Raw genomic sequence first — 72,089 nt, 5'->3', positions numbered from 1 at the left:
TGAGGACCATCAAATGGAAACCTATCCAAGCCAAGATCAGTCATCATAATGCTGTTCCTGCCAACACCCATCACGCTAAAAACAAAAAAAAGAGGCCGAGGCCTATGAAGACGGAGAAACGTTAAGTAAGCCCGCTTTTAGCACTGAGGAAAAGGCGAGAGAGAGGTGAGCCACCACCCTTCTCGATTGTAGGTACAAGACCACCACCAGTCAGGGCAACCCGCTGTCGAGAGTCCTCTCTTGCTAGAGTCAGAAGAGAAAATATTTTGTGAAATTTCATAATGAGTAGTGTTGGTCTAAGGTCACGCACAATTGATTGGGTGAAAGTTCAATGACTTTTTATTAAAGGGTTTAACTATTTGTATCCAGTAAATATCTGAATACATCTGACAAAACAAATTTGGGTTTTTATCATCACTAGGGTTAAAACTTTCTTGCACCGGACAGAATGATACCCAACTTTCAAAAGTGATCAAAGATGTACTTAGACTTAAAAAAATTGATCAACTTCATACCTCCGTTCATTTTCCGTCACATCTCTGTTAAAGCTAAGAGTACATACAACCTTTCACTCAATTTTTAGTTGCAAATGACAATATTATCCTCTAATTCTTTCTCTTTCTCTTTTTATGTCCTTCTTCTTCCTCGTTCTTCTGCAATCTGTGAGCTTTCTGTAATTGGAATTCGAAAATTTTGCAGAATTAGAATCCAAAACTGAATATAGATATACACAGATGCAAAATTAAGCCCAAAAATTGAAGTGAATTGTGGTCAGAGGGCCATCAACCATCTATAACAAATAAAGTTAAGTTGGGGTAAAGCTATGGTATGTTAACATTTCTCATACATCAACTATTTTTACTACTTTAAGGACTCATGTTACCACTTTGAGGACTAATATTACTATTTTGAGGACTCATATGGTAAACTAAGAAAATTTACCACTACTCATGTTGTCACGCCCCTGATTTTTTAACACAAATAAAAAAACGATATACAATCCCATAATTATATATGCGTGATCGTTCAGCCATCGATACAAAATACCTGTAAACTTTTTCCCTTTTAAACCAATTACATATTGATGCCCTGAACCCACTGTGTCAGTATTGACCCGCTCCACAGAGTCATATATTACATAAGCTTACGAAATAAATTGTCAACAACAAAATAAAACGTAAATGCTGCTCAGAGCTAACTATACAACGGAAGTCCTTATCAACGATAAAGTCACAAAAATGGCTTCCTACCGTAAAGCTGCAAAGGCGCTACCTCCACTTCAACCCCGATTATCCTAACCTGCAGGATTAACCCCTACACCGTTTGAATAGTGTACCAGGTTGCCACACAACAAACCCGGTAAGCTTTTGCAAGCTCGTATGAGTAACTCAAAGCACACACGCACAACTTGCCCTACGAGGAAACCCATCAAGTCGTAAAAAGGAACGCACACCCTGTTTTCCCAAAATAACACATTTCTTTTCCCAAAAGAACACAACACAAACACCCCCATGACAAAAATCATATGAATTGAAACTTTGACAATTTAAATATGATACACAAGTCCTCCCCGGACAATTTCCCCAAAATCACAACAAAAGCCACACCGTGACAAAATCATATAAATTGAAACTCTGACAATTTAAATATGATACACAAGTCCTCCCCGGACAATTAAAAGAGAGAATCCCCGAAACTCCCTTTTAAAAACACGTACTCATGAGCATCAAATAGCTCCTCGCTATCCCCCGTGATGTAAAATGGCAACAGACTAGAGCTCTAACTGATCGTATCCACAAACCCGTGAAGTCCCGATTTATTTGCCTTAGACCTCCCCGGTCGTCAGATCAAAACATTTCAAAGCGGTCGCTCTGGACCCAAAATGTTAAATCAAATCAAAAGGAGAAATCACCACTTGTGACTCTCAGATCTTCCAACCCCCGGTCGTTAGATCAAAACATTAAGCAACTCACACCAAATCTTGACACTTTTCAAACAATAGAAATTCCAAATTCCTAAAACAATGTTTCCCGAAAAGTTAAGCCCCAAACAATAGAACGAAACCTATCAATCCCTATTGCTTAATCACTCCTCAACCCACAAGAATATACATATTTCACGTAAATATATATATACGTGGTCATTCACTCAGGAATGCCACTAATACCAACTATAGTTTGCAGTTAACTAAATAACTGTCAAAACAATAAAGGTAACTTCATTCGTAAATGAACATTGTGAGATTACTCACCTCGAAGTCCTGCTGCGTTTTCTATACAGAACCGAACTAACACTCACACCAACAACTCGTCCAAATCACCTTGAGAAACACCTAATCACCAATGGTCTCAAATCAGTGTACGAATCACCAAGTGATTAAAGTTCGAATCCCCAATCGAACAACAACCCTGAAAGTAAGGCCAGTCGAGGTGAACCCTCAACCGAGACCACCCAAAGTCTCCGGAAATGCTTTTACGATCGATGTGACAAAACCACAAGTCGATCGGATAGTCGGATCCTCATGGATCGAAACATCGAACGGTCCGAAACCGTAAAAATCCTAACATGCTCATACGATCTCCAAAAATTACGTATTGTATATCGAAATGCTCGTATCGACGAGTAAATCGAACTTAGGAACAGAAACTATCCCTGAGGTGGCCGAAAACCACCGGAAAACACCACCACAATGGCGGCGCCGCCGCCGGCCCAAAGTCGGAATTTGACAAAACTCCCAACTCCAATTACAACTTTCATAACTACATCAAAGTCCAAATATAAACCAATCGAGCGAATTTTACCTTAGAACAAATCAGACTGATTGAAACCCTAGAACTTCAAAACTTCGATTCGTCCTCCACAAGTGAAATCGCTCCAAGTCACTTTAGGAGAAGCATCCACATCCTCTGGGCTCCAAAATCCCCCAAGAATCACAGGCAAAGGTGGCCGGAATCTCCAATTCTGACGAAGGCGATTTCGTCCCCGACTAGGCTTTCTTCTCGGCCTTGCAGCGCCACCTACAGCTCGTATTTCACTTCGATTTCTTCTACAAACTGGTAAAGGATGTCGAGACGAGAAAACCCCACTTTGTTTCACGTCAATCGGTGGCCGGATGAGGAAGATATGGCCGGAAAACCAGAGAGGAAGAAATCTGGGCTCGGGAGAGAGAGAGGGTCAGTTTTCTGGTTTTGGAAAATTCTGTCCTTCTTTGCAAATTTCCAGAATTTTCTCATATTTATAGAATTTTCCCAATTTTCAATCGCTCATACGAACTCCGATTTCCGCGTTCCACATATCCACGAACTCGTATCGACGCGCTCTACAACTTTCGTGAAGGAAATTTTCGGAGAATTCCAACGAATAAAAAGTCAACCTTTGCAACCCCCCTAAAACCATATTCTTCGACTAATAATTCGTCCGAAACACTTCCGCTCCGTCCACGAGCCACGAAACCGTCCAATAACCACAAATTAGATTCCGGAAAATCCTCGGAAAATAAATACGAATTTCCGGGGCATCACACATGTACCACTTTGAGGACTAATATTACTATTTTTAGGACTCATGTGGTAACTAAGAAAATTTACCACTTTAAGGACTCATGTTACCACTTTGAGGACTAATATTACTATTTTGAGGACTCATTTTACCACTTTTAAGGCAATTGTATGCATGTCATACGTTAACACATTGTCAAATTTTCCATCAAGTTGATTTGTTTTTAAAATTTTAGGTATCATTTTGATCACTTTTGAAAGTTAGGTATCAAGTTGATTTGTTTTTAAAATTTTTGGTATCATTTTGATTACTTTTGAAAGTTGGGCATCATTTTGTCCGGTGCAAGAAAGTTTTGACCCTAGTGGTAATAAAAACTCAACAATTTTTGGTTCTAATAGGTGAAGATTGAAGAGTATGTTTAAGAAAAAGAAGTTTTCATTAAATAAAACAAAATAAATTGTTTGTTTCAATTAGTTTGGTACTTTGGGCATCAGGAAAATAATTATTTTTTTCAGCTTAATGTAATAGAGAAGCTTGGGTCTTAAAGGAAAATTGATGTAGAGAACAATTAAACAGAAAGATATGGGTCATTCTAAGAGACTCAAGTTGTGCTATATACACAGTTGACATTCTAAGGTGGTATGTAAGGTCGTTTCAAACAACTTTCTAAACTTTATAGCTTATTTATATTCAAGCCTCAATCTCCCCATTGCTTTTTTTTTTTGTTGCAAAATATGGGCTGGTGCGACTATCCTAAGCCTTGATAAATGAAACTTCCGAATACAAGGAGTGACATAGTGCCTAAACTCCAGTTTACTATACGCCTGAAGAGGACATCTCGAATAATAACAGATTTCTCCACTATTACAATGTATTCTAACATGCACCTACTAGCAAAAAGTATCACATCGACTACTCCATTTGCTTTACAATAACGGCGGCATATCAGAAAGTTAAAGTAATGCCATAAAACCAAAGTAGCTTTCCTCATATGCTAACGTTTGGAAATAAATCCAACGACACAATGATTCATCTTGCCACTAGGAGGTTGCGCTCAATTTGCTATAGAGATAGGTTGCAGCCTCGTTAGGGCAGACAAGGCACTTAGAGTGCACACACAGGCAAATGGCCTAAACCAGTTTCTCGACTTCCTTGCAACGAATGTCAGCAGCCAGCCCATAGGACACCAACGAATCTGAACTGTCGCTGGATCATGATATTGCGACCGGCGTTGACCTCCGGCTGACTATGGTGGCCGGACCATGAAGCACAAATCAGATCCAGATCGTACCACAGGTCCAGAATGCATCCACCCAATAGATCTCCTTGAATCCTTCATAACGACGAAGGAGAAGAATGCAACTGACTTACATTCCGGAGGGATTGCCATATGTTGACTCAGGGTATTATGCCAGACGCCATTCACCGTTTCAGTCAGGCATCAGGAGGTGCAACCAGCGGCACCCATGCTAGTTCTGCCAGGGGCTGCACTTCAAGGGGTAGTGGTCGTCGTGGACGTCCAGTGACTCAGACGAGGCTTCATGCTATGATTCAACGAGATGATCACTTTCCACCAGATGCTACCGGCGGTACGTTATACTTTCTTTTGATTAATGATCTTGTTAGGTTTCACCTGGGACACGCTTATCCGATAAAATTAGTGTAGTTAAGCCTTACTCATTAATGATCTTCCGCTCTGTCCTGTATTTAAATTTACTGGTTTACTAGTCATTTGGATGGTAAATGACAACTATTGTTACTTTTTACTTCTGTTTCTAACTTTTAGTGGACCAAAAAGTTGACTTTTTGTTTTGTTCCTTATTTAAAAAAACTTCCTTCACAAAAGTTGTCTCGTTTAAATCAAACACTTGAACACGTGGCATGCTTAAATTGGAGGTCGTATGGAGAAGTTATGGACAAAAAAGTAAAAGTTACTGTTCTGGTAATTTGGCTATAAATAGAAATTCCACCTTAGGTACTTGCCATTTTCATAAACTCACCTTTTTACCACTGTTCATTTTCCTCTTCCATTGATATGGGGTGGTGTTGCAACCTATCTCGGCCTGTGGGCGGCGCAGAAAGGGAGAATCTGACCCTAAGAGCATTTTCGGGTCGCCGGCGATTTCTCCGTCTTCCGTCCACCTTTGGCCACGCCACCAGTCAAGTTTCAAAGCTGGTGAGACGTACAACAATCTCTCCAATTGGCTTGAACAGAACCGAAGCGTGGAGAACGAATCGAATGAATGAAATTCTAGGGTTTCAAATCAGCCTTTTTGAAATTCTAGGTAAATTCTGATCAATTCATACATTTCTAGACTTTGATGTAGTTATGTAAGTTGTTGGGCTTGTTATGTAACGTCCCGAACCTAAAGTTACCGGTTTACTGGTCTTTCGGAACGTAAACGACATAAATTTTTACTTTTAACTCTATTTTGATCTTTTAGAGGGCCCTAAAAAGTGACTTTTTTGTTAGGATCAGTTTTTGAGGAAACTTTCTTCATGGAAGTTGTAGAGGACGTTAAACCGAGTTTGTGGACATGTAGCACGCTAAAATCAGAGTTGTAACGAACGAGTTATGAAGGTTGAAACACAGTGGCAATTTTGTAAATTTGGGAGATTATGTAGTATATTGGGGTGTTTCCCAAAGGGGAAGTTACTATTTTTTTCGGGGCTTCCATTTTGGGAAGTCGGAGAGAGAGAGAGAGAACTCGAAGAGAGAGAAAGGGGCAGATCAGCGCTGTGCTTCCCGATCTCGCCGGCGGAGATTCAGGCCACCTCCGGCCGTGGAACTGGACTTTCCCGGACCGCCTCGCCTTCCTCTTGGGGGCTTTGGTTCCTGGGGAGATGTTAAGCACCGTGATAACTTTCTTGCAGCTTGAATCGATCGGAGGAGGAAGATTGGAAGGTGAACAGTGGACATCACCGGATTTGCTACTGTCGAGGCAATTTCCGGCCAATTGATCGTGATTTGAGTTTTGTTGCAGGTATGAAAGATGTTTAGAATGTTGAGAGGATCATGATGTTGAATTTTGGTGACCGGAATCGGAGTTGGCAGGCGACGCGTGGGGTTTATGCGCCGCCACTGCTGGTGGCGCGTGGAGGCGCGTATGGTTGGTTTTGAAACTCTGTTTTTGGATAAATAATTCAATTGTGAATTAAAGAACATGCAGATATGATTTTGGTGGAAATCGGAGAAGTTTAGTATTGATTTTGAATTTCCGAAGTTCGATAGTTTGGTTATCAATTTACGAGAATTCCACCGTTGGATTTCTCTCAATTCTGCCCTAGAAACTTTGAATTAAAGAATTGGTGTTAATGATGAAGTTTTGGTTAAATCGTAGAAGAAATAGAAATGTTGATTTATGAGGATTTGATGTGGGAATCGTATTTAATTTCCGAATTGTTATTCACGAATTATAATTGTGTACAGGGCGATGTGCTGAACTATTGCTCGACGTAGGAAACCGGTTCCGTGGTCGCCTAAATAGTACTGTGAGTGGACATTTATTTTACATAAATTGTGCATGCAGTATTATTATTATTTTCCAATTGAGATTTAATTTATGATTTGAATTATTGAGTTTTATGGTTTATTGAGCTTTGGTTTATTGAGTTTTATTTATGAATTACGAGGTTAGTATTGAAATTCCTTCCCGAGGGCTTTTAGTAGATTTTCGAGATAGTTATTTATGAGTTATTGAGTTGGGAAACGATTTCGGGAAATGATTGATTAAGAAAATATTAAGAGAATTATTGATTTCGAATATCGATTTATATGAGGATACACGAGTACAAATGTTTTAGCAAATAATTGAGCATGATTGAATTATCGAGATTTCTTGAGTTATGAGCTCCGAATTTATCAACTTTGGAGTTATATTGTGAGATTTTTTTCCGAAAGCATTTATTGATTTACTGAGTATTTGATTTATGCTTTCGAGGATTTATTGAGATATTGAGCTTTGAGTTATCGAGATATTCCTGAGTTATGCTTTCGATGATTTATTGATGATTTATTGAATTAATATCGGGTTTCTTTCTGAAAGTAATTATTTTAAAGAGATTGATTCCAGTTCATTAAGGAGGTAAATAAATTAGCGCATGCATGCATTACCTGGTCGGCAGTCCCCTCCAGGTAATAGTCTGGGCGGCAGTCCCCTCCAGACAATATTCTGGTCGGTAGTCCCCTCCAGAATATTCTGATCGACAGTCCCCTCCGATGCGTCATCTGGTCGGCAGTCCCCTCCAGATGACATGAGGTAGTTAGTCGGCAGTCCCTTCTAACTACCTATGGTTAGTCTGCAGTCCCCTCTAACCATCACCTCCTCGTCCAGTCGGCAGTCCCCTCCGATGCGTCACTAGTCGGCAGTCCCCTCCAGGTGGCATGAGATGACTAATCGGCAGTCCCCTTTAGTCATCGTCTATTTTGAGATATGATTTGAGATATGAGTAATTTAACGAGATGTTTGAAATATCATTATGTATTTGAGGGATTTGAGATTTTAAAGAGATTTCGAGATGATCGACATTACATAATTGAGATTTCAATAAAGGTGATGATTAAGAGTGTTTCTAAGATTTTTACTGCATGCGAGGTTTTAGAGAATAACTTGGGAAAGCATTAAGTTTCACTTGTTCATTCGAAATTACTTATTTTTCGTCCACTCACTCTAACGATTTTCAAATGTTTTTCCCCTGGGCCCTTCGGTTTCAAATGCCCAGTTTGCAGGCCAGTTTAGCTTGAGGTTGAGCATACATGGGGTTGAGGCATAACTTTCATAGCTTCCGCATTATAAAAGTATCGGTCATTTATCTTGTATTCTATCTTCTTGTACGCATGTGCATTAGATTGCTCTGATAACCCATGATATTAATATTCTTAAGTTTAGAATTGTTTTGTGAAATGGGAGATGTTGTGATTTAGGGAGCAGTGTGGCTCCAAAAGATTAAGGGTGGATTATTTTAGAAGTGTAAATGTCTTCCTACAGGTTTTGGGTAGTCCACTTTTAGAGGAAGTTCCGCCAAATTTTTGGTAGAATTTCTTCTAAGGTGGGCCCCGCAGGGCCACTTTGGATTTCAAGGTGAAATCCGGGGCGGGTCCTGTCATGTTAAGAGGAAGATTTTGACATAGGTGGTGTCACCCAATTTAGGGCCCACCCGCCGCCACAGTGGGGTGGCGCGTGGGGCTTATTCAGGCCTCCTAATTTGGTTGGTTAGGTTGGTTGTAGCGTGTAGAACTTGTAGAGATGACTTTGGTGGAAATCGGAGAAAGTTTGGTACTGATTGTGATTTTCTGAAGTGCGGAGTTTCGGTTGTCGATTTATGGGAATCCGACAATTGGATAATCCTCATGTCTATTACAGAATACTTAAATCGATGAATCGATCTTAGTGGTGAAGTTTGGGATGAATCCGAGTAGAAATGGAAATGTTGGTTTACGAGGGGTTTTCAGGTTTAGTTTTAAAATCGTATTTAATTTTTGAATTGTTGTTTACGAAATATAATTTTGTATAGGACGAGGTACCAACCCATCGCTCGACAAGGATCCATATGCTTGGGTGCCACGTTAGTCGTATACTGTGAGTGGACTTTTGATTTTAAATGATGCATGCGATTATTTTTCGAATGAGTGATATATTCATTTATTGTATCATTTATCGAGCATATTATTTAGTTTTGGATTATAATTTGAACATATGATTCGATTTCAAAATTTGATTTCGGTTTATCTCGTGGATTTGCTTTCAATGATGATTTTCGGAGATTGATTATGATTTATCTCGGTTATGATTTCAGAAATGGATTTGTGTTACTATTTTATTTGATATTGAGCTTTCAATGATTTATCTCCGATAAATGGTTATTATTTGGATTTATGATTTGTAATTTGATCTCGCTATTTGTATCGATTCGATAATATTTTTGGTGTGTGAGACACGTTGTTGTTTTATGTGATTTCTCTTGAGATTTTCCGAGTACGGTTGGGAATCATACTCGTGCCTTCATTTGAGATCTTGGAGAAGCCTTATGGATTTTACTGTTTTCGAATATTTTCTTCACCATACTTGGGTCGCTTTATTAGTTCTCCTCCTCAGTTACTCTGTGTTTGTGGGTGGTAGTCAAGCCTAGAGCCTGGGTGGCTCCTTTGTCATATGGTGATTTCTTCTTCCCCATACTCTACTGTTACTTGACTAGCGGGGCTAGTCCGATTTTATCTTAACCAGCGGGGCTAGTATGTTTTTATGATATTTCGAGTTTAAAGAAATATGTTTTCTAAATGTTGCATGCATCGAGATTTTATAAGTTTAAATACGTGGGAAAGTATTAAAGTTCACCTTATTTAAATTATCTTGATTATTTATTTTTGTCCACTCACGCTTACATTTTACATGCTTTCCCCTTGGGCCCTTCAGTTTAAAATGCCCAGTCTGCAAAGTAGCTGGTTCGGCGTAGTAGGATTCGGGGCATAGCACTTGCTGCTGTTGTATTCTATATTATAGGTTACTTATTGAACCTATTTGTATCTTGATTTTTTTTATCCCATTTTAGATTGCTCTGATAACATGTGGGACAAATGTTATAAAGTTTGAGAGTTATCTTTGTGTATTTGAGAATATGTGATATTTCGGATTTCAATTAAATATTGTGGAGTTGTTGGGATTTGGGGAACAGGGTGGCTCTAGAAGAATAAGAGTGGTTTGTTTAGAAGTGTAAATGTATTTTCTACAGGTTTTGGGTAGTTCATTTTCAGGAGTGACTCTGTCGAATTTTCAGTAGAGTTATTCTTAAGGTGGACCCTGCAACGCCACCTCAGATTTCAGAATGAAATATGGAGTGGGTCCTATCACGCACCGTCGGACGGAGTATCACAGGCCTTCGAAGCATCAAGCACGGTCTCTTCCTCTTTTTCCTCTCTCTGCAGCGATTATTTTTAGTCTTCCAGTTAACTAAGCTTTCCTATCCTTAGAACAATGAAATTACACCAGAGAGAGCATGAGAATAATAAGACCAATTAAATTAATGGTATACACGGTCGTTCCAGCCCAAAGGCGACTGAACTATATGCAACCGCTTTAGGACTTCAAGCACTACAATCTGGTTTTGCTTGTCATAAATATATCCTGAAATGGATGCAAAACAGGTGGTCCAAGACTTACCAAATGATGAATCCAATTGGTTAGTAGAGAGAGATTTAATTACGTGAAGATATTTTTTACAATTATTTGTACATATATCCTTATAAATATTTCTATAAATATTTTTTACAATTATTTGCACATATTAACTCGAATAACAACTTTATTTTGGCTCAACAATCGATATCAAAGAGTAGACCTGAGTCGCTGAGGGCTGGAGAACGCGCCTCACGCGCTTGGTGTCGGTGAGCGAGTGCTACCCCTTCCGGCGGCGCGTCCTTGGGCCGTCGTCGTCGGACGGGCTTGAGGTGGTTGTACACACCCCGGCGAGGGCTTCAGGCAGAGTCGTGGAGCGGCAGGACGGAGGTTGGGGTCGATGAGAGCGCGCCTACATCTTTCTCAGGTTTCGATGGTGGTTGCTTCTGGATTTGCGGCATGGCTGGGGCTGGAGATCGCACCAGCGTTGGATTTCAGTCGGATCGAGGAGGCGTATTCCGCCGGTTGGATGGTGTGGAGGGATCTACGGTCTGCTGTTGCAGATCGGTGGATCGACGGCGGCCCTCTGCTGCTTGTTTCGGGTCCTGTTTCGGGCCCTGTCGTAGACTCTTGGGTTTCCGGTGGTTGCGTCTACATTGGAGCGCGCGGGACGACTAGCAGTGGAGCGTCGGACCTGGGGATCCGACGTTGGTGGTGGAGCGGCTGGCATGGGGGGGCAGCGACGGCGCAGGTACAGGGCCTGACACGGGCCTGGGCGGTGCACGTGTTTCTTGTTGGGCTGGATCTTCGGGCCTGGGAGTTCCTTGGGTGGGAGATAGGTAGTTGGGGCGGGCTTCTGGCTTTGGGCCCTTGCTGGTTGTGTGTTTGTTTTAGTGTTGGATTTAGTTGGTTGCTGTTTTTCTTTTGTCTTTCCGCAAATAAGTCCCCCCTCTGTCGAGGTTAGGTGGTTAGTGTCATGAGTTCTGGCGAATGGTTTGGATTGGACAGCTAGTTTAGGGTTAACAGGACCCAGTCTGCCGGCTTTTGGCCGTGCTCTTTTTTACCAGCCTGTGCTGAGGTTTCCGGGAGATCCTGGGATGGCCCACCCAATAGATATCTATTGTGGTTTGATCCCATCCCCGTCACTGCTGTCTATTATGGTCTTGCTAACCCGATTAGCCATCCAACTCCGCATTCGTCGTTGAAATCATTGACATATCAGTGTAGTGTCTTAAGAGTAAGTATGCGTAGTACTAGTCACTTGCAGCTTTACTCGATTGTAAACCCGTGTTTGGGTGCTGTAATTGCGGCATTGTTGTAATTGCAGTTTTAATGAATGATATTTCACTTGATCAAAAAAAAAAAAAACATCTTTATTTTCTACTTTCTAAGTTTGAGTTGAGAATGAACGATTTTGCCCTATCCGATTTGACATACTAAACAATCTCTTCGCTCATTAATAAGTACTTTTCTAAAATAAAATAAAAAATAAATAATTAAATAGGTACTTCAGTGCTTATTTCTGAATGTGTGGTATTAATGTGTTATTGGCACACAGAGAGAATCTATATTTTTTGAGAGCCGCCCTGGTTATTCTCTCAAACCCTAGGCGCTCTGGTTTTCGTCAAGCGATTCTCGTCCGGTGGTAGCCTAGCTTCAGCGCTGATTTTGGTCGCGATGATGTGGGGACTGCTGCCGGACGGGAGGTGATTATAGGCTTTGTCTTCAGGTCTTGGGGAGACTTTGCTTGGGGGTGGGACAGTGATGGCTATCGGCACCGACTCTGATTTCGCTGCAGTGTTGAGGTGGTTGGGATCGTCAGCATCGTTTCATGGGTCGGTGTCTGGCGGTGTCCGGCTACATGGGCTGGTTACAAGACAGCGGCTATGGCTCCGCGACGGTATCGCTGAGGTAAACGGCGGATCGAGATGTTGGGGTTCCGGGTGGGTTTTGGTTGCAGCGATGCATCAAACTCTCTGGAGGCGGCATTGAGGTACGTTAAGATTCTGGGGATGCCTTCGATCCATAGCGGCGGTGGTGGCCGGCGAGGTGCTCTCGACGGTGCGTGCGGCAGGGGTGGGTTTGGGCCTTGCCAGCTGCTTGTGCTTTTGGGCTGGGTTTCCTTTGGGCTTCTGGGCAGAGTTTTTAGGGTTTTTTTTTTTAAGGTTTTAGTTTTAATTCCAATAACTCCCTTTTGTTTGGGGAAGGTAGTGGGTTTCGGCCCAATTTAAGCTTGCTTTTATTAGTGAGCTCTAGTCTACATTCCTATGGTTTCTTTTTACACCAAGTTAATGAATCTCCTGGAGTACCACAATTTAGTGCATTGACGAAGGGAGATTCACGGTAGTTTTCTTAGTGTAAGCTGAGATTTGTAGTTTTGTAGGCTCTTGCATATTTGCGCGACAATGTACTAGTGGATGGTACCCATATTCCCTTACCTGCTTGACCACTGATTTAGGGTACAAGTATATGGAGTTTATTTGTATGTGCCGTTCTGGCTTTGGGATTAAATGAAATCTCCATTACTCTGTCAAAAAAAAAATGTGTTATTGGCACACCTATTTTTCTGTTCACACGGCCTCTAGTTTTTTTTTTTATTTGTTACAAATTACTCTAACTTCGCTTCTTTGAAATTTTTTTTTCCTATTTGACAAATCAATCATCCCTAGTCGTATTAACCCGCCTCCTCATGTGAGCTCTATCTTCAAAACTCTTTTTTTTTTCTTTTTTTCTTTATCAAAAATTTCTCTTATCATAGTCATTCAGTCACTCTCTCTGTTTTTTTTTTGGTCAATCAGTCACTCTCTTGAAAATTTGCTAAAAACAAAAAGAAATCTAGCTCTACAAAATGGAGGAAAAGATGTGGTCATTGTCATTGTGGTGGTCGTAATATTGAAACTTGTCCACTTAAAGATAAAGCGGGCCGTAGAGCTAGATCCCTTGCATTTCTTTTCTTTTCTAAAAAAAGAGATACTTGTGCTTATTTCTGAATTCAATAAACTTTATTATTTTTTGAGTTTCATACAAAATAAATAAATACTTTATATTAAAATAATAATATTTAAATATAAAAAATAAAATGCACACACTTTATTTTTTTATAATTCACACTCCATATTTTTTTAATATGTTAAATTTTATTTTTTCATAATAAAATTACAAAATATGTGATATTAGAATATAAAAAAAAATATGGTCTGTTATTGTAAAATAATAAAGAGTATAAATTTCAATTCTCTTAAATATTATATATTATGTTCCTTGAAATAAGGGTTGACATATAGATCTAGTACTTATTATCTAAAACATTTAAAACTGGGGAAAATAGCATACAGAAAATGAATAAGCAAAATTATTCTTCTTCTGCTCTTCCGTTGGATCGTGGAATGAATTCAGAAAATTAACAAGCTCGGTCATTCTGCTCTTGCATGCTCTTTCTTTATTTATTTGGGACATCAAAAGAGGCCTTGTGTTTTCTTGAAACATAAAGTTGAGGACAACAAACAAAACTCGAAAAGCCCCAAACATGCACCTACAAGGAAAATAAAATGAGATTCATGGTCCATAATGGAGTAGCAAAAGAGATGATGATGAAAATGAAGAAATGGAAGAGCATCAGACAGACGTTGCTAATCGCTGTCGCTGCTGCTGCTGTGGCCGTCCTCCTTCTTCTTGTCCTTGTTCTTCTTCTTCTTCTTTTTGTCGTCCTTGTGGTGCTCGTCGTGGCCCTTGCTCTTGTGGTCATCCTTGTAGTGCTCGTCCTCGTGTTTTTTGTGGTCATCCTTGTAGTGCTCGCCCTCCTTCTTGTGGTGCTCGCCCTCCTTGTGGTGCTCTCCCTCCTTGTGTTGCTCCTTGTCTTTGCCTTCTCCTCCGATGTGGAGCGCATCTCCGATCTTGTGGATGATTCCTGCCATTATTTCTCTCTCTCTCTCTCTCTCTTTCTTTCTGGTTGTGATGAATTTCTGATGGATGGATGGATGGAGTTGCGGAACGGAACATATATTTATATGCAAAATCTAGACACGAGGCGTTCTCTCTCCCTCCCCCATACGCGGTTTATTTGGAATCACAAATATGCCCACGCCACGTCTACCACTTTTTTCGCCATCATCTCACATGATTTCTGGGATGTCGGTAAGGGCATTACCCCACCCCCACTCCATTTCCTTCTTTTGGATAGATTACCCTACCCAGATATCTATGATATTATCTATGCTATTATTAAAATAAAAAATTTTGTTGGTCAAAATTAAAAAATTTTATAGAAATGATCCTAAAAAATTAATTAAATCAGAAGAACAATTATAATAATTAAAATTTTGTTGTAGAGAAACTGAAATTGAGAGGAATTTGCTGTGTATTCTCATTGATAATAGGGGCCTCTTTATATAGAGGATTACAATGCATAGAATCTCAATCGTACAAGGAAAGTAATCGTACATTGAATAGGAATCTAGATCCTTCTAATTTAACCATATTACCACTAGGTCAAGTAACCTAGAGTTTGGGCCAAACACAAATAGAGATTTCCTTAAACACTCCCCCTTGTGTTGTCCAAACGCGGTGTTTCTCTCGTTGCCTCGTTAAAAACCTTGCCGAGTAACAAAAACTCAGTGGGACAAAAATAACCTCAGTCGAAGGGGAAAAAGAGCACAACACACCCTTCACGTTTCGAGACCATACATGTAGACATCTCCCCCTGATGTCTGCATCTCCCCCTGATGACTACGGTCATGGGAGTTCGGATAACTTCCGTAAACGATGCTACCAACATGTTTCTCGAAAGTGGAATTTAGGCAATGACTTAGTGAGCAAGTCTGCCACACTGTCCTCATATCGAACCTAGTTCATTTTGATCTTGAGGAGAGTCTGTTGTTGCTGATTAAGCTTGGTGTTGTCGCTTTGATGTAGCCTTGCTTCATTTGTTCAAAACAAGCTGCATTATCCTAAATGCTCGTAGGCTCATCTATGGTAGACTTCAAACCACAATTGTTCGAACATGCGTAATTATGGATCCAATCCATATACATTCACGAATCTCTTCGTGAAGAGCAATAGTCTCTGCATGGTTCGAAGATATAGCGACTAGGGTGTATTCTGTAGACCTCCAAGATATCGCAGTCTTTACTCATGGTGAACACTTAATCAGTTTGGGAATGACCTTTGTGTGGGTCAAAGAGATACCCAGCATCAACAAAACCTTCCAAAACACATGTCATTTTGGGATGGGGATAGTGGACGCAGGCCAATGTTGGCGGCGTTCCTGGTGTGTGATGGGTCTGAATCCATCATCTCTCTGTAGGGATAGAACAAGCCCATATCAATCGTACATCTTAAGTACTGAAAGATATCTTTTACACCAATCCAATGGCGTCGCGTTGGCGCAAAGCTGTATCTTAGTTAACAAGCATACTGCAAATGAGATGTCCGGTCTTGTGCATTTAACTAAGTACAATAATGCGCCTATTGTACTCAAGTAAGGCACTTCTGCCTCTAGCACATCTTCGTCATCATCCTTTTGACGAATAGGATCCTTTTCAGGATCAAGACTACGAACGATCATGGGGGTGCTTGAAGGCTTGACCTTGTCAAAATGCCTAAGCATCTATCAACACGATGCTCAAGTTCCAAACCGAGACATAATCGTGTTCTCCCAAAATCCTTCATCTCAAACTCGGATTTCTAGTGTTCAGCGGTTTCCCTTAACTCTTTAAGGGCTTCCAATGAAGATCATGTCCAACATGAACCGCGATAGAATCCGAAACTTGTTATGGAAATGCGTGGGCATATCCCTTCCCAATCAAGTAGTCACTTTAGTGAGCGTTCCAACCTCTTTGTAAAACGCGCTCCGTGGTCTAGAGCCACTTGACTTGGATAAATGAAGTTCACCATGAACCTTCATGTACATTCCGTATCTAGATCCCCATAGAGATACGTAGTGACCACATTTGTAAGCTGCATGATCAGTTATTTGGAAACTACCAAACTGACAAGGTAGTGGAGTGTAGTGACATCCATTACGAGAGAATATGTCTCATCGTAGTCGATTCCAGGGCGTTTTGTGAGAAGCCTTGCGCCATAAGGCGAGATTGCCATCTCTTTTTCTCATCACGCTTTCTAACGAAGACCCATTAGTCAATAGGTTTTATGTTAGGAGGTGTTGGCATCACTAGCTCGAAAACCTTCCTCTTCGTTAGAGAATCCATCTTAACCTGGATCACATCTTTCCATTTAGGCCAAATCTCTCTACGTTGGCATTCATTCATCAACGGAGCGTGGTTCGATATCATCTGACTCAACAAACTCATGCGCATGCGCAACTACATCATCATTATGATGGAGTTTCTATCCCACGTCTCATGTACACTAGTGTAATTTTCATAGAGCTCTATATTCTCAGGAATAGGGTTCTAACGTTGAGGCGTCTCCCAACGATAACCATAACCCGGAAGATTCTCATGAGACGGATTTTGAGTGTCGATGATCAAAGGGTTGGAATGTGCCAAAGTATCCTTCGAACTCACGGGCCTCCCACGCATCCTAGCTGGGGCCATGGCCTGTAACGCCAAAGTGCCACTCTCTATGGTGTTGCCGCCATGCCTACCTCCGTGTAGGGTGGCGCAACGTCCTCTCGTAGGGACGTCCATCCTTGCAGGAATGTTTGCAGCATATTTGTGTGATCTCGTCACTTTAGTAGGGATCGAGATGAGACATAGTGGGGACAAACTACGACAATTCCTATCGTTCCTGTTGAACATTCGTGTTCTTATCTCCCCCTAACGACGGGAAGACTGTCTCATCAAAGTGACATCCGCAAATCTAGCGGTAAGGAGATCGCCATGCAAGGGCATTAAGTGGCGGACGATTGTTGGAGTCTCAAATCCAACTGAGTTGCTCATTCGTCTGTAAGGACCCATTATAGAGCGCTGTGGCGGCGCAATTGGCACATAAATGGCACACTCAAATATGCGTAAGTACGATATTTGTACCCAGTCACTAGCTGTAACGCAGAGGTAGATTGAGTGGCAGTGGGTCGTAGATGAATTAGCATAGCTGCATGCGATATTGCATCACCCCAAGCGGATATAAGGAGGTTGGTGCACATTACCAATGTCAGGACTACCATCGTAGTCATTTCCGCGAGACCATTTGGGTGTGCTCATGGGAATATGATGTCCAACATCAGTCCCAAATGCAATAACTATCGAAAGTCTTCGATGTAAACTCACTAGCATAGTCAAATCCAATTGACTGAATAGGATGATTCGGGGAGTGAGCCCGTTATCATATGATGTGTGCTAGGAGTGTTTCATAAGCAGCATTACAAGTGGACAATGGCACAACACGTGACCAGCGTGTTTGCATATCAACCAACATATTGAGATATTTAAACGTCCGCAAGTTGGTGGAATCAGTCCACAGAATCCCTACGGATTCTATGTAAGAACATAATGAGTATTTTCATATCCTTTGCATAGGACGGTCTCAGTCCGAATTTTCCTAAGGAAGTGGCTTTGTAAAATGAGCGAGAGGCCTTAGAAGCAACCAAGGAGAGTTTTGGTTGGGCCTGAGAGTTTGAAACGTATATTGAAGCAAAGTTTGTGACTACTGAAGGAATTGTGTCCTAAAACAATCATTTTGATGTAATTATTATTGTAATTATTATTAATCAAAAGGGCAAGTTTATTGTTCATTGCTTATATTTAATATTTGATTGAACAAGGTCCAAGGAATATGAGTTAAAGAGAAAGTAATCTAAAGAGTTAGATGTGTGAGACCTTTACTCTTTCACACTCTTATCCTAAAAGGTTCCTAGTCATAGGATTATCGCTTGGACATTGATAATCCGGAAAGACTAGCACATACTATGTATGCTCAATATGGAGGATGATATGTCTCTTGTCATTTGTGTAGAGACACTAATACAAGTATGTGGGTGCTCTTAACTTAAAGAGTACACTGAACGCGATCATTAGAGTTCTTGTATGGAGTCTTACTTACATGTCAAACTTGAACTCTAAATTGCAATAATACAAATTAGTCCTTTGACCTGAGACACCATAGTTGTCTTATGAGTGAATGGATTATCTCTTGATGATGCAATAATATTGTGTCCCTTAATGGATATAATAGATGCATTCATTGGTATAATCAATTCGGTCATGGAGACATGTGAGTGTACAACAAGGAATCTCTATCCTTAAGTAAATAAGGTGTATGTTCAAAGATGTGATTCAATGAGTCTTTGGCCAAAGCAATGAATGAGATTTAAAAAGGAGTTTTTTTAATCACATTCTAAGAATCACATAAGAATGAAAATCACATTAGGGGATTGACATATCAATTCCATACCCCGATGATGTGATTTAGAACATAGTGTTAGAGAAGGACCGTATTGTATTGTAATTCCAATTGAATAGGTTCTTTGTCATTCTACATTAACTAGGGTAGTCATGATATGTTGCAAGACGTCACTCATGACTTGTGAAGTCCCCGAGGATTAATAAACATTTATAATCCTAATAACAAGGGAGAATCAAAAATGGAGTTTTTGATTCGTAAACAAAATAGAATGGTTTCTATAAACTTCACTGCCTTGTTAATTAGAACCTAAGAGATCGCACACCATATAAGTGGATCCTTGAGATTGTATATGAAGAAGATTAAACAAGAGTTGGTTATGACCAAATAATTAATTAGATTTATTATTTGGACATAATTAGGTTTTTCGGGTAAAACCGAACCTATTGGGCCTAAACGATTGTCGGGCTTTTCGTGTGGACTTGGGCTTCACTAAATGAGATTTAAATGAAAGCACAAGACACATTTTTAGTGCCCAATAACAAGTATGGACCAGCCAAAATATTGGCTTTATGAAAGTCAATATTGTCTTTTAGTAATTGGAGTTATTTCCTATTATATAAAAGTGAAAGCATGGACAAAGTGAATAAGTGTGTCTCCACACTATTATTTTCAGATTTGAGATAGAGAGAGAGAAAGAGTTCTTTCTTGGTCCATTACAAAATTAAAGGAAAGAAGAACACTTGCATAATTTCTTCTTTTCTTTCATCTTTCTTCATCTCTTGATTCACTTGGTGAAGATCCTTAGAGGCCATATCCTTTTGTGGCTTTACTTGTTACATCAAAGAGAAGATTACAAGCACAAGAAGGAGTACAAGAAGGAGTTCTTAATCCAAGGTGCTTCAAGGTGGAGGAAACACACACAAGGAGAGATCAAGGAGAGGAACTTTGGTGGTTCACTTGGATCGGATTAAAATCACGCTCCAAGGGTGAGTAGAACATAAACTCCCTCTTTGTTCTTCCTTACTATGCATGCTATGTTTATATACATATCACAATAAGCCAAGATCATGGGTTAAAGGAATGGATTTTATGTTTAGTTAGTAGTTTAATGGTTAAACTAATTCCGCACTAATTAAAAAGTTTTGAAATCCATCCATTCCTTCAACTACATCACCCATCATGGTGTCATGACCATGGGAAGTGGCATCCATGGCGTTATAACCATGGGGATTGACATACATGGCGTCATGGCCATGGGTAGCGCCATATATGGCGTTGTCACAAGGGACTTGGGCGGCCATATGGCGCTCCAAGACAGTTGCAGCACTAGATGCTGCAATTGTTGCGGTCTTGCTAAGTCCAGGAACCAATTTTTGATTCTTGCTTCATTTCGCTCGAGGGTGTCCATGTGAAGTCTTTAGTAGACGGATCATCATATCATGACCAGGGTGACTTATCCTGTGACAAAGCCAATATGTGTCTAAATCCAAGAGATCTTCTCTCATAACTTTATTGGATTTAATAGCTCGAATAGTGACATAGAGTCCACTAGAGAGACACATAAACTTCTCTAAGATGCGCCTTCGTTCGCAATCATTAGAGGCATTGCAAAGGAACTCATTTCTGTTCTCTACATGCGTTTTCGTATGGAATCCGTTGGCTACCCATAGGTGCGAGTTGCCCTAGGAGCGTAGAGAGTTTCTGTGACATTAATCAAGGTGCCATTTGGCAAAGAGAACTTGGGCTATTCCATGTCCTTGAATTAATACTGATGGCCCAGCCATCGTAGTCACAAAGTAACATGCTCATGAATCAAAATGGAGTCATAATGAAAAGAACTCAAAATTTTATTCATAAGCCAACGGAGTACATCATTGTCTCTTAACCATTAGGAGAATCTAATCCAAATGCTTAGCTAATGCAAAACAATGGTAGTCGTCTAACTTCTTTCGGTAATTCCAACGCAAATGTGACCAGGTGAGTAGGGAGATGTCGGTGGAGCAAAGCTCGCTTAATTACCACTTATCTCAAAACCTTCCTAGACATCACATTTACATTGAGTACGCCTACTTTGAAGAAAGACTAAACCATAGGCATCTACTACAAAAATAATATGGCAATTGCCTACATCTCTTGGAAAATAAAGACTTAAACAGAATTGGCGATCTATTGATCCCAGCCAGATTCGTAGTCTTCAACCCTTCACTCTAGATCATCTTCTTGATCTTCTTGTTCTACATAGTGAGCTTCTCTTGCTTCACAAATATGTTTTGTAGGCGGTGACAAGTTCTTCACGCGCTCTACAAATGTGTGTCCAATGATCAGACACTCCACATTGAGAACATACATCTCTTTGCTCAAACTCCATTGATTGAGGCGCTTTGAAAGCGTCATTAAGATGGCTCTTAGTGTTGGTGGAGCCACCAACATGGCCAGAGGCGTTGCCTCCCTCTCTCTTTCCACGTTGACCTCTTCGGTTCCGTGTTCGCCTATTTTGGCGATTACCTTCCCAAGTAGAGCGATTATATGGACCAGAAAGTCCAGAAGTATCCCTAATGTTAGGGTTTTGCTCTTGGCGCCTTCTCTTAGGGGCACGACTATAATTGGATTCCGGAATATGCTCTATTTCCACGGATCTCGAATTATAGTTCTTCACAAGGATGTTGTCATACTTTTCAGTGACATTCATAGCTCCAATGAGCTCATGAAACCTTGTGATACGTCCTGCAGTAACATCAATTCGATAGTTCTTAGCAACCATCAATGCAGAAACGGGGAAGGTAGAGAGAGTCTTCTCAATCAACATCGCATTTGTGATCTCTTTACCACAGAATTCCGTTAAGGATTTAATGCGAAGTGCTTCCGAGTTGTAAGAACTGACTTGAAATCATAGGAGCGGAGGCTAGGCCATCTCACTTCTAGGTCAGGAAGCAAGGAAGGAGTCACGGACGTTGCCAAATCTTTCTTCGAGTGAGACCCACAGCCTTCTGGGGTCTTCTTCATTCATACACTCGTACTGGAGCGAATCATCCATATGACGAGTCATTAGGATGATGGCTTTCGCCTTATTTGCCTCTAAGGCTGCTCTATTTGCTTCCAAAGCTTGAGCTTGCTCAACGGTTAGCACGTCCTGGCTAGGCTCGAGAATCGTATCCAGGATTCCATCGGCCTTGAGATGCTGGCGGACATCACGAACCTAACTGTGATATTCAGAGCCAGTTGTTCCCAATGGAGCAAAGTCCAATTTGTTCAGGTTACTCATCCTGAAAGAGAACAAGAAATTAGGGTTAGTTTCGGAGCGTGAAAGGCTACCACGAAAACATATAAAATTTCTGAGCGTAGTCGCTTCCAAGAAATTAGGAATTTCCGAGCGTAGTCGCTTCCAAGAAATTAGGAATTTCCGAGCGTAGTCGCTTCCAAGAAATTAGGAATTTCCGAGCGTAGTCACTTCCAAGAAATTCGATTCCAAGAGGGGTTGGATTAGATCGAAACAATGATGTGTGTGGTCGATCGTTTTCTTCTCAACAAACTCTTCAGTTTGGAGGACTCTACAAGCTCCAAGCTTGGAGTGAGCACGAACCCCCACAGTTCGGCTTTTGGTCTCCCCTATGAAGAAGAAAGGGGGGTAGAAGAAGGGACGTTGAAAGTCCCCGAGAAAAGAAGAGAAATTGAATTTAAAAACTCTAAAAACCGGGAACGTTTAGTAAAAAAATACCTTGAAATAAGTCGCCGGAAATTTGGCCGGAAAAAGTCGTCGGAAAAGTTGCCGGAAAGTGGCCGGAAATCGGCCGGAAAAAGGTTGACCGGTCTTTGACCGGAGGGTTGACTGACGTTGACCGAGGTGCTGACGTGGGCTGCTGACTGGACGCTTGCGTGAGCGCTGACGTGGCAGGCTGACGTCAGTGGGCTGAGAGGTTGGGCTTCAGGTCTTCTGGGCCGAGCTGTCTTCTCCTGCTGTTGGGCCGAGCTGGGTTCTGGGCCTAGGATTGACCAGATATGGGCTCGGTTGACTGAAGCAGAGGCAGATGATGCAGGCGGCGGTTCGGTGGTTCAGTTGATTCAGGCGGCCGGTTCAGGCGGTTTCAGGCCGGTTCCGGTGGTGAATTTTCGGCTCCGGTGATCTGGGGTCAGGCTACAGCTTCTGGTGGAGTATGGAGGCAGTAGGCTGTGAGGAAGACTTCGAATCGGGCAGAGTGGTTTTCGGTATTTCCGGGGGCCGGTCCGGGTATTTTCCGACCGGTTCTGGGGGCAGCGCCGCCGGTTCTGGGCTTCTGGAGGTAAGATCTTCAAGGTGGGCGGCGGAGGTTTCTGGGATTTGAAGGCTACGAATATTAGGTTTCAGGGTTAGGGCTTCGTGATGATAACGTGTTGTAGAGAAACTGAAATTGAGAGGAATTTGCTATGTATTCTCATTGATAATAGGGGCCTCTTTATATAGAGGATTACAATGCATAGAATCTCAATCGTACAAGGAAAGTAATCGTACATTGAATAGGAATCTAGATCCTTCTAATTTAACTCTATTACCACTAGGTCAAGTAACCTAGAGTTTGGGCCAAACACAAATAGAGATATCCTTAAACAAATTTATATTTTTATTAAGAAAAATAAACAAAATAAATCATGCAATCCACTTTTCTCTCCCACTAACTTTTCTCTAGAATAATCGTTTTCTACTATTGTCTTTTCTTTTTTATTGTGTGACAAAAAAAATGGAAATACTTGCACATGCAGAGCATGTGTGGAGGAAAGCTAGTTACTATTATTAAGAGCAAGTCCACCAGCTCTCTCTTCTCACAGCTCCTGCTCCTGCTTTTCTCTTTGGTTTTCCCTCACCCATGTGGTGACCCTTCATCCTCTGTGGTGATTCCTCATCCTCTGTGGTGAGTTGTTTTCCTTGTTTTTTCCTCTTCTTTTGCATCTGATTTTGCCCTCACAAATCAAATCTGTTTTTAGATCTTAGATCTAAATCTCTAAGATATACTCTTAGATTTGTTTTTCATGGTCATTCTCAGTTTTTGTTCTTCCTTTGCTCCTCAAGATTTTCAAACCGTGAACAAATCTCCTTCTTCTTGTCTACCTTGTCCTGCCATGGAAGCTTTCGTACACCTCTGCAACCACCTCTTCAGATCTCAGGTTTATTTGCTAAGATCTATTTTGGCTTGGTTGTTGTTGTTCTTTTATGCGAGATCTTCTCGTAATCGGTCAACTGGAGAATGTATGGCGGCTCTGTCCGTATCCTCACCTCTGCAGACCACCCTTGGTTACCAATCCTCGCTCGCGATTTCCGTCGGAGCTCCGGTGACGAATCTGCTATGGCGGCTACAAGTTGGAGATGAAGAAGAAGCTTTGATTAGGGTTTGGGTTTTTTGGGCTGCTTGGGCTTTTAATTTTTAGTTTGGGTTTTAATTTTATCCTACTCATGTCTTAATTCGTATGAATTTCTGACTTTGAGGGGTTTGTTGCCTGCCCTTGGCTTTGTTTGGGCCTTCTATGCCTTTTGGCTTTATGAATATCAGTTTCACGACCAAAAAAAAAAAGTCCACCTGTTGTCAAGAAATGTCAAGGTCGAAAAGTCAAGAAGTCGACCAGTCAAGAAACTGTTCACTACCACTGGACATGAGTTTTCACTCGTTCCGTTTCTTGATCAGTCAATTTTACTTTTCATTGATTTTTTCTTACATATGTTTTGTACAAGAAATTCGGTTTCGAATCGATTTTTATTTTCGAAACAAACGTTATTTAGGGGGTCGTGAAAATTGACTTTTTATACGTTCGGAATTTGAGAAAACTTCATTCATAAAAGTTGTAGAGCTCGTCGATACGATCTCGTGCATATATAGAACGCAATATCGGAGTTCGTACGAATTAATTATGAATTTTTGAAATCTAGGAATTTTCTATAAATAGCAAAAAAAAAATCTATTTTGTTTCAAAGAACGAAAATTTTTCTTTTTTTCATTCCCCCCCCCCTCTCTCTCTCGCGCGAGCCCCCAGACCCGGCGGGTCTCGTCCAACCCGACCCGGCTCTTTCTCCCTTCTCCGGCCATTGTCCCGATTCCCCCGAGGTCGCCTCGCCTCGCCCAGCTGTTTCCCCCAGGCCGAGATCGAAGCAACCCCAGGCGGAGCAAATCGGACCCGGCGACCACGCCTCCTCTCTTCCGCGTCTCTCTCTGCGCGTCAGAGGCTGACGTCAACCACGATTTCTTCTGGGCCGAGCTGGCAGCCAGTCAATTTGGGTCAAGATTAAAGTCAGGGGCTTGCCTTTTATTTTGGACTCGGTCATGAAAAGCCAAAGCTTGGCTGGGCAAGATTGGGCCGGTGGATGCAAGTTTTTCCTTGTGGCCGGTCACCACTTGATTAATCCTTGCTGGAGGTCAATCAAAACAAGACCGGTGGAAATGCTCTAGGAGAAGAGAGTTTATCAGCCAAAATCAAAAATTTTGACAGAAATGACCCTATAATATTAAAAAACTTTGAGAGTTAATTAAATTATAAGGACAATTATGACATTTACAAAATATATTTTTATTAAAAAATAAACAAAAAAAAAGTCAATCTACTTTTCTCTCCCATGATCTTATGTCTGCAATAACCGTTTTATTTATTATTTTTTGCACAAAAAAAAAATTGCATATGCAGAGCATATATATGTAGAGAAACGCTAGTTATTATTAAGAGATGAGAGCTTCCTCTTCAAAACTGAAATTTTTTATCAATTTAACCTTTATGGTAAATTATAAAATAGAAAAAAAAAAATTTTAAAGCAGAAAATGTGATAGTTGTACGGGAAGTTTTTTACCACCTTTAACTTCTCTCCACATAGTGGGTGAGTCCTGCTAGTAAAATTAAAGAAATCCTATTCCTTAAGATTCGTAAATATATGAGTGAAACCAATATTGTAAACTGTGTGAAGCTAACTTTGTTGCTGATGTCATTGCTAATATTAGAGGACGACGTGGCTTAATAAGCTCAAGCTTTTAGCTCTCTCTGCATTTAATTTTGACTTTTTTAGATTTGGTTGTAGTCAGTGTTTTAAAACTTGGCCGCCTAGGCGCTGGGCGGCGGCTCTCCAAGTCGAGGAATGCCAAATCGGCTAGGTTGGGCGGGCTGAGGTTAGACGGCCGCCTAGGCGGCCTATGCGGGCGACTAGGCGCTGGGTGGTTGGGTGGTTGGGCGTTAGTCGGGCTTTCTACGCCGCTTGCAAAGAACGCCGAACATCCAAAACTCATCTTTAAGATCCCAACCATTCACTTTAGGATCTAAATTCCCAATATAAACTCGAGTCATCATCGCTAAACCTGAGAAATCCAAATTCACAGATCAAACTAGGTCTGATCGCGAAACTGAGGTCGCGGTGGAGAAAACTATAGCTTTCCAGGCTTGACAAAAAGTGTGAAAGGGAAGAGAGAGAGGATTAGCATTGGAATGTGGGAATAAAAAAATATTCTTACTATTCTTATATATAATACGTTTATATATATATCCTTTAAGTCTATATATAGTTTCTTCTCAAAAGTCAAAAGTCTATATATAAATATATACTCTTATTTATAGTTTTATATGAATAAAAATAAATTAAAATATAAAAAAATTAAAACCTCCTAGGCGCCGCCTAATAATCCGCCTAGGCGGTAGTCCATTGGCCACCGCCCGACTAGCGCCTAGCGATTTTTCGAACCTTGGTTGTAATAGGGGTTTCTGCTTGTAGTTTTCCTCTTCCTTCTTTTAAAAAAAAAAAAAAAAAAAAAATTGACCCAACTCGTTTTTTTTTTAATCGAAGGAGGTCAGCAATTTATTGAAATCGAAAAATTACAACGATACGATGCCAAAAGACATCAAGAAACAGTACGAAAAAGAAAATACATCTGAAATAGAAAAACTTTAAAATGCAAGGAGCAGCAACGTCGAGACGCAGCGCTGATTTTACACTACGGATTGCAGCCGTGTAGTGAATTGAGTAGTCGGTGGTTTGACTACCCATCGAACTCCAACGCACAAATTGACAAAAATCAACTTGGCGTCGGAATGAAGGCACTCTCCCACCTAAAGATCGAAGCCGGCCAAGGGTGTCAGAACATGGCCATGTTGGCAGACGATCTTTCACGAACAAATACCATAGAATTGGGTCCTGGATCCAAAAGTAAATCACAGGAGCCCAAATCCATTCTAGCGAACCATAACCAGCCCACCAAAGATAGTGGGTCGCAGGCCAAAACCAACCTCTACCCGGATCCCAGATCCGGCTCCATTTGCCAAGCCCACCCGGATCCCAGACCCAACTCGTTCAGCAATAGGAAACTAATTTGAAAGAAAATTAGACGCTAAATACTTTATCGGTGTGGATAACTACGTAGGTAGTTATAGGGTGTGAATAAATATGTAGACAGTTATCTCTCAGAATGTAGAAAAAACTACTTCACATTTTATATTTTTTTTTGTTAATTTCTTTTCTTTTTCTTTTTCTTTTATTTTGTAAATTGATCTTCTTCTTTTTTTGAAAAGGTGAATTGGTTTTTTTTGTTCTTCTTGAATATTTCAGTTTAAATTTTTTTTAATATTTGAAGAATATTTTAATAAAAAAAATTATGTTGATCTTTTCTTAATAATAATAGTATGGATGATATATCCTGGAAGAGATTTTTTTTATGACAGATAATGTATCAAATTGACGTTCTTTCTAGAAACCACATCCCTTAGGTAATTTCAAGTTTCATAATTAAATGTCCTTTTCTTTTGGCCAACAACAGATAATGTTAAAAACAAACTTGTATCTCGAAGAGATATTTTGATTTCTGAGTGCTGCATTAGTGCGCATTTGGATAGGAGAGAATCTAATCTTAACATGGATTGGATGGATATTTATTGGGCAGCCACAGGCGGAGAAACACGTGCTCTCATTTATTATAAGCACGACAATGTCGGTAGACATTTTATTCGTCAAACTCAAATTCCCGGCCATTGATTGTACCAACGATTAGATTTATCTCGTTATTATTAGACTTGGATGTGTAACTTGCATCTCCAACCGAATTCCACCAATTTGGCCCAATACATTGTTCCGTGGCATTGAGCTCATAGGTCAATCCATCCAACTAGTTTGTTTGTTTGTTTTTTTTTTCTTTTTTCTTTTGGTCATTCTATTTGTTTTCTTCTCATATTAGACCACCGATGAGTTTTGTTGCAGTGGTCAACGGTTGGTTCGACCGTGGCTGGTTGATGTCGGCATTGGGTCGGATGTTGTTCTCTGAGCTAGGATCTCTGATCTGGTGAATGCTCAGCGCTCAGTGGTGGCAATGGCTCTCCAGGGGAAGCTCAGCCCAGATCAGTGAATGCTGGCGGGATGGTGCTGCGGCAAAGGTGGCGACTTCAGAAAGGACAATGGTGGGAATGTACAGTTTGAAGAAAGTGGAATCTCCATAAGCCATGGCTACTGGCTAGGGCACCTTCCTAACTCATGGGCCAGGACTTGATAATTTTGGGTCTGGGCTGATTGGTGTGAGTTTGGGCTACAATTTTAGTTTTGTTAGAACTTCTTCTCTTTCCTTCAAAAAAAAAAAAAGAACTTCTTCTCTTTTTGGGAAGGAATTGGTAGGCTCTCAGAATTCAAAGGGAGTTTACTTGCTTACTTGTTAGAGTAAGAGAATTTCACTTACGCGACCATCCTTTCAGGCACCGTTTAGATGAGAAAATTATAAAGTTCGTAGGAATTTATAAATGACGGAATCTTTAACTCCATCAATTTAAAATTTCATTAATTGCAATTTCTATCGTGGCAGCGACGATGTGGGGTGCGAGGGCCTGGATCGGGGTTGGGTGGCGTGGTGTGGCGACATGGCCTGTGCGGTGCGGTTTTGGGTTGCTGGCGGTGTGATCGTGGGGGTGCAGGTCGAGGCGGCGTGCGGCGGACGGAGAGAGGCTTGGCTTGGTTGGTTCGTACGACAGGGAGGCTAGAGAAGGTGGACTTGGACCAGACCGGACCGGGCTGATGGGCCTTGGGTGGGCCTTTGTTTGGTGGTTGTCCTCTATTTGGGCTTCAAGTTTCTGGGCTGGGGTCTTAACCTAGTCCAGTAGATTTCAATTTGGGCTAGGGTTTAGGCTCTTGGCCCAACTCTATGTTTTTAGTTTTATCTGAATTCAATAATTTCCTTGTATTAGGAACCTAGATCTCTAGCGCCTCTGGTAGGATCTCCGCTATCTCTACGATCTGAAATGCATAATAAGTAGGTCTATTTCGATGTACCACTGTGGATACTACCACTACTTTCTTGTCTGTCTATGTCCTCAAATGACAGCGGAAGGGTATGTAACGACTTATTCTAGCTTGTGTTGATTATACTATTTCGCCCCGAGGGCTTGATTCAAAAAATCTATAGGCTCTTGAAAAAAAATTTATAAACTACTATTGATTTCTTAAAACCATTGATTTTAGCCATAGACTTTTTGTTGATTAATGAGATTTACAGACTTTTATTATGAATGACTTCTATAAATTTCCTAACACTTATCAAAAATAAATAAATTATAAAATAAAATAAAACAAAACAAAACAAAACCAATGCAACCCAGACGCAAAACAAGATAATAACTCGTTGCCTTTTTAATGGTCAGGCATCTTCTAGAGACCTTGACTCAAAAGAATGATTATTACTCTGACAGATCTTTCATTATTCTCATCAATTTTCTAATCAGTGGCATGTTTAAGGGATGTGGAGGCCACGTTTCTCAGTATTGGTGCTCTCAACAGTATGTTCAAACCCTAAAAGCATAACATATATGTCATATTTGATACCACAATGAGCCGCCTTGCCCTAAATTACTTGATTTTTGTTTCGCCGATTAACCTATTTCATAACAATATATTGGTCAATGTCTTGATCTATATCTAATCAATCAAAATCCAATTGTTCAAGCTTCCTTTGAATGTACTGTAAATACAAATTCAAATCCATGAGAATAATTAAGAAGACACAGTTCAGTATTTCATAGCAGTACTATTCAATGTTTTAGGGTTTTAGGGGTAGACCACAATATTTGAGTTTTAGGGTTTCATAATCATTTTTATTGCTAATAGGATTCCAAGTATCACAATTGAAAAACAAAAAGAAATCACATTCAACAACAAGAATTAACATGTTGGGTATCTATAAATGTTGATATCACAAAAGATTACAAAAAAGACAAAAAAGAAAGAAATATGATGGAGGACCAACCTCTTCGCTTGCAGAGAGAAGAAATTTGATAGAATTTTCCACGCTCAATTATCTTTGCTATGGTGATTGGAAAAAATTTGGAGTTTGGTATTTATACTAAGGGGAAGTCTAAAGTGTGTTGATGTTTGTCATACATCAACTTTTAAAAAAATATATATTAAATTAAATTAGTTGATGAAACCTGTTGTACAGGTCAACAGGTTATCCACTTATAATTTGACATGTGTACTTAAAAAATAAATAAATTACCATAATAAGTACTCATTAATTGTTTTATATGTAAATCGTTCAAAAACTTGTAAGGAAGATCGTAAATATAATAATTACTTTGATTACAACTATAATTATCACTAAATACGTCAAATGTGGTGGTTTGTTGTACAGTATCCCATCGATGATATAATTTACAAAAGAAAGGACTCTAGTTACAAAAAGAACAACTGGATTACAAGAATAAGAACTTGAAAAATTTTAGGTCTAATATGATTATTTACCATATAGACAAAACATTTGTTGTAGCATTGGTAAAGTGATTGTTTTTTTTTGTAAATGGAATCATATTTCAAGTAATTATCATAAAAACGACCATAATTACCACTTTATACCTCAATTGTTGTAATTTATAGTAAAATGCATTGTCAAACGAGTAATTATCTCATGGATGATGAGATTTGCACAAAAAAAGTATTAGTTACAAAATAGAAAACTTTAATATACAATTAAGGACTTGCACCTCATTTACTATTTATACATAAGTTATACCACTTTGACAACAATTCATTGTCACATTAGTAAAATGGTTCTCAGACTTGTAATATAAAAACTTACCACAAATAAGAGCTTGATTACTACTTCTACAACAATTCGTTGTTTCATCGGTCAAAATGGTTCTCAAACTTGTAATATTGAATAGGATTAAATACTTGTTACTCCCTGTACTTTGCTCCAGAAAACAGTTCAGTCCCTCACCTTTTAAATTAAACAATTTAGTCCTTATTCTCTTTAATTCTCACACAAAAGGTCCAAAATGATCCAAAGTGACTACTATACCCCTCACTTCGTATTTTTATTTTTATTTTTATTTTTTTCTCTATTTTTTTAATTTTCTCCCCTTTTTTTATATTCTCTCTCTCTCTCTCTCTCTCTCTCTCTCTCTCTCTCTCTCTCTCTCTCTCTCTCTCTCTCTCTCTCTCTCTCTCTCTCTCTCTCTCTCTCTCTCTCTCTCTCTCTCTCTCTCTCTCTCTCCCCCTCCCCCTCCCCCTTCCTGAAAACAAAATCCCTAAAACTCTCAGCTTTCTCTCTCGCCGGAGCCACTCTCGGCCTTGGATCGAAGCTCAACAGAGAAGATGAAGACCGGGGCCGGGTGCCAGCTTCTGCTCACACATGTCCATCAAAAACTCCCTGTACTCTTTAGCTGCCTTCTCCCTCGCTTCGGTCTCAATCTTTATCTGCCTCCTCTTAAGCATTAGGTACTTCCCTTGCCCCATTCCTCTCTGCCTAGCCTGCCGGCTCCGCCGCCTATACTGTGCCTGCCTCCTATCCTCTTTTCTCATCTCCTGCAATATTTCTTGAAGCCCATCAACAACAGACACCTCTTCCTCAGCATCAGTGGATGAACCGCCTCAGCTACACTAGCATACCCTTTGGGGCAAAAATCACTGACCCCAACTCGATTCAGAGACCCAAAAGTAGGCTTGTGCATATGATCATTTCGGCGAAAACCCACCAAATTTGAGCAAGAACTTAGCAAAATGGGCTTGAGATTTTCAAGAAAACTCGATCTTTGGCAAAAACTCATAAGGGTATGAGCTCGTGAAAGAGATTGGGGTTTAAGGGGGAGCCTCTGGGCTCTGGAAATGGCTTGTTTAGCGAAGCTTCTCCACACACGGAGATGGAGGTGCAGTGGGAGGGAAGTGGTTACAGGTGAAGCAGAAAGCAGATATAGATCTTGGCGGCGTACTTGACGGTGGAGAAGGAGTTGAGGACGGAGCGGCAGGTCCAGCACCGGAGAGGGGAGTAAGGGAGGGCTGACATGTTTGGGATTCTAGGTCGACGAATTCACTCATGTTTGCTGAGAGAGTGAGAGAAGGCTCAGGGGAGGAGAAGAGACAGTGGTATTTTTTTTATTCTCTAATTCGGGTTTGGAGGGGGGAGGGAGGTAGAGAGAGAGAGAGAGAGAGAGAGAATAAATAAAAAAGGGATTGAAAAAATAAAAAGAGAAAAATTAAAAAAAGAAAAGAAAAATAATATAAAAAAGGAACTGAGGGGTATTATAGTCATTTTGGACCTGTTATGGACTTGTTATGTGAGAATTAGAGAGAATAAGGACTATTTAGTTTAATTTAAAAGGCGAGGGACCAAACTGTTTTTTAGGAAAAAGTTTGAGGAGTAACAAGTATTTAATCCTATTGAATAATTACCACAAATACAACCTTGGTTACCACTTTGGACCTCAATTGCCGTAAAATCTATAAAAGAAATATTTTTAAATAAGTAAATAACTCCTAAACGACAGTAGTTACAAAATAAACAACTTTATTACACCATAAAGGACTCACCGCAAATTTACATAAATATATGAAGTTTTACCATTATAGCAACAAATTAGTTGTTTTATTAGTAAAGTGGTTCTGAAAACTTGTAATAGTGAAACATTAACAATTACTACAACTAGATTACCACTTTTTACCACAATTCGTTGTTTTATTGGTAAAGAATTTTTCTATTGGGACCTCCAAATTTACTCACTTGACCTCTATGCTTTTTACACCTCTTATCAAATTTTCAAATACTAAATTACTCACTAAACCTCACTAAACTTCCTCAAATAACCTCTCATATAATTTGCAAACCAATTATTATCTTTAAAATAAAAAATTTAGTCATTTCAATGATTTAATCATTCTATAAATCTTAACTAAATATACATTTCTTAATCAAACTTGAGTTTCAAAAATTAATGTCTAATCAATAAGAAAATGCCATGAACTATTATGTTTTTTTTTTTAATTTTTTTTTCTATTTTAGATGAGCAAAAAAAAAAAATGAAGAAATCATTTGTTTTTATTCTCTTAAAAAACAAATCATTCGTTTTTTAATGTTTATTTTTTTTCTGTATTTTTTGTACCACATGATTAATTATTTAATATTTTTTTTTTTTGCAAATATAATGGATTGACTTAGATTTAGGTCATAAATCATAAGAGGATTTATTTTATTTTCCCTCACCAATATGCGTTCAACATATATATCATATATTTTTATGTCACATGATCTTAATCATATTTTTAATTCTTATTAAATATATATGAATGCTTTAATGAGTATGTAGTGAAATTGGAAAATAAAAATAGATAAGAAAAATAATAAGGAATACAATCTAATATTATTGAATTGGAAAGTCTACATAAAATAAATATAATATTTTTTTGGTATAATTATTGTCCTTAATAGTCATTTTATAGTAGGTTATATATGTCATTTAATAATTCATAACAGAGTGAGGTCAAGTGAGCAGATTTGGAGGTCCCAATAGAAACTCTCATTGGTAAAACCGGTTCTCAAACTTGTTATAGTGAAATATTAACACTAAGTACAACTTGATTACAAGTTTTTACAATAATTCATTCTGTCATCAATTTTAAGACTTAGGCTTGGAATATCGAAGCATTATCAAAATTACAACCTTAATTACTACTTTTGACCTCTATTATCGTAAAATAAAAAGAGAATATGTTTAATTAATTTTTTTTTTCCCGAAATGGGTCAACTGAGAATTGAGCAAATGGTAGCAGAAACATTGTGAGTCATGTGGAGGAGTCAAAGGGGGCGAGGATTCTGTTACTGTGGGAGCTTTTGCAGCCGGTGCAGTGGAAGGTATACGCTTGAGAAGGTACAACCTAAGGTGTGAAACCTGACATTTTATTTTCGTGCAACCGTATATGATTTCATCGATGAAACTCTAGTTTCTATAGCTAGCTGAATGATTATAGTAAATCATTGGGGCAAGAAGACTCTAGGCTTGAAAAACTAAGAAGCAGAATTGAAGAGGGAATTGCTATCTGCATTCAAATGCTGCTTGGTTTATGTTATAACTATTGTAATTTGAGTTCTCCACCTTTGATGTTAGTTAACTTAATCCTTGTGTGTTTATTTGTAATTAAGCGGAAACTGTGAGTATGATTTTATGGTTAGAGTCTAACTTTGTGTGTTGCTCTATTTTTCTGATGCTTAGTAAGCACAATATTAGAAGTGGTAATAAGAACATGGAGCCTCAACAATTCCTTTGTTTCTTCCTTGTAAATAAGAACATTAGCTATGATTTGATCAGCATATTGTAATGGGAAAAATGCACAGACAGAGTCTGGACACTTTGAGGACTATCAAAGTGATACCTGAACTTTAAAACGTATCAATGTGATACCTGGACTTATATTTTCTTATCAACGTAGTACCTACGTCAACTTTCCGTCACAGAACCGTCAAGTTGACCACATGTGAGTCACGTGAGGCTGAAAATGAGTGCAAAATGACTGATGTGCCCCTCAAAAAAAAAAATTAATCTGATTTATGATTTAATATGAATAAAATAATTAATTTAAATGGTTTTATAAATAAGAGAGAGAAATAAATGAAGAATTAAAAAAAAATTTCTTCTCCTCTCTCATTCATCATCAGTTACCCAGAAGGCCATGTATCGATCGGCCTCCGACTTCACTCTCAATTCTCTGGCCTGCAATTGCTATTCCTCTGATCAAGAGCTTGCATTCAAATTGACCACACTGCCTTGTAAATCCATGGCTATCTTTTCCATTATCTTTTGTGAAGATCAAAACCCAATACAGCATTTAGTGAGGATTGAAGAAAAGGAGGAGAATTAGAGCCTAAATCAGCTCCATTAAAGACTAATCAGTTTCTGAAAACCCTAATAGAGAGGAGAGGAGATTAAACGAGGACTTTGAAAGCTTGTTTCTTTGAAATTGAATTGGGGAGATTGCTTTCGAAGCGAATAGATTATTCAATTATCAACAACACTTCTCAACAAGAGCATATAAATCCAACAAGACCCAGAAAACTAACAAATTGATTCTCAGAGACGAAACCAAAAAACAATCCTATAGCATACAAAAGAAAGCTGACAGATTCGGCTCACCACTAGAGCTGGGTCGCTTGTCGTGCTTGATCCGCTCCAGCTGGACCTGTGTGTCCATGAACATCCTCATTCTCTGAACCTCCAAGTCCTTAGCAAACTGCATTCTCTGCTTTTCCAACTCCACCATCTGCCTCAACTTCTCAGCCTCCACTCTCTGATACACCTCCCCAAACCTCTCTATTGCCCTCACCAATCTCTTCAACCCTTCTCCTCCGCCGCCTCCAATCTCGCCGTCGCTGTCTCTCTCCCACTCCCTCTCCACCTCCGCCTCCTCATCCCCGTAGTCATTATCTTCCTCATCCTCTTCGTTGTCGTCGTCGTTCTCCACCGTCGCTGCACGCAGCAGGGACCGCCGAGTAATTCATCCTGAAGAACCCCTTGTTCATCGTCGCTGCAGACGCCGACCTCTTCTGCGGCAGAGCCACGGCCGTCACGACCGGCCTCGCCGGCGACGACTTCCGGTACGCCAGCGGCAACGGAACAGCGACCGGCGGCGAGGGCTTCTTGACGTTAGATCCGATGAGAGCGTCGAGGCGATCGAAAAAAGGCCAAGAAGAGGTTGCTTTCGAAGCCCAGGTGCAGCAACGATCTTTATTTGATGCTTCAAGGCAGGTTAATCTCCTATAATCCGATGAAGTTGGGATCTTGATCTGCCGAATTACTGCACCACATCCTCCCTCCCCTCCTCGAAGACTGCGCACTCCCGCCGGATTCAATCAAAGATGCCTTCCTCAAAGCCGCCACTACCGTGAATTCACGCGCCACCTTGATCTTTACCTCCGATGAACGACGAGGAAGACTTCATGAGGTCGTGCAAAAGAAGCAGAAGACAGCTTCTAATCTCATCTAAACTCCGGAAGACACCACCTGATTTGTGGATTTGGAGATGGAGTTTCGGGTTAATAGAAGAAAGCAAAAAATTTCATTCAACTTTTATTTTTAATATAATAATTTATTTAGTTTTTAATTTCAATTTTGATAATCCATTTAGGATGATGGGGTGAAAAGTCTTTTTTGCCCTCATTTTCAGCCTCACGTGACTCACACGTGGTCAAAATTGACGGTTCTATGACGGAAAGTTGACGTAGGTACTACGTTGATAAGAAAATATAAGTCCAGGTATCACATTGATATGTTTTAAAGTTCAGGTATCACTTTGACAGTCCTCAAAGTGTCCAGACACTGTCTGTGCATTTTTCCCTATTGTAATTGTACTAACTATGAGGGGCCCTATGTACGGTCAAAAATCTCACTGCTGCTTTGTTAGCTGTGTACTAATAAGAATTTGAGGCTATTGAAGTAGTTAAGGTTTATGTATCATGTCTAGCTGAGTAACAAAACTATGAGCTTAACTGAATATATTATCAAGGGTCTACTTTACTGCTACTTGTATATAAGAAGCTGAGGATATATATGCAAGCTCGTTCTGTTTATCAGGAACACCATGGATGCAGCAGCGACTGCAATAATGGTATCTTCATTGGCATGATTGTCTCTATTCCTCTGTTAAATTCTGCTTTGTGTAAATTGAAGCATGAGCATCCATTTTCGGAAACCAGTCATTCTTGTGATGTTTATATGAAAAAATGGATTCTTCATTCTCCTGATTACAGAGTCCAAAGATGATGAGATTTGATTATTATTGTACATCGTTGACAAGATCTATTTCGAAGGCAGCAACCTCACAAGTTCAAATCCATGTTGTCCAACCTTCAGTCATGTTCAGAGATACAAATGCCTCCTCAGAAAGTGAGAATACACAAGATGTCCACTGTCAACGCCAATTCACCAATCCAATGCAGAGTGTTTTCAGCATTTTCTTGATCGTGAAGTTCATCAAATTGCTGGTTAACACAATTAAAAACTAACGAACGCTCTTCCTCCTTCTTCTCCTTCTTCTCCTCTTCAATTTGTTCCCTGTGGCGCCTCTTCACTCCTAGTCAATATCGCCCATCATCATCCAATTCAAATCACACAAAACATCAATCCCTGAACCACATCATCCAATTTATATGAAACAGAAAGGAGAGGACAACCAATTCTATTTCTATACTTCGTTGTGGTTTGACTAGAATAGTGACAACTACACAGGCTAACGGGTTTTATTTTCTCGTTTTGTACAAGAAAAAACTTGGACTGAGTTTCTTCCTCTCTTCTTCGTCTTCTCTTCTCTTTTTCAATTTAGGGTTTTCTAAATTTTATAGTAGATATGCAATTGAGAATTTTGAAAAAAAAAAAAAAAAAGTTTATACAGGCTAATGGCTAAGCAGGTTACCACTATTAAATATTCTAGACCGTCAGATATATTAATATTTTAATTATATCCAATGGTCTAAAATATTTTAAAAAGTTGATGTATGTCATACGTCAACATATACTAGAATTTTCCTTTACTAAACACTACAAAATCCATAATTATCCATGATTTACTTTTATTCATTTTTAAAAGTCCTAATTGAATACCCCTAAACTTTGATGAAATTCATGAAATATTTTTAAAACCATAATTGAATACCCCATAACTTTCATGAATTATCAAAAATCTATATTTCAAATCATAATTGTTTTTTTTTTTTTTTTTGATACTAAAAGACTAATTAAAGATGGAAGCCTCTAGAACATCCACAATTTACACCCATCAGCAATTTCCAACAACTGGTTTGTGGGGATGCAGCTTGTGGCGGCCTGGTCTCATCATGTTTTCGTGTTGTGGCGGGGTTCGTCGGGTTTTGGTCGTGGCAGACTATGGCGGACTCGGGGCGGCGGGGGCATGATGGAGCAGGCACTGGGGAGGAGCTGCGGTGGAAGTTTGGTGGTCTGGAGGTGATGGCTGGAGCCGAGCCAAGCCAAGCCTGCTGGGCCTTCTTCTTGGGCTAGGATTTTTGCCCTAGGCCCATCTTTATGTTTTTAGTTAGTCTAATTACAATAATTCCTTATTTTAGGAAGCTAAGCGTTTGTGCGCACTCTATGTTTCTCTAGCGCCTCTGAAGTAGTACCAAAGGAGGATATCCGCTATATCTACGTTCATGAATGTCTAATTGGTAGGTCTATTTTTATGTACCACTGTGGGTACTACCACTATCTTCTTGTCTGTCTGTAGATGGCAGCGGAAGGGTATGTAACAACCTATTCTGGCTTTAGATGACTATATTGCCACCGGCCCTTTGGGTTTGGGTTTGATTCAAAAAAAAAAAAAAAAACCAACAATAATTCTGTACAAGCCACATATCATTTAACTACTCAGGTAGCATGAATGAAGAATTTGGACAACAATTTCTCGCATGTGAGTCTTTGCAGACATAAGACAAAGGATGTAAAGTAGGTTACATACACAGTATTACAAACCTCCTCAAGAAATAAATATCATCACTCCAGTGTCATCTGATTGCTCCAAGTAAATTAGCACCATCAAGCTTCGCACCTTCCAAATGCTGTTTAAAACACAAAATTATACAACCATAAATTGTATGTGTTAGTTGTGATCCAACCAACAGAAAAGATGCTCGCATTCTCAATGCTAGAATGTCTATACTATGACAGATAAATAATGCAAACATAACTGCAACTTTTCTGTGGCCCTGAAAATCGAGACAGCAACAAAGAAAATTCTCTATTTATAAGGTCAAAAATCGCATTGGAACACAAGAAAGCAAGAACCAAAATTGGACAGCAACCTTGTTTCGTTCGGTTAGTTATTTCAATTTTCATAGATTCCAAGAACAAAAACCAAAAGAAGAGTAACAAAAGTGCTTCAATCATCTTTCATTACCGTATCTCGAAGATTCACTTGCCGCAAATAAGCTCGTTGAAGGTTTGCATCCTTCAAATTGGTATTACTCAACTTAGCACCCTAGCAAACAAAGATTTTATCCAATATATAAGATTAACCATAGTTCTCTTTCCTTTAATATCCACTTTGTGCAAACATAGAGTGAACCTCCACGAAAGTCTCTTATGCAATATTATTATGCAAATATAATTGTGATTGCTGAGTAAACAGATACTAATATGTCAGCATAACATGTACATTTCCTTCTTTCAAAAATTAAAGCAATGTATAAGAAATGTCGATGCTTCTAACATGCATGGGGAGCCATACATACGCAATTGTACAGAAGAATGATACAACGAGCGGCAACAATGACAAAAGTTAGCCATGTAACAGCTGGTAGAGTCTCCAGTAAGGACTTTATAATCAGGACTCATGAAAACTTCTAATTTCAACCGTTGAATGGGTTGTTCAAAGCTGTAAAATATCAAATAAAATCTGAATACTCATCCAACAGTTGAAATTAAATGTCCTTATGAGTCCTTATTATAAGATCATTACTGGAGAGGACTGGAGAGGGCCCTGTAACAGCTGATCCCATTATAAGAATAGCACCCACTTCCATATGTCAACTCAATTTAATGGATGTGATTGTGAACCATATCAATCCACTTTTGCAATTGACCTGTTTACTGGATTTTTAATGAAGTTGTCTTTCCACCACCTGTAAGCTCCACACCTTTTTTCTTTGATGAGAAAAAATCTTCAGTTTAGGTTTAGGGAACACACCTTACCAAACAACCGAAGCTATCAGTAAAATTGCTTTCTATTACCATCACAACTTACACAGCTCCTATTCTAACAACAGCTCTCCAATCCAACTTTATATCAAAGAAAGGATAAACTCCTGGATTCATTTAGATTACACTTCAGCTCTAGTGCATTAGTAAATAGTATATACATCTCTGCAGATGACCCATTTATAACCCTAAAACTGATAACCCCTCAAATTCAGCCTTCTTAAAAAAAAAAAAAACAAAGTGACACAGTAATTGCTATCTTTTAATACCTTACCCACCCGCCTCAATGAGTATCTAGTGCAATCACCAGTCATTTTCTGAAAAACAACTCAGAAAAGAAATGTTTCAAACCCAGAAAATCAACCTGGCAAGGAGAAAATATTGCGTCCTATAACTTTTAATGTCATTCCAAAGACGGTCTCGTTCATACTGACTCGTGACTAAGATGGTAGTATAAGAGTTGGTCAATGAAAGATAATCGATAAATAAATCAAACAGTCCCTCTAATAGTTAACGTCAAGTCTTATTATGAGTAATTATTTCGTCTAATTGAACCTTGGGATAATACAATGTCTTTAACTTCTCCAAGTGTCTCTTGCTATTTGATCAGGTCGTTTATGAGGCCTTTAATATTGCAATAATAAATAAGCCATCTCTGTAAGGAAAATCAGCTTTAGACTGAATGACAATTAGGTGTCACTGAAGGTTGGTGCCTTGGTAACTCCTACCTTACCCTATCTTGTCTTTCTACATTCTTCTCCATATACAGCAGCCATAAACTCTCTGTTCTGTAAAACTATTCTGTCTCTGAAAATTTCTATCATTCTAATGCCACCATAAATCCCATTCAGAATTGACCTAATGATGTCCTACATTGCTTTCCATTCAGGAAAGTCAAGCATAGAATGGAATAGAAGAATCTTTTCTTCATCTCCATCCCCTTACCCCAATTAACTCAGACCAAGTGTAGGGAAAAAAGAAAAAAAAAAAGGAGGATATGCTCCCATGGAATACTAAAATTAAAGTTTCTCCTCGAAACAAAGGTGAGCAAGACGTCTTCGCTGATGTTTCCATATGTTTACAAGCCACGTAGGTATGTGATACAATGTTTCAAACCCAATATAATATCATATTATTAGATTCTTTCAAAGTCAAACAAATTTGCTATAAATTTAAAAGCAGGCTATAAGCTATTAAGCATAAGAGTCATACTTCATAATCTCACTACCTACTGCCTAGACCCTCAACGTTCATTTGAATTTGTAACTGTCATCACATTTATTTGGCATCACATCCCCACTAGTATGAGTATAATTATCATATAAAATTCTTCAGATTAGATTTTTCTTTTTAAATGGTTCACACACAAAGCTCCAGTTTACCTTCAAATTTGCTCCTTCCAGAATAGCTCCCTCTAAATTGGCATTTGTAAGATCCGCATTCTGAAAGTTATGAGAAAACAAGATCATGTATGAGATACCATTAATCCATTAAGACACAATTCTTTCATCAGATAATTAAATGATTGACTAAATTCCGATCAGATGTAAAATCAGGAATTTTTCCTTCTTTTCAATCATTGCAAATATAAATAACTGCGCGAAAGGTAAAATGGATCACTACAACAATAAAATATTATGGTGTCCCAATCATCTAATTTCCTGTTTTCTCACATTGTAAATATTAAGATTTGCCGGATAATATTATGGTGTCACAATCAACTAATTTCCTGTTTTCTCACATCGGAAATATTAAGCTTTGACTGATAATATATAAACTCATGGGCAAAATCTTCATGGAATCAAAGAATACAGCTCACATGTTAGACCCAGTGTTGGGCCACACGTGTCCACATCACCCAATATCATAACTCGCCGCCACATGTGAGTGTGTTTAGAAAATATTTTTCATTTTTAAGCCGTGCCTTAAAAAAAGAATATAAGATCATGGGCTTCTCCACCTATTGCTGATATCTTGTTCTGCTCAAATCTGAAAGAAATAAGCTGGTGCTAAAATTTAAAAACTTGTTCCCCAGGTTCTACCCACCCCCACATCCTAATTTCTTCCACTTTCCTGTAACTTCGATCACAGTCCAACCACACTACACGTTCATCCCTCATGTGTGATCCTTAGTTTCCAAACTGTCAAATCCACTCCGATTCATCATAGATTTTAAACCATTATAAATTCATGTCTTGCTTGCTACTGAAAATTTTTGGAATTGATTCGGGTTGTATTCTATTATTGAGAAAATTCAGAAAGTGCCCTGTTTATTGCAGAAAGTTTTGGAAGACTTCAATTAGGAATTTGGTTTTACTATAGAACAGTTTATCTATGCAAACTTGGATTGAAAATAACCAACAGAAACTTACAAAATCCTCTGTAATCATGCTCTCTCTCTCTGCATAATATTTTCAGAGATAATTGTTTCATTTGTCTTGCTCATTAGGGCTAAATTTTCTTTCAAAGCTGTAAAATTGTAATTTCCTCTTAGAGTGCCATTTAATTACAAATCAAACTCTTTAGGAGTGTGATGGTAACACAAGGGGCTAGTTAGGGAAGCCAAACATCAAGTAAAGAGAACAAGACACAGGTCTTACGGGTTAGATTAATAACGATAATTAGATTTAAGTTTATTAAAAAGTAGTAATGCCCTAATCATCTGCTGACTCTAAGATGCAACTAAACATTAAGCCTAATCTTATTTTGCTTTTATTTGTTGAATTTACATTATTTACCGATTTCTTTGATATGATAACTGTTACCAACAAAAACTCTAAAATTTGAAAACAGATGAAAGTATTAAATTAACAAAAATAGGTTTTATGAGTTCAAACATTGGCAAAGGTTAAAGCAAACCAAAAGAGAAAAAAGGAATGCGGTAATACAGGTAATGGACATCATAGGGACATTCAGGTAGCTAAGATTTCATTGATAGAAGATTGGAAGTAATATGTTCGTCTTCATCCTAGGAATCCAATGGTGTTAGAAGACTACTTTATTTTGCTTACATAAAGCATGTCAGGCAAACAATTAAAATCTCACCAATGGATGTTCCAGAAAACCAAATACAATGAACTGGTAAAAAATGAGTAGAAAATTTAAAGATTTATATATGCAGAACCTGTAGGTGTGCAGATCGAAGGTCTGCCTGGCAGAAGCTACAATCTATTAAGCATGCATCTGCAAAAAGAAAATACAATCCAAAGGAGAATTAATCTTTGGACAAATTTTGACTCCTCCCGAACAACAGACATGTAGCTTATGAGTGTTTAAGAAACATATCAAACAATTTAAAGCAGCAGTAGTATGGAACTACGTGAATGAAAAATTAAAAGCAACAGTAGTATGAAACTAATGAATAAAAAATTAAAAACCTGCTAAAAGTTTATCAGAATGCAGTAGAACTTGCCTTGTAGATTTGCACTCTGAAGATTAGTACCAGCCAACAAAGCTCCACGGAGATTTGCCCCAGTAAATTCACATCTTCCTTAGGCAGGAAAATTGCATTAATCAGGCTGCCCATTAAAAATATAAAACCAATAGCGCTACTGTGAAATTCGGATCCCTTACTCTCGCAAAGTTGCATTATGAAAGATGGCACCCTCAGCGTCCGCATCCTGTGACAAAATGTAAGAGCGTCAATTCCTACTATATGTTATAAACAGAAGGGATAATCATCTTTGTCAAAAATATTAATATAGTATCTAACAAAAGGTTGGTGCATGACCGGTGATGCTAACCAACCCGTTGTTCTGTCATTGAAAATATCATGGCTTTTCTAATGATATTAACAAGTAGAAATAACATTTGTTATCCACAGACCACATTTACCGTGTAGTCTGTACAATTAATACTCACCTTGAACTTAGCACAATGAAGGTTTGCACGTGAGAAGAACACATTTCTCAGACACGCATAGCTGAAGTCCACAAATGACAGGTCCTGAAATTCCAGTGATATAACACCACAACATCAGAGCCAGTATCAAGAGATGTTTTCACAATCGAAAACAAATTACTAGAAAAAGAAAACTAAACTAAAAGTAGCACTCTTGTGTCACAAATTGGTAATATTATTAAATTGGCTTTCCTAAAGTTTATTCTAATCAACTGTAGAAAAGCTGCTGTCAAGTACTTGAAGTCCTTCAGGTTCTGGTCAGTACTTTGATGTTTAATGACAATCTAAATGACCAAGGTAGATATTATTACTGCTCTGTTTGAAATTCCTGTTTACAATAATGTGATGACCAACTAAACTAAAGTAGCACCAACTGGAGATAAATAAGACATCACCAACTATGATAGTTTGAACATGTTTTTTGAAGATGGATAGATGTAGTGATTAGAAAGAACAAATTAATTAGCATAGAGGGTAAGGACAAGAGGAAGACCAATAATAACATGGGCAAGGTAATTAAGAAGTATCTAAAATAGCAAGTAATCCATGTATGACAGAACAGTGGATTAGATGAAGTAGCCAACCCACATAGTTGGGAACAGCTTTGTTTTTGTTGTTATGAATGAATATTAACTCCCTAATTTGAACATAGAGAATCTGTTTCTTTGAGGCAGGGGTCACAAGAGGAAGCATAATACTATTTACTAGTTGTGAAAATGGCTTTGATATTCAATTATACTTGTTTATTAGCATCGTCAGAACACTTTGAGATAATCAAGGTTTCACTTCAGTTGATAAAGTGTATTTGCCACCTCAAATCATGACATCTGGTTTCTTTTTATGTCAATTGATAAAAAGGTTCAAAAAACAGGATGCATACCTTTATATATTTAAGTTGTTTCAGCTTGCTAAAGAAAATTGATTGTTAATATATATTCAGTTTGATGTCCTTAAACAAATTGAAAATGTCATAAAGTTTGGGTGAAAAAGTTGGTGCACTATGCTTGTGAGAGACAAATGTAGAGGAAATCCAGATTTGTGACCAAATGTCCTGGAAGCCACAAATCTACTTGTGCAGAAAATGAGAAAATTACCAATTTCGAAAGATCAAGGCCAGAAAGATTAACACCACGAAACCTGACTTTCCCAGACTGTATACACTTGAGGATATCAGTGCGTGTTAATTCTGAATTTGGCTCTTCATCATCCTTCTTCTTATTTTGAACAGCGTGTATTCCATCCATCAGCCCCTGAAAATAGTTTCAAGAATTCAAAAAATTGTTGATACAAAATTTCTGTAAAAGCACAAAGAGGAAGCACCCATATCAAATATGACAGGATCAAATGGGATGGATACGATAGGGGGACCAAAATGATAATAATGTTAAACATGTAACTTTATATCATAAGGAATAAACTTCACTAATTCATCATAATTAGTGAAGACCAGAAAAAATACAAAAATAATAACAGAACATGCATTGTATAGTTGAAAAATAAAGATGTGTATGTATATACATACACGCAATATATACTTAAGAATATAATTACAAGAATGAGACTGATTATATCTGTGTGTAACCAAGACTAATTGTATCCATGTATAATGGTTTCGCTTTCACAGATAATACGTAAATAAGGCCAACTGACCAGTAGCAAAGGACAACTTGGCAACCAAGATAAGTAGGACTAGCATTACAGGCATGGAATAAGGCCCTCTATAGAGATCCATACATCTGCATTTCCTCCGCCTCTCTCTCAAGCCTAGTGTACAATTTTACCAAAGTTATGACATTGTTCAATTCGAATTAAGAATCAAATCTTCCTCAACCAAATATTCATTATCTGAATCAGCAAGTATGCATCATCAACAGGAATGCAATCCTGATGAACTCAAAATATACTGAGGATACTAATATATATACACACATGCACATTAAAACCACTCTTACAAGTAGTTGATAGTATTCTGCCTCCCGAAGAAGTTCTGCAAATTTGGAATCTTTTAATGTGGGAACAACACCATCCCGTAACCAATTAAGTATGTGGCGAAAATGTTTGCCATCCCTATCAACAAAAACATATCCCTGCAAGAGTTACAGAATATGTTATCAGTAATAGTCACATAACATATCGCTGCGCGCAAGTGCATCAAGGAAAGGCAGAATGTGTGACCAGAGCAAGAGCGTATACATTTTCCTGACATAAAGTATGTCGACCACTGAACATTGCAGCAAGCATTGAATCGGGGTCACGCTGAGTCAAAGTAGTAATAGTGGTGTAAAATTTCTTTCCTCCTGTAGACAAGTAAGAAATGTCATGTAGCTATTCAACTAGGTACTATCAGACGCTCAGACACTGTATGATAAATCCGAAAGCATCACTTGCGAAAAGGGGGATCCAATACACACACTTGATACTTGAAAGAAAGAAAGAAAGAACAAGGAACAACGGAATCCGCATTTATCAATAAACAAGAAATTGCAAATAATTGTCTTCTCTGAAAACTTGATTTCCTAATTCAACAATTGAATTGAGTGTCATAGAAACAAGAATTTCAATTCCTTTACAGCGACCAAACAAGTATTTGCTCCGAGAGACGGAGGAGAAATCAACAAGATTTAGGGTTCTCAGTTCATTCTGAGATTCCAGAGAGAGCGAGAGAGAGAGAGAGAGAGGTGACCTATGTTAAGGCGAATCGGAGAGGAGGAATCATCAAAGTCCTTCATCATTGCTCTCACTCTGAATCTGAGCCTCCCAGCTGATCCAATCACTCCTCACTTCTCAACTTCCGGGTTGGTTTATGCTTTGCTCTTCAATTTTCCACGCTCCGAAAATTCTTTTACCCACCCACCCACCCCTCACCTGATGACGTGGCAACAAATCATGCACGCTGAGGCGACTAACCAATATGAACCCTTGGATGAGCCGTTAGTCAACAAAGACGGAGAACGTCAATCTTGGAATCTAAAAAGTTGTTTGTCGACATGGTAAAATTTCAGAGATGGGTAAAACTAGAACTGCGGTTGATGTTCGATGTCAACGACGGGCAATCCATACAAGAGGGCTGATCGATGTTGGATTGGATCTCGGGCGAGGTTTGGTGGCCGTAGGAGGTTGATATCCAGATTTCTCAGGCCAAGATCGGAGCGGGGTTGGACAGCGCAGTCGATACAAGGTAGTGGTTGGGTCGACGACGGCGGGATAATTTCTGGCGAGTGGAACGCAATACCAGCCTTGCAGCCTCGTGCAATTCACCTTTAAAGTTCTCAATCTGTTAATTGTTTATATGGTATGACTTGGATAGATTGAATATGGAGACGAAGGCAACAATCGCCTGTTGGATGCTTTTGTTGTCAAATCAAGATCTACAATTTCAGCTTCTTTGGAATCCTCTGTGTTTTTCGAATCCTCTGTGTTTTTCGATTCAACATTAGTCACTTCAGGTCCAAGTATATCAAGATTGATGAAACAAATGTCATCCCTTGCGATCTCTACAACACTTTTGGGTTCAGTAACTGGCCAAATCCTATATTCCCATCTTGACTAATTGCAATTGAAATTCAAGATCAAAATCTATACATTGCCTGTAAAATTATAAAATAAAAAAATAAAATAAAATAAAAAACCTGCTCTCATACTTTCAGTTCATTTTCTTTCAGACTTTCAGTTCATTTTCATTGGTTTATTATCTAGAACCTGTATTTTTTTTTTTTAGGCATATACAACTGAGAGATTTGCAATTGAGAAAAATTCAGGTACCTCTTCAAATTATTCTGCCAATGCCAATTTGATACCCGAACTCTCAAACGTACCAATGTGATACCCAAATATGTATATTGACATCAACGTGATACTTCCGTCCAAAATTTCTGACAGCGCCGTCTATTTGCTGACGTGGCAAGCACATGGAGACAAAAAAAAAATTTATCAAGGGCAGAATAGTCTTTCACTAGTAATTAATTAAAAAAAAAAAAGGAACCATGAACAGAGCTCCCTCTCCCAACTCTGAGTCTTCTTCTTCTTCTTCCCAACACTACCTCCTCCCACTCCAACTCACAATAGATCTCGCCAGATGCATCATTTTGCTGCTAAAGATTAGTTTTTTTATTGTGGTAAATTCTGGGTGTGTGATATTGAGGATGGTTGATGTCCTGGTTATTGGGTTTGTGATTGTGATTGTGATTGGGTGTGTTCACATTGAAGAGAGGCAGAACATCAGGACGAAGAAACCATTTGGAGTTGGAATCAGATGCACAAAGTGTTGTGAAGGTTCTACAAGAAAATGAGGAGACCATTGAACCTGTTTGGCACCATTTGGAGTTGGAATCAGATGCGCAAACTCGACTGCTCATGCAACAATTTGCAGCTTTATCATGTTTGTTTATGCTTAAAACCTGTAATAAACTTGCTCACGAGATGGTTGGACATGCTTTGAAGTACGTGTCCTAGAATTTATACTTGGGAAGTTCCTTTTCCTTCTTGGCTAACTGAACATGCCAAGAATGACTTGTAATGAATATTGTTGTTGTACTGGAAGCCTATTGACTTCCTCTGTGTAGTAGTTTTACCATTGCAGATCGGATTGATCTGATCAAACCCGATCTGCACAGCCATGACCACAGCATTCCCCAGCATCAATCCTCCATCCTTTCCTCGCCATGGATACACACAGCCTCTGCCAAACAAATCCAACCCCATATCAGATCGGATTGATCTGATCAGACCCCAGCCACGCCACCACAGCTTGGGCACCACCCAGCATGCTCCAAACTCGCTCCACCATGCCACTTCGTCGACCAGACCATCGTGGGACACACCAAAGCCCGACAATCGCCGCGATCTCCCCCTTCCTTACCTCACAACTCGCCACCGCAATCTCTTCGATCCAAACCAGACGTCGCTCGAGGGATCCGGCACACTCAAGACCCACACCGGGCCAACAAAGGCCCGTCCGACGACGATGGAAGGGCTCGCCGCCGGACAAGGAGGAAGAGCTCGGTGTTTTCTCTCAAGCGCGTGAGCTAGCGCGTTCCCGATAAATGTAGGACATCAACCCTTCTTTAAAAAAAAAAATAATAATAATAATAATAAATTTATAAAAAAAAAAGGAAGAAGAAGAAGAAAAAGAAATGAATTTTTAAAAAGGGTAAATTGGTCATTTCACTTTTTTTTTTTTGGCCTATGTGTTTGCCACGTCAGCAAACAGACGGCGCCGTCAGAAATTTTGGACTGAAGTATCACGTTGATGTCAATATACATCTTTGGATATCACATTGGCCTTGGCAGAATAGTTTGGGGAGGGTACCTGAATTTTTCTCTTTGCAATTTAACAATTTTAACTGAGATGCATGTCCTTTTGAAACCTTGAAGGCTTCAACAGTTGAACTCCAAATTGCAATTATTTCCTTAATAAAACTTTGTTTAGGAAATACAAAGGGGGAGAGAGAATTTGCGTGAAAATAAAGCAAGAACCTAGAAGATTTCGGCAAGAGATTTTCTAGGGCAATTTTAATGGAAAGAAAATATACTTGGAGACTTATCTTGGAGATTTTCCGTGAAACCCTAGCATTGGACGGCAAAAGAAGAGAGTTTTAAGGAAAGCAAAAGTGTGGAGACCAAGAAAAGGGCTAAAAGATGTCTAGATACATTCCTAAAATCCCTAAAGGTATTTTGGCCGAAATAAAAGAGAGAAAATCAGAAAATATTCAAGGAATTTCGGCAAGAATATTTAGGGAGATATTTTAGAGAATTTTGTGATTGGTTGGACCACCTCATAGGGCTTATGTGGCAAGCAAGCATTGGTTGAAGTGATGTGGAAATTTCTGATTGCTTTGTGAACCCTAGCCGTGCTCCTATATATACTCCCTCTTTCTCAACGTCAAGGGTTCCTCTCCTGGACGTTTAGACTTTAAAAAAAATATCAGAAAATCTCTCTAGCATAGCCGTGAGCATCTCCATCCTCTAGAGCAATCCACGAAGTTCAAGCAAGGCCAAGGAAGAAGAAGAACCAAGCCGTGAGCATCATCATCCATTCTCCACCTTGAAGCTTGCTTTCGAGATTCAAGACTCCATACATTTTATCTTTCATCCCCATCTCCATCTCACGATGTAATTCAACCTCTTTCTTTGTAACCTTGTTTGATTTCGTTGGAATTGTTTCTAGTTGACATATATGTTTGAACAAATATTAATTTCTGGAATTTTTATGATTAATTGAGAATTTTCAGATTCTATTATTGTAATTCGAGAGTTGCTTATGTGAGTTTGTTTAATTAAATTTGCTTTACAGAAAACTTTTATATGTTTGTCTTATTTGGGTCGACACTTATAGGATTTGCATGTAATTGGTGTTAGGTTTAAGAACATAAATCAACCTTTTGTTTTGTGTAAACTTGAATCAAAGTAGTAAAGGTTTTGAACAAAGATCGAATTTAATTAAAGAGGATTGCAATTAGGTGGACTTTTTCATACTAAGTTGTACACTTGAGTTGATAGCCTTTTTATGTGTTTCATGCGTTAAACATGTCATGATTGACTAGCTTTCTAGGACTTGATTACATGTTTGATAGGATTGATCTAGGTGCTTTCGCTTAGGTTAATTAGCATTGAAAAGTAAAATATGGGAAATCATTTGCTTTCGAATGTTTCACATGATCAACTCCTTTCTCATGACTTAGATGAACAATATTAGAATTGAATCGATTTTAATCATAGTTTCCGTTTTGATCTTTGTTTCTCTCATTCCATCATTATCTTTATGTTTTTGCATTTTAATTGTTTTACTTATTTAGTTTTATTTTCGAAAACCAAAAACAAAAACCCCCCTTTTTCGTAAATAATGTTTATACTTGTGAATATCTTTGTGAATATTATACTTTGTTTTAATTTTAATTGTTTAATTGTTTGACAATGACAGGTGTACCCTCAATCCCCGGAATAGAACGATCCCTACTTGCTTATACTACTATGATATTTTTAGGGTTAAATTATGCGCTTGCTTTGAGCGTGTCAAATAACAAATATTAGTTATTTCAAAAAAAAAAAAAAACAAATATTAGAAAGATGAAAACTTCCAATAAGTTTCTTATGTCAGTTATGTGGGTTCATTAGCAGCTTCTTTTTTCGAGGCGCCGTTGGCACTCACACTCATTCAAGGACACAACCTATCAATCCATGTAAAAATTTGAGAATTTCATCTCCTCTTCATTCTCTCTCTTTAAGAAAGTATAAGCGTATAAAGGGTTGACCACTTTGATCGATGACAAAACAACGACGGACCAGGTTAATTTTTTTACATAGCACCTATTACGAAGCACTACTAGATACATGAGTAATGCCAAATCCATCGGTTTATAGTTTCGGTTATTTTGATCACACGAAATCCTTGTATACCTATTAATATTGTGTAACTTGTTGATTGGTAATTTGGTTTATGGAAAAACTTTTCAAAACAAACAAGATGGAGGACATAAAATTTAACGAATTTTATTTTTTTAATTCGACCGTTGGATGTAATCATTACGAGAAGAAATGATTGTGGTAAAAAAATTATCTATTTTTGTCATTGTTTGGCCTTTGATCCACCATATCAGCCCTAAATCCTAAATATTCATTAAATGAAAACCCTCCTAATGAGACTAATTTTTTTCGCGCACAAAACTTGTGGGAGTGGTTCACTCACTCACACTCATCTAATCAAATTCTACTTAACAATCTAAAATAATTTATCGCGATTTCGTTTCTCTTAATAAAATATTAAATAACATAAGAGTTTTCATGAATATATTTCTTTTATTTGAAAATTCCATCTTCATTATTAAAATTAATATGCATACTTATTTTTTCTTATTATACAAAAATTTAAAAACAAATAAACTAAATAAGTAAATAAGTTGAATCCTTTTTAGCCAAAAAAAAAAGCAATTTATTGCATGACAACTGAAATAACAACGATGCGGCTCGAACCTAAACAGCCCAACATAGTTACTACGTGGCTTCACCAATGTGCCAGCCAATGAGAATTATGGATGGTTACATTCCTTTGGAATTTTAACGTAATCTTAGATCTACTGCCTTTGTGCTTTCCAGTTTCCACCGATCCGATTGTTGCCAGAAATTTGGTCAGCGATATCCTTCTGCACCTCACTCTCATCAGCTACTTCATTTCCTATACATCAACAAATTTATTCTCATCCGATTACCTTCTTGATCTTGTTGATTTCAGGATCAAAGATAATCCATCCAAAATCAAAAATGGGTTCGACAAAGAAACAAACTCGTCCTCCAACTGTCTTCGATAACCGCCGGCGACTGAGAAGACAACAATGGCTTCGGTCTCCGATCACCGGCTGAGAAAAATTGGATGGATTCAAATTTACGCATTGTATAGCAGGTGCAAGGCTTGTAATTGGAGTAAACTGATTTTACTGAGCTTGACTTGTTTTTGGTCTTCCTCACTAATGATTAACGGAGACCAAATCCTAACAGCGCGTGTAATACATGCACTGTTGAAGACCCCAGGTGAGCACCCACCTGGGTGGGTGGAGGAAGTTCCGTCCAACTTCAACTTTTTTTTTCTTTTTCTCTTTATTAATTCGTGGCAAAACGCCCAGTAAGTCGAGTAAAACTCTCTCTTCCGGTCCTAAAACTTTCAAAATGCCGAAAATGACCTCAAGAGAAGCAATCCTCTTTCAATTTTATGCTCTAGCTCATTTTGTTCTTTTACTTTTTAAATTTGAGAAAATTGCCCGTACAATACCTGACGTTTTAGCCATTCTAAAATTTCGTACCTCAAGTTTGAAAAATATTAGAATGGTACCTCAAGTTTCGACTTGTTAATGCTCAGAATACCGTCACAAGGTGTCAACTTCCGATAACGTGGACAAGGGTCCAATCTTCAGATATGTTGTGAGTTTGCAAAATCCCGCTATCTGTCAAGAGAAATACAACGCATCAAGAGGGGAGACCGCGGTTGGCGGTCTTCGCTCCTCCGATGCTAAAGTTAGACAATGTATTTATGTCGACAGAGTAGCGGTTAGTAGCTATTAAATGCGAAATGAATGAAGAGAGAGAAGTAGACCTTTTATAGGTGGAATAGTGAGTTACCTCAGTCTTGTTTTCGATGTGGGACTAATATGCTTCAGTTTGATGACTTTTGGTCCTTTCCACAGGGATGACTTCTAGTGGCGCGTGTCGGCGCGTCGAGGCATGTTTAAGCCTGGAACTGGTTTGTCGGTAAAGGTTAGCTTGCTGTGTTCCCGGAGGTCACACCGTCAAGGCTCATCCGACAAAGTGAGGTGGTTTGGTATGAGTGCTGATTATGGTCGGCAGATACCATGTATGTACAAGTCCCCCAAGTCCCCAGTCAAGGAGAAATTTCTTGGTTGGAGAGTTATTACCGCTAAGGCGGAGCCTTAGGTTACATGTCGGGCGTAATCAATGCGAGTGCGTCGTCAACCATGGACTTTGTCTGAGCGAGCGCTTCTGCCCTTTCGGGTGGGTCCCTGTCGGGCCCTCTAGGGAGTCCCCCACTCCTCGGCTAAGAAAGACCTCCGTTTGGTCGGATGATTGTTTGGTGAGGGGAGCTGCTTGATAGAATGAGGCGACGGGTAGCGATCCCACTCTTCCGGTGCCTTAGTGTCTGGAGTTTAATGGCCTGATCAGTGGCTGCCGTGGGCTATGTTAATGCGTCCCTTACTCTTTCCTGGAGAAGAAAAACTTCACTACACGGCCTCGTAGAGGTCGGTGTACTGATAATAAGTGGGGCTATCCATTGCTGGTTACCTCCCCGCTATGTATGGACTATGTTGGTTGTTAAGACTATGCTGCCTTTTGGCGAATAGAGTGATGATGTCAGGAAACTAAGTTTGTTAGCGGTTAACAGGGTGTGAACCGGGAATGAAACTGGTTTACTGCGAGGAGGTCCGTTGTCGACAAATGGTTGTGTTGGTAGTTCAAAGGTTGTTAGTGAAAACAGGATGTTTGCGGTGAAATAAGGATTTTGGCGGTGAGCCTAGTTTTCTGGAATATTAGCTTCTTTAAGGTGGACTTTCATTGGGTAACCTTAGTGGAGAAACAGTGTTGTTGTCGGAACATGATGCTCGCTAGCAGTCAGTAGGCTTTATTGGCGGTGTTTTTTTTTTTTTTTTTTTGAATTTTGAGTTTGCGTTAAGATCCAGAGTGATCTTCTGACAAGGTAGGTGACGCATGGGGATTTTTGACTGGGATGACATGCATGAGTTCATCGCTTCGCAGCCATTGTCATTTGGCCATAAATGCTGCATTTATGACTTCATGGGTTTTACCGAGGCGACGTCTCAGTTAGTGGGGGTACGTGGCGCAATCTTGTAGGGCGGTTACTTTTCGTCGACGGTGGAGATTTGTCGAGAGAATTTGTATTTAAGGGGGAAATGAGGCCGAGTTTTCCTCACTTTGCCCTATTCTGCAAAATTCTTCTTCGCTGAGAGAGATCGGTGGGAGAGAACCAGTGAGTGACTTCGAGTAACAGAGATTGAGTGGAAACGCAGAAATCGAGTGGAAGAAGCAGAAATCGTCTTTCGCTTGCACTGTTTTGTTGTTCTACAATCTTCGCTTTGACAACATTGAGGTATGCCTTCTTTTTCTGAGATTTTGTGTTCTTGGTTGAATTTCCTTTTTGCGAGTGCATGTGCTTCATAGGGGTCGTACAGATATGCTTGTGGTTTGATGTGTGTTGTGTTTGAGGGTCTGGGAATTTTGGGTTTTTTGGGGTTTTGTTGGGTTTTTTTTCTAGGTTTTGAACGATTGTGTTCTTGAGTGAGTTCTTGTGACTAATAGCATAGGGTAGGTTTAGATCTAACTTGGCTGCTAACTTCTAGGTTAGAGCGTTTGTGGAGCATGCCGGACATTATCAATATTTCAAGTAGCGAAGAATCTGTGTCTGATGTGTCATCACTTAACTCGTTGGAGAGAGACTTTATTGACTCATTGCGTCGTCCTACTTCTGCAGGAGGTAGCTTCGAGGAACCGCTAGACATAATTCCATTGTAAACCATTTCTCCGCCACGAATGGCGTCGCAGCAGAGTGAAGAGAATGAGATTGTCCCCCAAAGTAAAGAGGCGGCGATGTCCGACAGTAGCGAGGGTAGTGTTGGTGCTTCGGGTCAAAGTGACGAGGGCGTTGAAGTTGAGGAGGAGGGGTAAAGTTATCGGCCTACTAATTTTTCTTGGACCTTTAGCGATAGTACTGAGGTAGAAGAACCTTCCTCTACCACGTCGTGGCGGAAAATAAATAAATTGAGAGAGCGATTTCGGCTACCCTGCACCGTAGGAAGTTGCGGCCATTACAAAAGGATGAGAAGGCTACCGACTTAGCGAAGGGTTTTATGTCGCCATTCATGAAGCCATCTTCCACCACTGTGTGAAATTGTTGTTACTTCCGAGTCTGCAATACCTACTGCAAAAGCTGAATGTTGCGGTTGGTCAGGTTTCCCATAAATATGTGGAAGATGTTGTTGGCTTTGACCGCCTTATGGGAATTGTCGGGGTGCGAGTTTCCTACAGTGGTAGAGGTTTTGTTCTTTTACAAGTTGACATATAACGAGAGAAAGAACTGCGGAGGCAGCGTGAGGCTAACTCGTCGGCCTGGGGCTCCCAAACTTCTGGAACACATTCCTGATTCTTCTACAACATGGCGGGCCTCCGTAGGCTCCGCGATTCAGGGTTCCATCGAAGTTTCAAGTGATAAAAGGCTGTTGTTTTGATCGTTTGGGATATGACTTTGCATTGAGTGTTTCTTTTGTGTTTGTTGTTGGATCTGCCGTCACTTCTGACTACTGTGTTTTCCTTTTTATCTGATTGGTTTCCTGTGTGCTCGCAGAGGGCTGGAGACCGAAGTTGATGGATATCGAACAACAGCGGGTGTGTCGTGCGCACTACTTCTAGACGAACAAGAACTGTTTTGATCTCTGTGTTCTGTCACATTGGTCACTGCTAATTCGCCTGGCTCTTACTCGTGAGCCTGGTAAGGGACGCTTGCCATTGGACCTTTGTACTTTATTGCGTTGTTGCTGTTGCTTGAATTGTGATTTTTTTTTTTTTGCTTGTTATAGCGGCAATTCGAACGAACAAGAGGACCGATGAAGTTCTGAAGAAGACGATGGTGGACCTTGGCGGGATTAAAGACTATGTTAACTTCATGCTTGACAAGTCTGTCAAGATGCGCAAGAAGACCGTCGACCCTAAGACGAGGGAGGTAACCACGGGGACAAAGGCGAAGATTCTGGAAGCTCCTCTGCATTCTAACCACGCAAAGTTGAAGAAGAAGATAATTGGTGGCAAAGAGAAAGATGTGGCAGATGAGGCTGAGCAAGAAAATGAGGAAACTGGGTTGGTTTTGGAAGTTCCTATAGGCAAGCCTCAGGAGAAGACAACAACTGCCATTGGAGAATAGGATGTGGCGGACAAAGGTGGTAAAAAGGAGGCAAAGAAGGATGTTGAGAAAGAGAAGAAAAAGAAAGTTACAGTGAAGAAGGGAGGGACCAAACATGACGGGAAAGACGCTGGTGAGAGCGTAGTCAAGGGTTTGGATTTTAGCGGTAGCACCGTTGGTCAGTTTAAGGGGCGATCGTCTGTTCTGCAGAAGAGGAAAATTGGAGCCTCGACCGTTCCCCTTGACCATGCGAAAAAGGTCAAGGTTGCTGAAAAGAATGTGGCGGTTGGCGGTAGTCAAGGTTTTGGGGGAGGCGGGTTTGTTTCCGACAATCCTGGTCTTGGGTTGGTGCAGGGTGCGCCAGCTGGCCAACAGGGTTTTCTGTATAAGGTGTGCTAGCGACTTGGTTTAGCCGGCGAGGGGAGAGTTTCTCAGCCTGTGGCGGCGTCGAAGCTGGAAACATCCTTGGACTACATTTTGAAGGGTGCCCACGAGCTTTACCTCTATCAGGGTTGGTCAGAGGAGCTTAAGTTGAAGCAAGAGCTTCTGCAAGCGCAGCGTGACTTGGCGGTTGAGAGGGAGAAGAATAAAAGAACTGAGGGGAACATTGCCAAGCTCAATGGTGCCCTCCTTGACATGAAGGAAAAGTTCAAGCTTGCCGTTGACAAAACTATAGTAGACACGACTACCATCTCCAACTTGAACTTCGAGTTGGCGACCCTAAAAGTGAAGAAAGCTAATAGGGAGGATACCATCTCTCAACTGGAAGAGGCACTTACCGCCAAGGAGAAGGAGTTGGCGGACTTCTAGTCTGCTAGACGGGAGGAGGTTGCAAAGATGGAGAAGGATGAGAAAACAAGGGTTGGCCTGGAAGTAGTGAGGCCTTTAAAAAGTCTGCGGAGTTCACATAGATTCTGACAAATGCTGGTAGGCAAGGTGCCGCGGCCAACTTTACGGAGCTTAAAGAGAAAGGGTATTTGAATTTTGACAAGATTGTCACCGATAGAGCTCCGCCAAGTCCTTTGGCAGGCGAAGATGTTGAGGTGCCTGGGGATGATGAATCTTCAGAAGCCGGGTCCTCTGATGAAGGTGAAGGAAGTGGTTCTTCTAGGGAGGACGACGTTAGGTTAGACGGTAAACCTGAGACTCCGACGCCGACAAGTAAAACTGAGAAGAGGAAGAGAACTATTTGTCAACCTATTCAGAAGCGTCACCGTGGTGGCCGTACATCAGGTTCCTCCCTGCATGTTGAAGAGGCTGCCCATGAGTAGAGTTATCGGTAGTTTAGTTGTTTTTTTTTTTTTTTTTTTTTTGTGGTGGTGTAGACTCTCTCCGTTGAAAAATATGGAAATTTTGGTTAGGGAGTCCCAACTTTCCTTTTGAATGTGATGCTTCTTTTATTTTCCTACTTATGATGAATGTTTATCTGCTAAGTGTTTTTTTTTGTATTGTGGCAGAATGCGTGTTTTTTATATGTCAATGGAACATGAAAGGAATTAAGATTGGTCCGCTAATTGCACATATTGTCCTTGCCTGTTTGTTGGGCGAAAGGTGTTGACGTGGGCATACTTGAGTCTTTTTTTTTTTTTTTTTTTGTGCATGTGTGGGAGAATGGTTTGAATAATTCCTCGTTTCATTGATGACTGGGTAGAACCAGTGCTTACAAAATATGTGTACCCATAGGGTAGCTTTTCTTAGCTAAACTTTGGAAAAATTAGTTAAGTGAAGATGCTCGTGGGCATATTGCCGCACTACCTGTAGTAGTAGAGGAGATGTTCAATGTTCCAAGGATGGGTGGATGTGACGTCTTCCTTGTTCTTTAAGTAGAATATGTCGGGGCTCACCATTTCTTTGGTAAGGTCCTTCCCAGGTTGGGCGGAGTGCTTTAGGTGGTGGAATGACTTCCTTCATTACCCAATCTCCAAGTTGGAGGTTCCTGGCCTGAACACGAGTGTTGTAAAAATGCGACACCCGCTGCTTGTTTTGCAAGTTGTGCAAGTATGCTTTGTCTCGTTTTTCTTCAAGTAGGTCCTTGTCGAGGTTGACTCCTTCAAAGTTTGTCGTGGCGTCATAACAGTCAACCCTGGCCGTAGGTTGGGTTACTTTGATGGGGAGGATTGCTTCTGTGCTGAACATCATGCAGAAGAGGGTCTCACCGCTGGCGGATGTTGGCGTTCTCCTGATGGCCCATAGAACTTCCGGGAGCTTTTCAGCCCATAGACCTTTCTTGTCCTCTAACTTTTTTTTTAGCAGCTTCTTGATGATTTTGTTGGCGGCCTCAACCTGGCTATTGGTTTGGGGATGTGCCACAGAGGTGAAATGCATCTTGGTGCCTAGGTTGGCGGTGAAACTGATGAGTCCTCATTGTTGAACTGTGTTCCATTATTGGTAATGATTGTGTCAGGAATTCCATAACGGCAGTAGATGTTTTTCTAGAGGAAATGCTGCACTTTAACAGTTGTGATGACCATTAATGGTTCAGCCTCAATCCACTTGCTGTCGTAATCGTTGGCCACGATTATGTACTTGAACTGACCTTTGGCAGTTGGCAATTTGCCGACAATGTCCAGTCCCCATGTGGAGTGGATCCACGGTCAGATAAAGATGGATAATGGTTCTGCTAGTGCATGTGGGAGGTCTGCATATTGTTGGCATTTATGGCATGACCGTGATATTTCTTTAGCTCCATCCCCCAATGAAGGCCAAAAGTATCCCTGGCGCATGGTGCGGTTGGCGAGTGATCTGGCGCCTAACTGGTTGCCGCATTCTCCAGCTTGTATTTTTGCTAAAACTTGTCTTCCCTCTTCTGTCGTCAGACATTTTAAGTTGGGTTGTGTGAATCCTTGGCAGTAGAGCTTGCCATTTTGAATGTTGTAGTGTGTTGCCCTTGCACTAGTCTTCTTGCTTCGACCTTGTCAGATGGCAATGTGTCGTCACGTTTGTACTTCAATATCTTATCCATCCAACTTAGGCTTACATCGATTGTGTAGATCTCCGCCAGAGTTTTTGTGATGCTAGGTTTGTTGAGAGTCTCCACTCAAGTGTCGGTTGGGCTCTGATGTGGTTGGGCTGTTGCTAGACATGCCAGGGAGTCTGCCTTGGCATTCTTCTCTTGAGGTACTTGCGTGATGTTGAAGAAACTGAATTTGCCGAGTAGGGTCTTGGCGTACCCTAAATATGCTGCCAATTGTTTGTCCTTGACTTGAAAGGCGTTGTTGACTTGGTTGACCACTAGTTGTGAATCGCTAAAGATGTCGACACTTTCTGCTCCACAATCAATGGCTAACAGTAATCCTGCGATGAGTGCCTCGTACTCTGCCATGTTGTTGGAGGCTTTAAAGTTAAACTTAAGGGCGTACTCCACGTTAAGTCTCCCTGGTCCTGTAAGGATGATGTCGGCACCGCATGCTTTGGTAAAGGCAGAGCCATCTACAAAGAAATTCCATTTTGACGGTGTCTCAGTTTGGGTGGCCTTAGGCTGTTGAGTGTTGACTTTCGATATCATATCACTTGCTTGTTCTGGCTGTTGCTCGGTTAGCTCTGCTATGAAGTCAGCAACAGCCTGACCTATGATGGCGGTTCTTGGCTTGTAGTCGATGTCGAACTCACTGAGTTCTATCGCCCACTTGCTAAGGCGTCCTGAGTGTTCAGGACTCTGCAACACTTGTTTTAGCAGTTGGTTTGTGAGGACATGGATTGTATGTGCTTGAAAGTATTGCCGCAGCCTTTGTTAACGTTAGTGACCGAGGGGGTCTCTAGTTAGCTTAAGTGAGAGAGAGAGAGAGAGAGAGACATTGACACGAGATGTATAGTGGTTCGTCTCCGCCTTAGCGGGAGACTACGTCCACTTGAAAGCTTATACTAGTGTGTTGAGCCTTGCGGCCCAAGAGGGATTACAAAGGATGTAATGGGATGTGTTGAGTTGTGGGAGGAGAGTTCCTTTTATAGGTGAAGGAAGCCATCTCCTTAACATTTTCTTAGATGTGGGACAAGAAAACAACTATTCTAGTATAGAAATGCATATTGTGGAGGCAACTTGGCAAGGCCGGAAAGGTGGCTTCCCGGCGACGGATTTGCGACTTCCGGATACCGTAGCGTAGCTTGAACATAGGGCTACAAGATGCAAGTAGCGGTTGGGCCTCACCATGGCTTGTGGGTGTCCCAAAGAGGGTGTTACTTATGCTTGGTGATGTAGTAAATACTCCATATTGTTGGAGGTATGTACAAGTCCCCTAAGTCCCCAAGTAAGAGGAGCTTCTTGGTTGGGGAGTTATAAACATGAAGTCACCAAGCATAAGTAAGCGGGTGGAACGGTGCCCCTACAAGTCCCCAAACTCCGTAAGCAAGAAGGGACTCATTAACCTGCACAACAAAGGCAAAAAACAGGCATATGTAGAATGCTCGTTGCATTGGGCAACAAATGTGAGTTACATTGATATGTGTTGGCATATATGAACGTATGGGGTGCGTGATACATGGTCGTGTGAGCATATGGATTGCATATGATAAATGTGTGACGCGCGCAAGAAGACGAACGAAGTCGAGTTTGACGCGGTTACACTCGTGAGATGTAAGTTGCATGAGTGCCGCGAAGGTATGCATTTGTAACTCATGAACGATGACCGCGCATACGGTTTGTGTCTGTTTGGTTTTCGGTCGTATTAATGGAACGCGAAAAGAATTTGATTTGTCGCGGTCGGTAAACGACAAATGGTAGAAAAATTCAATGTTCCATTAACGTGTGGTGTGTCGAGTAGACATGAGCGTAAAGCTCGAGGATTGCCGGGAAGGCATGAGCGGAAAGCTCGTGAGCGGGAAACTCGGGGTTGTCGGGAAGGCATGAGCGGAAGCTCGTGGGTTGCCGGGGAGGCATGAGCGGAGGCTCAAGGGTTGTCGGGGAGGCATGAGCGGGAAGCTCGTGAGCGGAAGCTCGTGGGTGCTGGGAAGGCATGAGCGGAAGCTCGGGGTGCCGCGAAGGCATGAGCGGTAAGCTCGTGGTGCCGGGAAGGCATGAGCGGGAAGCTCGTGAGTGCCGGGAAGGCATGAGCGGGAGCTCGGGGTGCCGGGAAGGCATGAGCGGGAAGCTCGTGAGCGGGAGCTCAAGGGTGCCGGGAAGGCATGAGCGGGAAGCTCGTGAGCGGAAGCTCAAGGGTGCCGCGAAGGCATGAGCGGTAAGCTCGTGGTGCCGGGAAGGCATGAGCGGGAAGCTCGTGGGTGCCGGGAAGGCATGAGCGGGAGCTCGGGGTGCCGGGAAGGCATGAGCGGGAAGCTCGTGAGCGGGAGCTCAAGGGTGCCGGGAAGGCATGAGCGGGAGGGGAAGCTCGTGAGCGGAAGCTCAAGGGTACCGTGAAGGCATGAGCGGTAAGCTCGTGAGCGGAAGCTCGGCGGTGCTGCTGAGGCGAGAGCGTGAAAGCTTGGCGGTGCCGCTGAGGCACGAGCGCGAAAGCTCGACGGTGCCGCTGAGGCACGAGAGCGAAAAGTTCGGCGGTCCGAAAGATCGGCGGTTGTCGCTGAGGCACAAGCGCAAAAGCTCGGTGGTAGTGCCGCTGAGGCATTAACGCGAAAGCTCGGCGGTGCCGCTGAGGCACGAGCGCGAAAAGCTCGGCAGTTGTGCCGCTAAGGCATTAACGGTTAGCTCGAGGTGATGCCCTGAGGCATGAGCGTGATCGTTGGTAATTATGCTGGGTTGTATGTACAAGTCCCCGAAGTCCCCAGTCAAGGAGGGTGTTCTTGCGGGTTGATACCAAAGCGTAGCTTTGTGCCGTATATCAAGCATAATTAGTGCGAGTGCGTCGTCCATCTAGAATCGGTTGGAGCGAACGCTTTTGCCCTTTCGGGTGGGCCCCTGCTAGGCCCTGCGAGGAGTCCTCCACTCCTGGCTATAGACCTCCGGATGGTAGGAAAATTGTTTGATGAGGGGAGCTGCGCGGAGCAGAGGGTGTTGGGTAGCGAGCCCAATCTTAGATACCCAAGCGTCGGGGTTAACTGCCGGATCAATGGCTGCCGTGGGCTGTGTTAACTAGTCCCTTGCTGCAATGCCGCGTAGCGGTCATTGTCATTATGAGGCGTTGCCTTACCGCTTGGCGGTTGGTCGTAGACCATAGACTCGTAAAGTTTGTATTTGTATGAAAAATGATAAACACGTAGAGCAAGTAATAATATTTTGTTTGAGTGTCCCATGTTTATTTAATTGGGTTGCGATTAAATAGGAGCATGGCATATGTGTCTAGCATGTACTTGTAATGTGGATGCTAATATCATTTTTGCATTTTTGTAGGCATGCTTAGAGATCGTTTGAGATCAGTATATGAAGCATGGCATATCTAGCATGTGAGGTCTAGAAAGTGTTGCCAAATCTACGAAATGTTGTAGGCATGCTCAAAAGTTTACGGAAGCATGTGAAAACATATCAAGTGTGATATTCTATAAGCATGCTTAGAAGTAGTAAAAGCATGATATTGGCATGGCATTAGCTCAAAATTGAAAGAGCGTAAGAGATAAGATAGTGACTTATCTTATACCGATTTGCCGAATCGGAGTTGGCATTGATATAGACCCAACGCATGTTGACAGGACCCGCCCCGAACTTCACCTTGAAATCTAGAGTGGCCCTGCGGGGCCCACCTTAGAAGAAATTCTACCAAAAATTTGGCGGAACTCCCTCTAAAAGTAGACTACCCAAAACCTGTAGAAAGACACTTGCACTTCTAAAATAATCCACCCTTATTATCTTCTGGAGCCACCCTGCTCCCTGCATCACAACATCTCTCATTTCACAGTACAATTCTGAACTTAATAATATTAATCTCAAAGGTTATCAGAGCGATCTATTTCTTAGGCGTACAAGAAGGTAGAATACAAGATAAAGGCCGATACTTTTATAATGCGGAAGCTATGACAGCTATGCCTCAACCCCATGTACGCTCGACCTCAAGCTAAACTGGCCTGCAAACTGGGCATTTGAAACCGAAGGGCCCAGGGGAAAACATTTAAAAACCGTTAGAGTGAGTGGACGAAAAATAAGTAATTTCGAATGAATAAGTAAAACTTAATGCTTTCCCAAGTTATTCTCTAAAATCTCGCATGCAGTAACAATCTTGAAAAATACTTTTAATCATCATCTTTACTGCAATCTTAATCGCGTAGAAATAAAATATCTTGAAATCTCTTAAAAATCTCATCCTCAATCCTTATAAAAACATCCTTTTCAAGAGGCTTGCTTGATGACTAGAAAGGACTGCTGTCTAGTCATCTCATGCCATCTGGAAGGGACTGCCACCCAGATGACGCATCGGAAGGGACTGCCAACCGGAATAGGAGGCGGTGGTAGAAGGGACTGCCAACTAACCACAGGTAGTAGACCGGACTGCCGACTAACTACCTCATGTCATCTGGAAGGGGACTGCCACCCAGATAACGCATCGGAAGGGACTGCCAACCGGAATAGGAAGCGGTGGATAGAAGGGACTGCCAACTAACCATCTCATGCCATTTGGGAGGGACTGCCACCCAAATGACGCATCGGAAGGGACTGCCAACCGGAATATAGTCTGGAAGGGACTGCCAACCAGATTATTACCTAGAAGGGACTGCCAACTAGGTAACATGCGCATGCGCCGTAAATAGCCTCCTCAATAAACTGAATAGCCTCCTCAATAAACTGGAAACAACCTCTTTCAGTTACTTGCTTTCGGAAAGAAACTCGCTGTTACTTCAATAAAACATTAATAATTCACCGAAAGCATAACTCAGGATTATCTTGCTAACTCAAATCTCAATATCTCAATAAATCCTCGAAAGCATAAGTCAAATACTCTGTAAATCAATAAATGCTTTCGGAAAGAAATCTCAATCTAACTTCAAGGCTGGAAAGCTCAAAACTCAATAAATCTCGATAATTCAACTATGCTCAAATATTTGCTAAATCCTTCGTACTCGTATATCATCGTATCAACTGATATTCAAAATCAATAATTCTCATAATATTTTCTTAATCAATCACTTCCCGAAAATCGTTTCCCAACTCAATAACCCATAAATAAATAGCTTGAAAAATCTATTGAAAGCCCTTGGGAAGGAAATCCACTAAAAATCTCGTAACTCATAGAGCGTAATAAATCTCAAGAAAACAAGCTCATAAAATCATAATACTCAATCATTCAAATGATAAATTAAACCTCAATCGGAAAATAATAATATACTGCATGCACATTTAATTTAAAATAAATGTCCACTCACAGTACTATTTAGGCGACCACGCTACCGGTTTCCTACGTCGAGCAGTAGCTCGGCACATCGCCCTGTATACAATTATAATTCATGAATAACAATCCGGAATTTAAATACGATTCTAATGTTCTATTCTCAAAAAATCAACATTTTCAATTCTTCTCCAATTTAATCCAAACTTCACCATTAACACCAATTCCTCGATTTACATATTCCACAACGAAAACGAGGGAAATCCGACGGCCGGATTGCCCACAATTCAATCACAAAACTCCATACTTCGGAAAATCACAAACAATTCCAAATTCCTCCAAAATTCACCAAACTTCACATACAAGCTCTACAACATTTATAGGATTTAATGGGCTAAAAACTAGAATCAAAACACTGCCCTACACGCTGCAGCCGCCGCTAGCGCCACCAACTCTGATGGCCACCAAACTTTGGTAGCAGCACCTACTCAACAGACCCAACAACTTTCTCAACTGAGACAAAGTCAGAAAATGAGTAGAAGTACCTCAACAATTAAGGAGAATGTTGAACCCGACCGGTGAATAGTAACCCAGAAATTCATCTCTTCGATTGTTCCTCCACGCTGCAAATCGTGGCTTAAGGCTAGGGGCAAAATGATCCTTGGCAAAAACCGAACCTTCGACACCGGTTTGGTGGCCGGAGACGGCCGGAATCGGAAGAAAACGCCGGAATGCCGAACTGCTACAGTAATCTTCTTCGCTTCGATTCGTCGTCTCTGGTGAATGATAAGGTGCAAGGCATATATGGATAGAAACCTTGTTTCAAGACGAAGAGATGGACACCAATTTCATGGCCATAGGTGGCCGGACGAGGCGGTGGTAACGCCGGGAAGTTACATCGGCGAGAGAGGAAGAAAGCTGGAAATTTTCGGGGCTTTCCCGAAATGGAAAGTCCAAATTTCTATTTATAGACATAAATTCCACAAAATTACAAAACTGCCACTAAAATAAAACCCTTATAACTTCTTCGTTACAACTCCGATTTTTACGTACCACATATGCACGCGCTCGGTTTAACGTCCTCTATAACTTTCATGAAGGGAATTTTCTCAAATTTTGACCCGAACAAAAAGTCAACTTTTAGGGCCACTAAAAGTATCGAAACAAAGTAAAAAGTGAGAGTAAGTGTCGTTTACCGTCCGAATGACTAGTAAACTGGTAAATTTGGGTTCGGGACGTTACAATCTCCCCTCCTTATAAAAATTTCGTCCTCGAAATTTCATACTGTTGAAGTAGAGATGGGTGCACACACCAATCCGTAGTAAACATTCATGAAGATGAATAACACATCAATCATACAACAGTGGCGATGATAAAGCACAGAAAAGATGTGTAAGTCTGCTCAAATCATGTAGAAATTAGCTTCAAATCTGATCCAAAAGTTGACCAATTAGAACAGGGAGATCAACCCTTATTAGAAACAATCCTCTAGCTGAAATCTAGCCAATCATTGTGATCTGAATAATTCCCGTAGCGTTCTTACTAAATTCAGTGTCTTAAGAGATAGATTTACCTCCACTCATTACTGACAGTCCTTATCAACTAAGGGAGAACATCGTCAAAGCATTATGTTGGAAGCAACTGTAAACTGTTCAACTATTGTGAGCAGAAACACCTACTAAAATTTCCAGAATAAAGACTCAAGGCTAAATCAAGGTCGGTTACTTGAACGAACTACACCTTGAAACTGCATAACGAAAATCAAATCTTCTTTGGGTTAAGTCTTCCCTTTGCAATCTTAAGTCAACGACTGGAGCAACTGATCATTTCAACAATCTCAATTACACAAGCAACTAAAAACATATACTTAAAACCCCAAATTCATCAATGTTCCAAGTCGGATACCCTTGTCTTACCTAATTAACTATGTAGTAGTACATACTCACAAGTACACAACTTCAGCGTCAAGAAATTTAGGTCAAATACTAGTTCAGATAACTCATGGTATCAATGTCACAAACTACTCAATTTGAATAGTAGCATTCATACTCTTTTTCATATAACTCGTACAGTGAAGATCCACTTTGTTCACCAACAACATGATGATAATACATTTACCCACACTTAATACAATTTCAATTCGTACACGGGTTTATGGAAAGTCCAACAGTAAATAAAACACCACATATCCGAAACAACCAATTTTCTTAGCAACCACAAAACCGCACCTGTTTGTGCTTAAATTTCTGATTGAATGTTGTGCACATAGAGGTCCCATAGTTGTCAAGCATATCAAAGAGTAGCCTCGAATCAACCTATAAGTTCTTAATCATGAAGGTTATGGGGCCACTACACTTCCTTTGCACTACTTTGATACCTAACTAAAACATTGATCAAAGCCTTGGGATGACATCTAAGTCAACAAGAGAAACTTCTTTGATATATACCCTGCTGGCCATAAGGCGACACCTTTCGTACACCTGCTAATGTTCAAAATTGCTGTACCAGACTGCTAGCAAAGTAGTCCATTCTTTCTTCTCCACGTTTCCAAACCATAATATTCCAATAATCAACGTCAAACTTGCAAGTACTTGAGTATAGCCAACTCTCCTTGCATGGCTCAAGCCGATATCCCCAAGCGACACTGTCATCGCTAAACTGAGGATAAAGTAGCTGAAGATCCGCCCTCTAACAACACTTATTCAATAATATTCCAGCTACAACAACAATTCCAAAAACTAATCTGTGCTAACTAAGATTGCACCAAAATTTCCTAAACCTCATCTTGTTAAGCATTAATCCAACAACACAACTCAACCATAGTAGCTCAACAGTTAGTACTTCAAGTGTCGGTTGAAACCTTTGATAAAACCCAAGTCGAAACAAACAATTTCCAAACTCAACTCCAACATCTTGCCAAGTCATCGTACCTATAAACCCGTGATGGTGACCGAATATCAATCATACCAACAACTTTCTATACTTCTCCAATCAAGGCCACCATACGGTAGAAAGATCAATCAAAGTAAGAACTAAATCTCAAACAGTTTAACCCATTACCACCAGTAACGGAACCAAGGTAATAAAACTCACTTAACTCCTCAAAAGGAAACTGTTAATATACGTATTCAACTCAAGCAACAACCAATTTTCGTAGATGACAAAACACCGTTCACAGAGTCTTTCCTTGAACAACAATCTTGATGAAAAATAGACACCCGTCTAACATCTCGTATCACACAAAGCGGTACCTGGATCTGAAATTTAATCCAACCACATGGCGATCCAATTCCTCCATTTAATTACCGTTGAAATACGCTACTACACAGACATACCGCATTACGTTTTACTCACATATAACAAGGATTCTGATCAAACCTTAATCTGAAATATTTTCGAAGCCAACTGGGAAACTTATTTCCTTAAAGTTATTCCACTAACCACTCTTACAAAATCACAATCCAACTGTCTAACAAAAGCTTCACCAAGAATCTTGTACCTACATGTACGTTGCAAAGCATAATTAGCTATAATCAGACACACTCATCGTACCGCTAGAGGTACCAACTATCGTCAAAGGAGTAACCCACAGATAGGCAGCCAGGCGGGCCACGGCCTGAGCACAAGCGTTCCCCAGGATCACCGCTGACGCGCCGCCACGCACTCTGCCAAGACGGCATCAGAAGCTACTGAAACTGGGAACTGAAGCACTTCAGTCCCACATCGAAAACAAGGAGAAGATCAGACCTCTCCTCACCTATAAAAGGTCCTCTCTTCTCCCTTCATTAAATTACGCATTAACTCTCATTTATTACTGTGCTGTCTATATATCAACTGACTTAGGCATCGAAGAAGTGAAGACCGCCCAACGCGGTCTCCCTCTGACGCCCTGTCTTTCACTTGGCAGCTAGCAGGAATTACCAGGTATGCAGAGTAACGGTCCGCCCGCCGGACCCGCGTTAAACGGAGGTTTGGCTACCGCCAGACTTTGAGCATTAACATTGGCGCCGTCTGTGGGAACCCTTGAACAAGAGGTCATCCCATCACAACTACCATGACTAGCGGTAGCGGGGGAAACGCTGATGAGCAGGCAGACCAATCCGCCATCCCCCAACCATCCAATCCAGCGGTAGGTGTTAACCGCGCACTATTCAACACCCCAACCAACCCCGGCGGTGAGACGGATCCAGGCAGCAGCCGCCCACCAGGCCAGGACCTCTCCGCCATGTACGAGTTGGCACTGGCAGACCTTCACAAGGCAAACAGAGAACGTGAAGAGGAGCGCAGAGAGAAGACCGAGGCCCAAAAGCAGGTGGCTGCGCTGATGTCACGTTTTGATAACCTGAAAAGGACGTTAGAAAGAACCGCCAACCCGGTACAGAGCGAGCATTCGCATAGTACAAGGCGTAGTCATCCCAACGCTGGTACATTGGGACCGGAACTGGTTGTACAGATGCAGGTCCCGCTGGACCCCCCTGAACTACTAGGGATGGGACCACCGCCCATTCCCCAACTCATGTTGGAGCAGGAAGCAGAGTCGGTACCACGCACCAACCGCTCGGAAATTAGGGCAAGAACTGAGGGTGGTCCGCTTGCGCCAAGGCATAGGCAGACCCAGCGGAGTACATATGCCGGACCCGCCGGCGACGCAACAGCCCAAATTCTGGAGAGGATGCAGCAGTTGGAACAAAGGCTGGTCCGGGCGGAGTCGGGCGCCGCGCCGTCAACTCAAAGTCCACTTTTCACGTCCAGACCGGGACCCTTCACCGCTGAAATCCTACAAGCTATCAGGCCTGCGTACGCAAAAACTCCAAAGATGTCGCACTACAGCGGTGCAACCGACCCCTTCGTCCACATGGACACCTTCAAGAAGGTCACCAACAATAAGGGATTTGACGACCCCACTCTGTGCCACTTGTTCAGCGAAACATTGGACGGAGAGGTAATGAATTGGTTCTTCGAATGTCCGCCAGGATCCATCGACTCATTCAACGCACTGTCACATACCTTCCTCTCCCGGTTCATCTTACTGTCCGCCGGACATCATAACACGAGTCAGCTGTTCAGCGTCAAACAGGGAGAGAATGAGTCACTCAAGGCATTCGTCACAAGGTGGCGAGCGGCGGCATCTCAGTGCCGCGATCTGGACAAATCGATGGCATCGGCGGCCTTCAAGCAAGGACTCCTCAAGGGACCATTCCTCTATCACCTCAACTACAATCATCCAAATGCGGCATATGACCATATCATGAGTGAGGCGGCCATTCACGCCCAGGCAGAATTCATTACATATGGAGAAGTCCCACCGCCACCGGCAACGCCAGCAAAGGCAACACAGCCCACCTCCAGTCAGCATGAGACCGTTAACAAAGCACCCGCCGCATCACCAACTGACAAGAAGAGGGAATGGCCACAGGGCCACTACCAGAACAAGCGGCAGAAGGATCAATACCAAAAGGGCAACCGCCCAACCCAGGAAGATAACCGCAACAAGCAAACGGAGTCTTCTCAGCGGTATGCAGTGTTCACGGTCCTCACAACCTCGTACGAGGAAATATACAATCAGTGCAAGGATCAAATCCCGCCACCTCCTCCAGCAAAATACCCAAAGACGGGCAAACCCAAAAACACCGGCAGATGGTGCAAATACCACGAGGACAGCGGCCACAATACCAACAGCTGCAACGCACTCAAGACGGCAATTGAGACCTTGTACCGTGAAGGCAAGATGGAACAGTTCAAGGTGCGCCAACCACCACCAGTGATCGCCAACGTAGAGACGTTGGGCCGCATTAACACAATCGACGGCGGTGCTCCAATCACGGGCTTGTCTCACAGAGCCAGAAAGCGTTACGCACGCGTTAATCACCCAAAGGAAGTCTGCAATATCCGTTACGAGAGATCCGCCAAGGTCCCAAAGGTTGGTTGGGAACCTATCACATTCTCTGAGGAGGAAGAGCGCGGGGTGCACCTACCCCATGATGACCCCTTCTTGGTCGACGCCATTCTTGGTAGGTTCTCAGTGGGGAGAATATTGGTAGATAGCGGGTCCGCTGTCAACGTCATCTTCAGCGGTTGCTACAGCCATCTCAAGCGGAATAACAAGTTGCTCCAGGATCATGAGCCACTGCTCAGCTTCTCTGGTGACGTCACACAGCCACTCGGTTCTGACTACATGCGGTTGACTATGGGCACTAGTCCGTGTATGGCGGAGGTACATACAGAATTTATAATCGTTGATTGTCTCAGCTCATATAATGCCATCCTCGGACGACCGGCGCTCAACAAGCTTAAGTACATTATCGCCGGGTACATGCTTCTCCTGAAGTTCCCCACGCCTAACGGCACAGGCAGTGTGAGGGGAAGCCAGCAGTTGGCACGCGAGTGTTATTCAACGACTATGGCACGGTCAACACGCCGCCATGATGTCCTAACGGTGGGAAACCAGGCACCGCCACCAAATATCTTCGAGGACCCTAGGGATGAGGAGGAGAAGTATGTGAGGAAGGAGCCGGTCAACCCAGACACATCCTTGAAAGTTGTATGCATCTCGGACGAGCACCCTGAGCGGACAGTCCGCATAGGCGCCCAACTAGATCCAGAAGTAGAGGCAGAACTCATTCAATTCCTACGTCATAACGCCTCCGTCTTTGCATGGTCCTACGCGGACATGCCGGGTATCTCCCCTGAGATTATCACTCATAAATTGACCATCAAACCCTCTTTTTATCCCATCAAGCAGAAGCGGAGGGCCTTCGATGAAGAAAAATACCGGGCAATCGGAGAAGAGGTCGCCAAACTCCAGGGCATTGGATTCATCCGCCAAGTCGTCTATCCCCAGTGGATCTCAAATTTGGTGATGGTCAAAAAGCCCAGCGGCAAGTGGCGGATGTGTGTTGACTTCAAAAACCTCAACAAGGCGTGCCCAAAGGATAGTTTCCCGCTACCCCGTATCGATCAGCTGGTCGATTCCACCGCCGGACATGAGCTCCTCAGCATGATGGACGCTTTCTCCGGATACAATCAGATCAAAATGCACCCCAGCGACCAGGAATGCACAACCTTCACCACCGACAAAGGCCTCTACTGCTACAATGTCATGCCTTTCGGTCTGAAGAACGCCGGTTCCACTTACCAGCGGTTGATGAACGCCATGTTCGCGGAGCATCTGGGAAAAATCATCGAGGTCTACGTGGACGACATGCTAGTTAAGAGCATAAAGGCCGGCGGACATGTGGCAAACCTCAGGATCATAGTAACCATTCTCCTGGCCTACGGCATGCGCCTCAACCCGGAAAAATGTTTCTTTGCAGTCACCGCTAGCAAATTCCTGGGATACATTGTCAGCGAGCGGGGCATCGAGGCTAACCCAGACAAGGTCCAGGCCATCCTTGACCTGGCGGACCCAGAGTACAAGAAGCACGTCCAGTGCCTCCAGGGCAAGTTAACCGCCCTTTCTCGATTCATCTCTCGACTCACTGACAAGTGTGCCCCATTCTTCAAACTCCTCAAAACAACGCACAAGAAGGTCATCGACTGGAATCCGGAATGTCAGGCGGCGTTCCAGGGCCTGAAGGAATATCTGGCGGCAGTCCCTCTCCTCTCCGTCCCTGTCCAAGGAGAAACCCTATTCATATATCTAGCGATATCTGCATCAGCGGTAAGTTGCGCAATTGTTAGAAGGGAAGGCCAGGATGAGCTCCCGGTGTTCTACGCCGGCAGAGGCAT

The 72,089-nt window shown here is 41.0% G+C and overlaps 2 protein-coding genes and 1 pseudogene across 3 annotated transcripts; all 3 read right to left on the bottom strand.

Moving 5' to 3' along the window:
* Positions 1–13,833: 13,833 nt before the first annotated feature.
* On the bottom strand, positions 13,834–14,597 carry LOC133720721 (protein SRC1). Its single transcript, XM_062147167.1, has one exon. It carries the CDS (start codon positions 14,522–14,524, stop codon positions 14,240–14,242), a length of 285 nt encoding a protein of 94 aa, XP_062003151.1. The 5' UTR covers positions 14,525–14,597; the 3' UTR covers positions 13,834–14,239.
* A 20,272-nt stretch (positions 14,598–34,869) lies between these two features.
* Positions 34,870–35,995, bottom strand: LOC133723268 (trihelix transcription factor ENAP1-like; annotated as a pseudogene).
* A 2,494-nt stretch (positions 35,996–38,489) lies between these two features.
* LOC133720694 (FH protein interacting protein FIP2) lies at positions 38,490–46,598 on the bottom strand. Of its 2 annotated transcripts, XM_062147120.1 has the most exons (11): positions 46,432–46,597; positions 45,942–46,045; positions 45,701–45,835; positions 44,843–44,998; positions 43,710–43,793; positions 43,422–43,468; positions 43,261–43,334; positions 42,973–43,031; positions 41,231–41,290; positions 39,049–39,129; positions 38,490–38,710 (listed from the first exon to the last, which is right to left on the bottom strand). In XM_062147120.1, the coding sequence occupies exons 1-11, from the start codon at positions 46,478–46,480 to the stop codon at positions 38,657–38,659; spliced, it is 903 nt and encodes a 300-aa protein (XP_062003104.1). In that variant the 5' UTR covers positions 46,481–46,597; the 3' UTR covers positions 38,490–38,656. The 2 variants fall into 2 exon arrangements, with proteins under 2 accessions (XP_062003104.1, XP_062003105.1); XM_062147121.1 differs by lacking the exon at positions 39,049–39,129 and having other exon boundaries at positions 46,432–46,598.
* Between the last annotated feature and the right edge of the window lie 25,491 nt (positions 46,599–72,089).

Source organism: Rosa rugosa, chromosome 7 (genome assembly GCF_958449725.1).
Source record: "Rosa rugosa chromosome 7, drRosRugo1.1, whole genome shotgun sequence".
NCBI classification, from domain to species: Eukaryota; Viridiplantae; Streptophyta; class Magnoliopsida; order Rosales; family Rosaceae; genus Rosa; species Rosa rugosa.
The sequence above is the reverse complement of the archived record's forward strand: the minus strand, read 5'-3'. Positions and strand labels throughout refer to the sequence as shown.

Coding starts and splice junctions, on each gene's coding strand:
- LOC133720721 (XM_062147167.1), bottom strand. CDS start 14,524: ATGGCAGGAATCATCCACAAGATCGGAGATGCGCTCCACATCGGAGGA.
- LOC133720694 (XM_062147120.1), bottom strand. CDS start 46,480: ATGATGAAGGACTTTGATGATTCCTCCTCTCCGATTCGCCTTAACATA. Junction 46,046..46,431: donor TCCGATTCGCCTTAACATAG/GTCACCTCTCTC, acceptor ACTTGTCTACAG/GAGGAAAGAAATTTTACACC. Junction 43,794..44,842: donor GCCTTGATCTTTCGAAATTG/GTAATTTTCTCA, acceptor CTGGAATTTCAG/GACCTGTCATTTGTGGACTT.